A 72,089-nucleotide genomic window follows, 5' to 3' on the forward strand; every position below is an offset into this window, starting at 1 on the left:
GCGGAGTCGCCAAGCTGTCGCAACCGTCTTTCGGTTGGGCCCCGGAATTGGGCTTCGACTTAGAAAAATGTGGATTGGAGTCGCCACCGATCATTTATTTAAAAATAAATGGGTTGATCGGATACCCTATTTCTTACCTGATCTGCGTCTTACCAGAAATATGTCGGGCTCGGGAGTCGGTTACGGTCAAGGAAGGATTAACACCCTTGAACCGCCCTTTCGGTACTACGTAATTTCCAGTTGTCTTAATTAAGAAAAATAACAAGTTAAATTAAAAGGTAAAGTTTCGACCCCAATTACTTACCCTTGATTGATTTGAAAATATCCTTAAAAAATCGAGAAATGTGTTAGATAAACAAGGTAAAGAAAACAAATAAGATAAAAGGGAAAAATAAAAAAAATAAAATAAATAAGATAAAGAAAAAAAATAGTAAAGTAATAATTATATATAGTAATATTTGAAAAAAGAAAAAAATATATATATATACATCAAAGTATTAATAAAATAAATAAGCTATATATATACACCAAATATTTAAAAATAGAAAAGCTACCCTCTCACTTCACCGAAAGTGAGGGGCTTTAGTCAGAAATAAGACAAAAATGGGTCCTCTAGGTTAGTAATATATAATATAATGTTTAATAATAATAATGAAAAAGACACAAGGTTTTTTTAAAAATAATATAATAATAATAAATAAATAACGAAAATAATAAAATATATATATATATATATAAAATTATAAGATATATTACGTAAATAAAAAATAATAATCAAATAAAAATAATTAAGAATATATATATATTAATAATATGTATATAAATAAACTATTAAAAGTATAAAAAATATATGACTAGATAAAGATAATTACAATATATGTAGTAATAATAGATTTATAAGTAGAATATTAAAGAAATGTATATATATATAATAATAATAAAATATAGTAAAAGAATGAGAATAATCTAAAATATATATATATACATATAATAATAATAACATGAATAATAAAAATAAATGAATAAAATATCCATATAATAAATAAAGGGACTAATATAGATTTTTAAAAAAGCTCTTCCCCTTCTTTAACCGAAAATCAAACCGGTTTTTCAAAATAAGCCTCGGGGTAGATCTAGGTTCGAAACTTCGAAACCCTACCCATTTTGGTCATCGGCGCAACCCACGTTTTGGGTTATTCGAACCAAATCTCAAGAAAAATAACGTGCACATGCAAAAGAAAGAAAAAAGAAAATGCTACCTTTTATTTCCTTTTCGAATCCTTTACAATAGCTTTGCCTTTGTATCTTCCCGTGCTTTCCTCTATGTTTTGGGTGTAAATTCTCTGTTACAATGGTGAGTTACAATGGCTATTTATAGTGCTTGTGGATCCTATCTTTAGGAATTTAAATAATAGTAGAACTCTATCCTATTTTTAGGAGTTTGAATCCTAGCAAAATGTTATCCTATTTTTAGGAGTTTGAATCCTAAAATTCTATCCTATTTTTAGGAGTTTGAATCCTAGTAGAACGAAAAATGTGTGTTGACACAGTTTGTTTGGATGTCGTACCTAGAGCAAGAAGTTTTAGCGTGTGTACCGCCACATGTTTTGTTGGGTTATGAAACTTGGGTTGTTGTTACACCATTGATTCATTTTTGCATTTGTTGAGATATTGTTTGCGAATCGAGTGTTGAGGCAGTTCAAGTGCCACAAACCTATCCCGTCCATTCCATGGGATCATTACCCCTTGCACAGATTAGATGGAAGGGGTAAGCACAAAGTGAATTGGGTTACGAAGCTCGCAAACTACATTCATGACTGGAACAACAAAGCTTCATCCGTGCCACCAATGGAAATCCTTCTATGCATGACTTGAATGCCCAAAAGAGTCTATGAAATATCTTCTTCTCTGGAACAAGTTGACATTCTTCGTCATACGCAAGCATGGTTTGAGACTTCACTATGGTTCTCGGGATTAATCGCTTCATTGCTTGTAACAAATGTGGTAGCTCATTGAACGATGTATCCCAATCTCTATATGTCAACTTCATTGCCTTCATTTTCGTATTCCAAACCTTGCCATATTTTACTTGGTATCCAAATTGGCTTCGAATAGATGCAGTTAACACTGAACAAGGGATTCTTGGATCCTTCTCAACTAATACCTTCACGTAATCACAAATTACATCAGAGTCCAATAGTCGGTGGTCTTGCTCGATTGAGTTCCGCAAACATGTGTGGGACCATTGTACATTGTGATGACCCAAGCATTGTGCCTTTGAATTTTGGACACCCTGATCTTCTAATTGCACTCTGGGCCATATTTAACACAGTTCGCATATATGGTTTTTTGGTTGGACTCTGCAATATGGACATCAACATGGCCTTTGATGCAATACTCTTTAATCGAGAATGTAGCTTCATCTTTTCCTCTAAATTGTATCCCAACTGAAAATTTACTAGAAATTTCGAATGATTCGACCATATGGTATAGAGGTATATGTGGCATGTCTAGGAATTCTCGTGCCCTCATCGCATCATAATCGATCTTGTACATGTGAGGAGTTGGTTGATATAGTGTCAGAACTTCATCAGTTGGTCCCGGGTTAGGTGTACCAACATAGCCAAAATTATCATCGTCGGGTAAAACGGGTTCCTGAGTTTCGTCATCTTCGCTGGAATCATCATGGATTTCTCCCCATCGATTTTCAACATCAACAATCAATTTCGAGTTATATATGTTTCTCTCCTCGTACTCTGCTAGTGCGGATGTTCCACCGACTTCATTTTCACTTTCCAATAGTGCCATAAAATTGTTCATCGATCTGTATGTCAGGTCCTCAAACTCACTTCCGAAAGCCATTTTAGATGAATTTCCAGCCACATTTCTTGATGACCCAGGAATATCAGATATGTTACACACATCAATAAATAACTCAATAACTGAAATATTTGTTTACTCATGTAATCCAATCATGGTTCCAATATCATCATCTTCTTCAACTAGTACTGCATCATATCTAACTGGATTAGGACATACCATGAACCTGTACTTCAAACCATCTATTGCAGCTCGGATTTTTCTTTTTATCATCTGCTTCGTTTCTACAAATGTGATATCCCTTTTGAACATCATATTTATAGGTCTTTCAGACTGGAAAACAACTCCGACCTCATTTTCCCTAATATATCCATTATAGTGGACAATCGTGAAAAAGTTGTTGCTCATTTTCTCTACAACATAAAAATTTGTATTTATAATAGATAAGATATAATATATAACAACAATATAAAAATAAACATAACAACAATCGTAACATTAACAAATATTTATAAAAATAATTATAAAATGCCTTAAATAAATTTTCTTCAAAATTAGTTCACCTTCGTTCTTCCAAAAAAATTAACAAACTATTAGACTAATTTCATATAAATTTATTGAATAATATAGCACGAACCGATATGCTCTTCTTCTCATTTCTTTCGCTTTTCTCTTATTTCTACCTCTTTTCTCCTCTTTCTTCTCCCTCTTCTTCTTTTCATTTATGGTGTAATCCTCTCCCTACACCTCATATTTATATTTAAAAATCAATCTTAATCCTCCAACCACAACCCCAATCGTCGATCTCTACTCCCATCATCATTATTGTTCCATTATTGCTGAACATTATTGCTCTTACATATTCACGTGGTAAAATACTATGCATGCAGGGGCCACACGTATTATTGCTTACATATTGACGTGGGGGAAAACTTTTAGATAATGTGTTGGAATTTTTTATTGACTCCATTATTGCTGAGCATTATTATACTTTTTTAAAATAATTATAAAATACCTTAAATAAAATTTCTTCAAATTTAGTTCACCTTCGTTCTTCAAATTTTAAGATTCAAGATTTAGGATTTAGGGGTTAATATTTATGATTTAGAGTTTAGGGTTTAATATTTGGATTTAATTTTGACTATTATTATAAAAAATTAAAATAAAATAAAATTGGAGCACAATACGTTGTAAAACCTAAGGATAACTATTTGTAAAACCTAAGAAATTAGGTTCAATTCATGCAAATTAATGGGAAACGCATCCTCTTCCATGCGTTTTGCATGGATTTCTATTATTATAAAAAATTCTTCCATTATTGCTATACAGGACCACAACATTTTGCATGGATTTCTATTATTATAAAAAATTCTTTCATTATTGCTATACAGGGGCCACAACGATGGTATGGGCCAGGGAGGGTGAAGGAGCATGGATTTCATGCGTCTTTGAAGGCGCTTGTCTTCAATATTTACTATAACATTCACCCTATTTCACGAAATAATCTTTCAACTACATTATTAGAAAAATAATTTTTTCTATTACATTATTTGAGAAAATTTTCCGTTGAAAATTATTACACCAAACAAATGAAGTAGTATACGTGATAAAATAACTTAGGCGTGGCTTTATTCAATGATATCAACTGTTGAAGATAGCACATTGATCTACTGATATACAAGTTTAAGAACCCACTCAAGATCAAACCCCTAACTCATGTTATTCAAAGTAAATTACATTTATTCATTCATTATCCTCGAGTCATAGTAGGTTAAAAGGGACTGGATTCTGAATGGCTTAAACCCAAATATCTGAAGTGCAGTCACCACCTGGATATCTCATCTCATGTGCCAATGAAGGACCATCTGGTTCAGCGCCAAAGTCCACAAAAAAGTTCGGGTTTACCTTAAGTCCGCCTTTTTCTGTGTCAACATCGATCTGCAACATGTGGGAACCCTTCTCCATAAGTTCAGGATAGAATTGGCGATCCCATGTGCTGAACAATGAGTTCGTAACGTATAGCCGTTTTCCGTCCAAGCTCAACTGGATCATCTGTGGTCCGCCTCTCGGTCTATGTCCCTGTAAAACAAGATGAAAAAGGTTAATCAATGTTTCAAAATAATGGGGTTTTTGTACTGAATGAGTTAACTGCCTATCAGGTCATTCGGGTCGAGTCCCCGAGACCACACCGCAAATAAGAATCAGGACAGCATGCTTCAGGTTTCATTGACAAAACTATACACAGAAACTTACAACAGCATTGAGCGTATTCGGGTCCATACCCACATCCCACACTCGCAACCAAGTTCAAGTAACCCGTAATTTTTAAGTAATATGAATATGAGGACAGACCTGGATCTCCAGAACATCAGACTGCCATGTATGACCATCATCTGTCACAGCCACAACAGGGCTTCCCTTTTGAATCAGTCCTCCAACCCATACTTGACCAGCCAAGATCGGATTCTTAGGGTCCTCGATGTTATATTGTCGGACATCCCCATGAAGCCAGTTGACAAAATACAAAAACCGATCATCCAGAGAGATTAGAAAATCTGTTATAAGCCCAGGCATTTCGGGGAGAATCCAGTTTTGCACCTTCAATGGTTTTACTGAGATTGCCACCTGCAGAAGTTAAACAATCATATCAGTAGGCTCGTTTAAGGCAATGACTTGCAAAAAATTATTAAACCTGCAAAGCTGTACAACCTCATGGTTCCATGATCCGTCTTCGGTTTTGAAAAACCGAACCATGTTACTAGTCAAGGCACACCCGACATACCCTGTGTCTTTGGAGGGATCATGTAGGAACCTTATCTGCATAGAGAGGGCAACATTATCTTTGAGCAACATCATGTCTGAAAACAAAGTTGTAACATGTTTCAATGTTGTTAATATGCAATCACCTCTAAGGGTATGAGACCAGTGTCACCGAGATCCAATGTTTGTTTCAATTCACCATCAGGCCAACTGTATACATGCAAATGTCTACCGTAAAGGCCCTCCCCAACATGCTGAAGGTTGAAACCTTTGGTAAATGCTGCAGGAGCACCCCACGACGAGCTGATCATCGTTTTATGTCGAGGTTGGTACCAAAAGTCATAGCCGAATGAAGGACTGTGCCCTGGTTTCTCCCACCTGAAGAATACCGGAGTAGCTTAGAGGTTGAATCTTAATTGTTTCACAGTTCAATGACAATCATTTTTTCTCTTTTATTGTTTTATTTACCTTCCCTTCACATTAAACTCAGAATCAAGCAGAAGAAATCCATTGCCTTTAGCATTTCCATCTTTGTCTCCAAGACACGACACCATTATATCACCGGAGGCAAGGCAGTGGGACGTGTGTGGATATGCTAGGCCTGTCTTCTTAACAATATCCTCAGGCTGAACCACTTTATGCAATGAGGGAGCCTTGGGATTCATCTGTGTGTCAACCACATAGATACGACTGGATCTGCAAAAAGGCACATTGTGTAATGAAGTTTTGGCCATGGGAGCCATGGCAAGAGCTGCAAGCGTTCCATCCAGAGTGATGTAGTTCATCGCCGATATATGGCACAGGGAGCCTGTGTATAACTTTAGAATACGTCGGTGAGTTCGGATCTACATCGACTGTGGCCAGGAAATCAGGTTGCTCTCTTCCAGTTCCTGCACAGACACAACACCATTTGAAACCCTCTTTTTTCACGATTTCAAATCTAAGAAAACTATTGAAAATCAACCACATATTAACATAAATAATTACACAAACCAGTAAGTTCTGTTCCAAGTTTGATAGAAGCGTGAATTACCAATTACTTCTAAAATAAGCATTAAAAAAATCTGATAAAAGAAAAAGAAATTCATATATCATCCCACCCAAGGCAGTTACTAAAAAAATTAGCTGACATGTAAAATGGGATAAGGGGAGGTATGATAGTAGTCTGCCCAACGCAGGGTGAGAGCAGCTTCCGTCAGAATTATGAATTGCCACGGACTCGATCCCAGGCTCTACCAAGGCAGTTACTAGTGAGCTAAAAAAAAATTAAAACAAAGAGGGAAAGAGAAATAAAATACATGATGCTCTTTAACTTAAATTTTTTATTATGATCTGTAAAAAGCACCCCAGTTTATACACGCATGAAAAATGTTACTTTTTATTAGTATGGGTGAATAGTGAATATCTGTTTAAAAAATTCTCAAACATTTGATGATAAATACTCATATACCTCTGTAAATGTCATACTCTAATCTAGGACTTTAAAGAATCAAAACAAACAACAAATAAGAAAAACCTCATACCCTCACAAATTCATGCATAAATGAATCAAATCAAACAACCCACACCCAAAAAAACTTTATCTTCATGCATAAATGAATTAAATAAAAAAAAACCCCAGAAAAATTAGAGGCAGCCCGTTTAAAAACCATCATAACCCAGAAAAATAAAACGTTGGAAAAAAGAAGTACCAGTATAAACACAAGTGACATATATAAGAGCTTCTTTAGGACCAGCCATGGCTTCCAAGGGAGTTCCATATCCAGGTCCCGTCGTCTTGCAACACCCATTTCCTTCAGCCATTTCGTAAAATCTCTTTTTCTTTCTTCTTTCTTCTTTCTTCTTTCTTCTTTCTTGCAGAGCCAAGTTTCTCTTATAACATTGTGGAAATTTGTGTCAGTTTATGGCCACAAACGAGCTGTTTGAAAAAAGAAAAAAAGAGTACGGGCATGGATTTTTATCCTCATCCTACGTGTCCAAGTTCAATGTATCGAGATTCCCGATCTGCATGGTACTCTGTCGGGATTAGCCTCATCTGACGGTGAAGTGTGTGACACGTATTCGGAAGTTGAATGAATTGCGGCAGATGTGTTTGTCCCATGCAATGCCTGACCGTATTGATGTAGTGGGAGCTTATTGGTTCACGTGGCGGATTTTGATTACCTGTCATAGTCAGATGATGTGATCTGATTACATTTATTTTTAATATTTAATTTAAAATAAACTAAATATTTAATCACACATTTATTATTTTAATTTTATTTTGATCATTTAATATTATATTTTAATTATATTATGATGATCCATAATAAAAAAATTAATAAAATCATTAACGTGGTTTTTTTTAATTATGATGATTTATTACTTTCAGGGATTGATTAACATTATAAGGGTATGTTTGGTACACGAAATGTATGATTATTAGGAGGAATATAAAATTACCAGGGAATATGATTACTGGGAATGTTGTATTTTGTTTTTGGTTGATTTAACAGTAATGTAAGATTACCGTGTTTGGTTAAAGGAATAAAAGATAAAATAATTTAAGAATAAATTTATAATTTAATCTTCGTAGAATTTTTATTATTCAATGACAGAAGAATAATATTTTTGAAAAAAATAAAAATTTAAATGCATTTTAGTCTAAAACGTCGGTAATCCAACAATACCTAAGGAAAGAGAGGTAAACATTTCCGGTAATATACCAAAAAAATCTACTATTGATAATAAAACATTACCGAGAATGAGATTCTCGATCAACCAAACATAAAAATGTGGATTCTATTCTCATGAGAATCTCACATTCCTTGATACAAACACCCTTTAAGTGAAAGAGGCAACTGACCCTCTAACTTTGATGGTCTGCCTATATTTTAGCTCATTAGAAATTTTGGAATTATTGCAACAAGTTATTGTCTCTCTCTAATTTTTCAGTATAATTGTTTCTAGTACATTGTGAATTTAAAATTAATAGAATAAATCCTTGATCCCAAATTTATCTAATTTATTACTTTTTAAGATTTTTGAATTTTAAAATTAGTGAAATTAAACCCTTAATCTTTGAATATTTATGATTTAATTCCATTTTAGAACTCTATTTATTTTGAAGTTATTCAACCTGTGCTTCTCATAGTTCAATCCTGATTTCTTCTCTAATTACTTTATGCTGACATCATCATTAATTTTTTAACTGTGAATGAACAAAATAAATCAAAATATAATGTTTGTGATGATTTTAAAAAAATTGACGGATAACCAAAAAAAATCAAAGTGATAGATAGATGACTGAATATGTAATTTACCCTTTACTTTATTTAATTAGATTTTAGGGTAAACTATATGTTTAATACCTAAACTATCACTTTTGTTCCGTTTTAGTACCTAAACTTTCAAAAAAAATTCAAAATCATACCTAAAGTTTACTTCTTGTTTCATTTTAGTACTTCACCGTTAAAATTTAGATACTAAAATTAAACAAAAAGTTAACAATAGGGGAACTAAAACGAAACAAAAAGTAAATGTCGGGTACTAAAATGAAACAAAAAGTAAACATTAGGTATGATTTTGAAAAATTAAAAGTTTAGATACTAAACATGTAATTTACCCTAAATTGTATTATCGTATTCATTTATTAACGAAAATTTCTAGTTGTCGGTTCAGAAAAAAGAAACTTTACTATCATCATTTTAGAATGGCATTTATTTGAATATAGATCGTTAAATCTTTAGGTTTATTTTACTTTTATCGTTAACTAATTATATAATGTATTAATAAATAGAGACACCATTTTAATTATAATTAATATTAAACTTTAAATTCAATTTTAAAAGATTCCCTATTACATTATTTAAAAATATTTTATTATCTTTATTTACTATTTTATGTTATTGTGAATATCAGAAGATCTTCCCCTCCTCCCTAATAAAAAGACAGAATAATATCACGTTCATCGAGAATTCCTATGCTGAGCTTTTCTTTGTAAAAATGAATTTATTTCACCTTCTATCAGAAGAATTTAGGCATGTTTCGATATGAGAATTGACTAATCATAATTATATTCATAAATAACTTGAAAATTTGTATATGAAAAATATCTATTCATATTATTTATATAAAATTAATTATTTTATATTTGAATAAAGTTTACACATTATTATTTATGTTAATTATTTTAATTAATTTTTCTCTTTAAAAAAATTATTTTAATTAGTCAGTAACTCATGAATGGATCTATATGACATAAACATTAATTAAACTATTTTTTTAAGAAATTCTAATTCTAATCTTGCCTAGGGGAGAGGAGAAGAGAACTACAAGAGAAGAAAGGGTCGTATCTAATGATCTAGAACCCATAATATAAGAAAATACAAAGGAATAAAGATGAACAATTTAACCAACCGATCAAATGTGTTTGCTCAATTAAACTATTATATGTGTGTCACAATTATATATTATGATTTTTATTTAAAATTTTATAGATTAACTTTTTAGAGCGATAAATTAGTTATTTGAACCTATCATATTTATTGACAAAAATATATTACAATTAGTTCTGACATCATAGCATTTTCAAATTTTAAAATATAAAGTTATTTTAATATAAAACGATTCATAAATTTATTAATTATTTTAATTTATACTAAATATTATCAATATCTCTCTCTTACAAATTACAATATCAAGCCAACTTCAACCCCTAAAGTGAAAGACTATTATGCTTAAATCCACTCGAATATCTTAAGTATATCAATCGAAGTAACGGCATCAATAAAAATATATATATATATATAAATTATTTATCATTCAACATATTATTCTTGTCGCAGTTCACAGAAATAATACATTAACTACATCGTCTTTTTTCTATCAAATATCATCTCAATGAACCCATCCACCAAGGTACAAAGTAACGTTTAAAGAGTTTTTCCACCAATCATATGGCTCAACTAAACATCACAAATAGTACTAAACCCAAACCATCAATCTCTCATTTTATCTTTAGTGTTCCTTTGTATCAATTTTGTTCCCATGACATGCAATCCTCCACCTAAAAATACCAAAATGTATTAAACCAACAAAATCCAAGTAAATGCAATCTAGTGTCACATGGATACACATCCAACACAGATAAATATTTCCATATAATTGAAGGGTCATATTACTATAACCCATATCTAGATATATATACATACATGGGATAGGATCCGATTACATGGCGTAAAACATTTTAGTTTTACACATATTTAGGACCGTTGGAAAAAAAGGAGTTAATCTCAGCCATCTATTTTCACTCATCCAACAGTCCTAAATCTGTACGAAACTAAAAGAGTTTTACAATGTGTAAGTGGGTACTAACCTACGTGCGCGGGTGTGTATGATTTCTGGATAAGGATACTTCAAAAAAAAAAGGTTGAAGAATCAAGTAACATTAAAATACGATGAATATTGCAGTTTCGTAAAGAAGCAAAATTGTTTTGGTAACTTACAAAGAAGGGTCACTGCAGTCTTCAAGTGTAATCGTCATATTTTGTCAAAGGGAATTTACTTGAACAAATTGGCTATTTCCTCCTCGTATTGCAAAACAACTCGGTCTCTTCGGATTTTCATAGTTGGGGTCATTAAGCCACTATCAATCTGCGACAAAGTTCGAGTTCATACTTAATATATCCAGAATTGCAGATCAAGCACAAATTGCCAGCATGTAAGTCTTACTGTAAAAGGTTCATCCACGACAAGGATCGGTCCGACTTGAAATGTACACTCCGAGGTCCTGCATAAGAGAGAGTCATGTCAGACACCACCTTTCCACTCCGAACCTGATAAAATAGACAATTTTCTCTGAGGGGGTGAGTTGCATCGGTAATAATGGAATCCATATCTCTGTGGGGGCTCATCACAGATATTTTCCTCTAAATATACGAAAAAACTTATAAAAGATTGAAAATGCCATGTTGGACACACAGTCCTATCGAACAGGACAAAAGAGAGGAGAAAATAACATTAGAGGCTCTTAAATTCTTACTAAATTAATAATAAAGTCGAATTTGCAAGTGTTACCATTTGCTTAATTCTTCGTATAGAAGGCTTGTCATTTTATCCCTGCCAATATCTACTGCATCTGGATCTACAATGGAGGAATTTTTCGCTGATTGGAGTACCTCATCTTTGTTCGGGACAACGATAGCTCCAAGGCGTCGTTGATCCTGAATGGAAGATGTCAATCAACAACGAGAAGTTATAAATTGAGTCAAAATATTGAAATGCTACATGTACCTAAATAAAAAAGAAAATTACATACAAAACCACGAGCAAACTTTGTAGAAAGAAAGGTGTTCAACTTGCCTGGCCTATGACGACAATCTGTTGAATAAGACTACTTCTCATGGCAGCTTCTTCAATCTCTAAAGGTTCAACATTTTCACCTATTTTCTCAAAAAAAAAAAACAAATCTTTTTAGTTAATAAAGGGGAAGTATGGCGAAAAAGTGAGTGTTTAACGGAGTTCAAAGAAGGAAAAGACTTCAAAGTACAGTCACAACATTAGAGTTCAACTTGGTAAACTTCATCTGGCAATGTTCTTATCACGAGTTTTTATTGACTAGGAAGATAAAGAATGCATGCTATCTTTAGAACCTACAATCGCACCCTAAGAAGTTATCGAAAGATAACCTTGTCAAAATTATAACTCGATAACTACGTGTATATAGCAAAAAGATAAATGTGGTCTTGCACAAGAAAGTGGGAGAAGAGTGCCTATAGAAACCATTCTATACTCTTAACCTAACTTACCTAAAACGATATGCAGGAAGGACCTAAATGAAAGAATATGCATTGTCGTACAAGGAAGTAGGATTTTAAGTATACCGGATGAAAGAACAATGGTGTCCTTGGCACGTCCTTCAATAACTATCACACCACCACATCGACGACTTCGCCCTGCCGAATGATGGGGAGCAATCCATCCTATATCACCGGTGTCTAACCAACCATCATCGTCTAGAGCTTGCTTAGCAGCCAATGGATTCTAATAAAAACAATAACCAAAATACAATCATCTAAGATGCCACTATAACTCAAATGGATCTACTATGACACTGATAAAAATGATACTTTGATTTTGAATTCCTGGAATAATAGAAATATTATATTCTCATAAGTTCTTCTCAATCTGACAACCCAATAAAACAGAAAATGCTATTTCTTCTTTATGAAAATAATATCTGTGCTTGCTATATACAAAGTAAAAATCATGCGGGGCATTGTTTACTTGCTCAGCGTTTCATTTTCTACACAAGGAAAAACAAGAAATACAATCCTAAAATTTACTGAACATGAATATAGTCTTAGCTGCAAACCATTTAACTTTAGCAAAATTCAAGAACCTTTTCGAATTTTTAAACTTAAGGCATCAAATCAAATATTTGATTAGAGTCCGGGTACTAAATGTATAATTAACCACATATGTATCTCTCCATCATTCTGATCCCTAGTGGCCAATGATTAATTTTTTTTTTATTTCTTCCCTTTGCAAAATATAAATATAGCAGATAATGATACTAAACCAGGCTGCAAGCTGTAAAAGCTACATAAATATGAACATTTGCCAACATTTTTTACAAGCACTGTGATTTCATTGGTTACTTGACCAATTTCAACTTAATATTACCTTATAGTAACCTTTCATCACTTGGGGGCCCCTAACCTTTACAATGCCTTTGGAGCCAGGCAGGAGCACCTCACCAGTTTCGGAATCTACAACTTTGAACTCTGTGTGTTGAATCGGATGCCCGATTGAACCAAGAACCTTCAAAAGTCAAATCCGAAAGATTGTCATATGATAAAACTCTCTTTCCAGAGGTAGACACCATGACATAAAGAACATGAATAAGCCAACACGAAGACAGACGAAAAACAGATAAGATAATAAAATGTAACAGTCTATGGTTGAAATGATGTCCAACATAAAGCGCAAAAGGTACAAATATTTAGATCAGCCAAATCCAATAACATTTAAAATTTCAAAAGTCACATTTGAACGCAATATGATACCTTTAACATGTAACAAGAAAAGAATAACAGCATCGATTAGTAAATCTATACAACTAGGAGATTTAGCAATTATATGTTTAACAAGGTTTTGCAAACCTTCAGATAATTGAGGAAGAGATGATTAAGAGGTTGCATCAGGAAATTTCGGGGTTTCTTTCTATTTCAAGGATATCAATCAGATCAATTCTTTGTAGGGTGATATGATATACAAAGATTTGCATGAGGTGAACCTGTCATCTATCTTTTGAACAATAAAAAAGGATTCGAGCAAGTCTAGGGTTCAAAACTTAGATTTTGTAAGAACTTCGGATCTTTGTTACTCAGATTCGGGTGTGAGTAATGTGTTCAACATGGGATGTTTAATTTTTTCTAAATATTTCAATGTAATTGGAGGGTTATATCCTTTACTCATGTCCAAATAGATTTTGGACACGGATATATTAAGAGAAATGAATAGTTGGAGCAACATAGCTTCGGAATACCTAATTCAAAGCCACTGCTGGAAAGGAAATAAAAGCACAAACCAGTCAACTAAGACTTTAATCCCGAATCACCAAAGTCGATCCTTTTGATCATAAATTCATAATTGGACGATTTGCTTTTGAAATATCCAAACACATTTTTTCACAATGCTATGGATTTAGTCAGTTGCATGAGAATTTGTTTAAAGTTTATGAAAAAAGCTAGCGGCATCTTACATTACAGTAAGGTCGTCGAGCAGCAACAACAGGGGATGATTCTGTTAAACCGTATCCATTCTGCACTGTCACACCAATTGCCTGCATGTATGTGACTTCACAAAATAAGAGAATTGCTACTAATCTTTTGATTCAAATACCAAGAAGTAAGCATCTAACCTCGAAAAACTTGTCGATATGCATAGGCAAACTGCCACCCCCACTTATTCCAGCCTGGAGAATGATTTAAAAAAATAATCAATAAAACCCAGTAACAAATATACTATAAATGATGAACAAGAAAAACAAGACCATTGCAATGAAGAACTTTGCACCTAAGAAAAATCAACTACATTGGATTCCTATTTTTTCAGTTATTTTTCCTCCTTTTTCCCTATTTATTTTTTTTAACTACAACACATACAGATTCTATTGGTTGATATGTAACTGAAAAGGAACTTCGATAACAAGTTTGTATAGCAAATAGATGAAACCTTTGATATTCCAATAGCAGAGTGAATTTTCTCATAAACAAGCATCTTTGCTAACACGTGCAAGGGCCACAATATTACAGCAATAATTCTTGCCCATAGGCAATCTAACATGGATACAAGATATGAAGGTTGCTTTGGATTTCCTGTTAAGTATAGTCCCTGTTGATCAAACAAAAGCAAAAGCCAATTTGAGTTGAAACAAGTAACTAAAAGGCATTAGAATCCACTGGATGTTATAGTTTGGATAGGAAAAGACATCCAAACAAACTATATCCATTCATGGTTCGGATAGGTAAAGGCATTCGAAAGAACTATATCCGTGCACCGAACCTCATTATATGTTACAACCAGTACACAGAAAAATAGATGATAGTTTTTATTTCAGTTAGTCAATCTGGTTGATTCCATAGGCTGCTAGACTAGTATATGTGTAGGAAAATTTACCCTGATCGTACACTTAAGATAATTTTAAGAACTTTATTGAAAGGCAGTTTAGTTTAAACAATAATCTTATTAAAAGAAGGAGCGGTCAAGTTTTAGGGCCTATTTGACCTTAGTTGAATATGAGTATCAGATTACATTAGCATCTTATTCCCACTTATCTCAAGTGTTATGGCTTTACAAAATAAAAAAGAAGACATTCAAGAGTGAGAGTATGTTCTAGAAGGACATAAAGCATAAACAAGGAATCTGCAGAATTGAACTTTTGTTTAAAAAATTGCACCAAAAAAAAAAAAAAGAAAGAACTTGGAAAGAGTGAATAAGAATTGTCCAGTGTTATCACCTCATAAATTCTCTTCAACTCCATATAAGCCAAGCTGACCCTTAGGAATGAAAGTGCGATTAATTTACGAATAGTGGAGCTACCAGAAATCTGTTTTTGAATCCCACTGCAAGGAATCCAAAAAATTAGAGGGCTACATTTTGAATCAAAAACTTCCCTAACATAAGTTGAATCGGAGACACTGCATGGCTGTATAATTGAAATTTAAGCCTGATAGGTTAGACATGAAGATCAATCCAACAAACAGGATGAGAGAGAGGAGAACACTAATCACAATATTTACATATTGTTTGATTCAATGGAATAAGTCAGTATTTAATAAACTCTGAAATCCACATTCATAATGTAGCTGGACGTCCTAGAATTAATAACCCTCAAAGAAAATGACAATCAAGAATCAATTCCTGTGTGGTTCGTTGAATTAAAACATGTTTTATAAATTAGAAACTTATGTGTCCCAACAATCTTTAGAAGACAACGGAACATGCCAAATCAACCAAGCTAGGTAAAGAAGAATTATTACATTGTTAAAGTGAGTGCTATAAACTGATTCCCTATACGTTGTATGTCAACAAAAATTTTTAAAAACTAATGGGCAATTACTTCTTGTAGTAAATAGGTATTTGGTAGAGAGAATTGTTCTCCTGTTCTCTGGATTTTCTAATTAAAATGATGTACGGGAAAGAGCCTACAAATAGACTGATTACATAGAGTTCTATTAGAACTAAAACTTATCTTGTTAGTCTCTATCTACACTTTACTTAGATAAGACTTAGAATACAAGTTAACTACTAACTACCACTTATACACAGTAATTATTAATTACTAACTTTACACGACTACAATCTACACTCCCCCTCAAGCTGGTGAGTATACATTGTAGAGTCCCAGCTTGGACGTGAACTCATCAAAGGTAACTCTTTGGAAGGGCCTGTAAACTAGGGTTTTCCGACGAAGGAAGTAATTTTATTCAAAAGAAAAAATCAATTTCACACAAGAGGATACATAGGAGTTTTATACATGTGAATGAGAGACCTAGATAAGATAGGAATTATCTTTTCTACGAGATAGTGTTAGAGATAGGAAACAAAGTTCGACTAAAACACTACTCACAGGGCCTTGGTGAAAACATCCAGTGGGAACAAATTTGATTTTTACAGAACCATTGTTAACCTTTTCAGAGATGAAATGTCTAATTGTATCAACTTATACACTCTTTGTAAATCCGCCTATATAAGGTCAAACTAGTGTAATCGTTTCAATCCAGAAAATACAAAAAAAAAATCAGATTCTTCTCAAAACCTTCTCTAAATTCAACAAAACATTATATGAAAGATATCAAGTACAATAATATTACCCATGAAAGAGTTCACCTCATCCTTTTCGATTATGAGAAAATATAAATTTGATTTTGTAACTCTAAAGAAAGCATGAAGGTTTTTTCCACAAGATGATTATACCATGATATAGTTTATCATATCATTGTATATGCTACAAGATGGAAAACTAATTCAACACATGACATTATAGCACATATGATTCAACACTCACATTTCGCATTGTCTTTTTGTCTTTTAAGTGAGAGTTTAATAGAATCCAATTGCCCTCAATTTGCAGCAACAAATATACATAATTTGTAATCATTTTCTTAGAAAAGTATCCCAATAAACTTTTCTGGAGTTGGTTAATCGAGATTGAAGAAATCTGAAGGACATACCGATATAGTGTCTCGTAGACTAAAGGTACAGAAATCACGTATTGTGGCTGATAATTTTCAAATCATCCTACAAAGCAAAACCAAATATATAATCAATATAAAAATAAGTAATAAGCAAATAAACAAGCCATTGCCCAGAATCATTATATAAGCCAAGCAGAAAATGGTAGTGATTAGTACAGCTGTTCTGTTATTTCCATTTCGTTGGGGTAAATGTAAAACCTATAATCATATACACTACTAAAAACAATACCTTCAAATTTCTCACAGTTGTATATACTTGCTCAACTCCATGTGTAAATATGAAATACTCACAAGCTCGTTCATAAGCATGCCAAGAAGGAAGCATACTTAGAAATCTATCCCCAGCTTTGGTGGGTACAACATCCCACAAGTTTTCTATCTGGAAAATAGTTCAGACAGGAAATAATATTATATTATGACAGATTAAATCAGACAAGATGCTGTTTTCAATGAAAATAAACGAAATACTTGAAGTTCTCTACTGAAAGATAAGCCACAAAGGCACAAGATGAGACAACAATAGAAAAGCTTTTCCCAGAAAACAATTTTCTAGATAGATCGTATTCACTTATTCATACCAAATATGTAGCATATTTTCAGATGAAACAAGTAGCTTGATACTGAATTAAAACTGTGTTCATACGGAATTTTTGGCCATTAAAATACCAGAAAGGCCCTAACATTAGCATATTAATTCAGATGAGGCAAAAATGGCTTACTACTGAATTAAAACTGTGTTCGTATGGAACTTTCCTCGATTAAAATACCAGAAAGGTTTGTAATCAGTGGTAAACAGTTACCTGGTGTAATAAATTCTTGTGTGTAAGCATAACGCCTTTTGGATTACCAGTGGTTCCGCTTGTATACACAATGGTAGCAATATCTTCTGAGCCTATGATCTCATATTTGCAACCTTGTCCTGGGATCACATTTAGCCAACTTCTAAAATTCTTTCAAGGAAATGGGACAGAGAAGCTTATAAGACAGGCAATTCGGATCAGTGATAGTGTCCTTTTCCCCAATAAGTACGCTCCTAGTTTCCTAGCCATAGCTGTTATATTCATTCTAATTTTTAAAGGCTAGTAGTTCTAGTGTATGCAAACAGAGGATAAGTACCACAATCATTATTACATTCCCCTTTAAAACGTTGACTCAACAGTAAAGGGTAATTTCATTCTAGATCACTAAACTTAACTTCAACTTTCACTTAGATAACAAACCTTTAATTTAATCAAATTAAATCATTCAACTTTTGTTGGTAATAAATTCACTTATACTAACACCGTTAACTAATTTTAACCAAAAAAAAACTTAAATTGATACTTCTACTTAACATGTTTAATTGACAATTTAATTAAATTTTGTTAGAATTTATAAAAAAGTAGTTCTTTTTCCTAGAATTGAATGAAATGTTTGGCACAAACCAAGCAACCTCGGTGGTAAATGAATTGTTGTTATTCCTTGAGGTCACGGGTTCGAGCACCAGGAATGTTAGGGGTGTCAGCATTCAATGTCAATTGGTTGAGAGTTATCATTGAACATATTATGCCTTGTACTTACCCCAGATTAATTAAAAAAAAAAGAATGAAATGTTTGAGAAATTTCTAACAAAAGATTATTTAAATTATCAATTAAACATTATTTATTGAAGATATGTGAAAAACATGTCAAGTGAAAGTGTTGATTTAAGTTTTCTTTTTGTTAGAATTATTTAACAGTTTTAGTATAAGCGACTTTATTAATAATAAAAGTAGAATGATATAATTTGATTAAATTAAAGGTTTGTGATCTAAATGAAAGTTGAAGTTAAGCTCAATGATTTAGAATGTAAATTATATCCGTAGTAAAACTATATCTTTTGGACAAGCTGTTGAACATGTATGATTTAAGTAAAAAGTAATGAAGTCAATTTACACTTTAGGCAAACAACAGTGGAGCAACATGGAAGAGTATAAAAATACATAATCCAATAATGAATTAATAGTAAAATATAGTATCAGAAGCTTGAAGATGGTTAATCAACTTACTAGCATCATGAGAATTAATATGAGCAGCACGGCTTTCCATTCCTAACTCTATGATCTCTTTATAACTGAATATAGGCAGACCCTGAGCTTCATCACTAGCTAGGCATGATTTCTCCCCCCAAAGTAGAACAATAAATCTCAATGTTGCCTTGGAACAAAATTTTCCAGCAAGATGATTGAAAAAATCAGGATTATCGACAACAAGCCCAACGCTGCCCAACACGTATTAATGATCACAATGCAAGCAGAATGGTACAGAAAATAACCTGGCAAGCTATTTCTAACTTCAAAAAATAAGAACCAATCTGGTCAGAAGATGAGATTGTGTGGGTTTGCTCGTTTCAGTACGAGTGTTATTCATATGTGAGCAATGATTATTAACTGCTAACCAGAATAATCGATTCTTCCCGAGAACATGTTTTCTCATGATGGTATGCGGATTGGATTTGCTTGACTTTGCTCGTTTCAGTATGAGTGATATGTAAACGAAAGAGCAAATTAATACCCGAGTGCCAAATAAAGCGGCAGCAAGTATCATATGATGAAATTACAATGAAACCTACGGATGGATATATTCAGTTTAGGCAAAACATATGATTTCAGGATATCATTTTCTTAAATAACAAGAAAACTAGAGAAGTTAACTTGAAACATGAAAATGCAAGTTTTTCTTAAAGAAAATTTGAAGTATTTTATAAAAGCACTTATTACACCTAACCTTTCCGAATGGTTGTATATATGTAAAAGCTCTTCCACTGCTGATCTTGACCCCCTTACGACATTAATTGCTCCCATTGCCATTATACCTTGGTCAGTAATGCACCAAACTTGTTTTCAAATTTCAGAAATTGAACTACTAATAAGAAAATTGAGTGAAAGATAAAAGAGTACCAGCATACGATACTTGTATTATATCAATTTAACTAGTTAATAAAGAATAGCCTCATGATAAAAACACAAAATAATGCATGAGCTTTTAGTTATTTTATAGCATTTTACTGTTTCAGTGTTATTTATTAAGTGTTTAACATATTGTGGACAGGTAGAATTACTACTTATGTTTAGGGTTTAAACCTAGGGCTAGAATAAAACTTTATTTGCAAAAAATCCTAGTAAGTTGCAAGAAAGACTAGAATAAATAAGCTGTAAAATATTTACAGCCTTAACTTCCTTATTATTTATCTTTGAATTAAAAAGAAATTATAGGTTTTCTATAACCGGAAGCTTTCTAGAATTCCAACTTCTTTCTACTCATTTTCTACAGGAAAATCATTTATCTCCCACAAGGAAAAAAATAAGACCATAAACCTTGGTTTTCAAAAGTGCACCTAAGCGTCAGACGCAGGTGGGCACCGGAGAAATCGCCTCCGATGACACAGGCGCAGCGCCAAACAGTAAGCCCCCTCAGGCGTGCAAATATTCCAATATATTCACGACAGATAAACTGGATTTGATGGTGCTATAAGGTTCAAACATAAGTCGTGTAGTTCTAAAATAGATAATGTAAATTCATGGAGGCTGATAGGTGGTTTGGGTATTGAATTCATTGGAAGTAGAATATCTATCCATGAAATAGAAATTATTTAACCAGGTCTTACTAAAGAGAGAATGAATGTGAATATGGCTGCATGAGCTTTACAGATGTGCATATTATCGCTTCAATTCAAAATGCACATTCTAGGCTTTTTATTCTATAGCACATTAACCACTTTTTATCCAATCTGTGTACCAATCTGGTCACATTTGTTTATATATAATATAATGTCTGCATTCTATATCAGTTCTACTGCAGCAACAGATTTAAGTGCCTCTGGGCTCTGACTCAAAAGCAAATAAAGGAATCCCTTTAACAAGATAACAAACGCATCTTAAACTACAAATGAAATTATAAGATTATATATTCTAACACAAGTAGATAACTAAGGAATCCAAAATTTTCAGCCATTGGACTTAAGCAGTTAATGGAAATTACAAATGACACGCACCTTGATCTGCAACAAGCCACCGACATGAATTATCAGCAAAAAATGCAACCTTTTCTTCTGGCTTTACTCCAATAAGCCTTAAACCTTCAGAAAAGTCCATTATTTCCTGCTCCAACTGAAGAATAGAAGGTGTTGGAATTAAGGTGATCAAAAAGATATAATGACTAAAAATCTGGAAATGATAAATTGGAAACTAAAAAATAAATACCATTTATGGACAAAATAATAATACAATTTAAGATAATAAACTAAAAACAAATACTGAAATAACGGGCTTCTCTTTATCTATTTCAATGTATACTCTAATTAGTTAGGAATAACTTGCAATAAAAGAATACAAGTAAAAGTTACCTGTTTATAAGTCATGGTAGAAGGAGGATTATGATATGGATCCACCACTGCAACTCGATCGCCATACTTTTCTGCTGACGACCTCCAAATGTCGGGGACCGCTTTCCATTCATCAGAGACCAGTGCACCATTACTTGGTAGTGATGCTTTTTCTAGTAAAGGTGAGCACCTTCTGATTTGCACCTCCTGTGTCTACGACAAGTTAAAACATGGATAGATGGTAAGACCCCAAAATGAACATCCTCTAGCTCCATTGGAACACGTATGAAAGACTAAAATGTCCCCGATGATCATATATTTTACATGCTTTAACAAAACCTATTTTGATGCCCGTTTAAAGAAAAAATTGCAATAAGACCAGCTAGTGCGGGGTAACTATAGTATGGACCAGGATCTACATGAAATTTAAAATATCAAGTTTCAAGTAGTAAAGTTAAGCCAGATACAACAGACAAGGAGAAGACCTATTGAAAATGATGATGCATAAAAATAGCCAGTCCAAATATAAGTGAATTTCAATGTAATGGCACGATTGACAGGGAAATGCAAAAAAAAAAATGAAATGCAGGGTAAACCATCTATAGTGGAACGCAAGTAATCATGGTTTTCAGAACCGGATCGGTTAGCGAACAGGTCATGCTACCGGTTCACTGGTTCAACAGATCGAATTAGTTCGACCAGTCGAAAGAACCGGATGACATCATAATTATTTAAAAAATTAAATAAAAATACCAAAAATATTTAATAAAAAATAATTTTTTATATCACAAGTCATATTCAAAGCAAGTCATAACATATATAAGTTAAAAACCATAAAATCAAGTGAAACAAAATGATTCAAATTATCTACAACATAATATTTAAGGTAAAACATATTAAATAATAAATATAATTATATAACTATAATTAAAAAATAAATTTGGGGTTAAAAAAATCATAACAAAATTATATAACTATAATTATATAACTATTCTTTCACTTCAATCAAGCTCGAATTTTAGGCTTCAATCAAGCTTCTAATTTTTTTTTGAGTTCAAGCTTCAATATTATATTTCGAGTTTGAGTTGAACTTGATAATTTTTAGCTTGGGAGTTTGAGTTGAGTTGAGCTTACTTTTAAAGTTTTCAAGTTCGAGTCGAGCTCAGCAATACTCGAGTTCGACTTGGCTCATTTAACAAACGACGTTGTTTGGTTTATTTAAAAAAAAAACAAAAACAAAAATCTCGGTTTTTCCGGTTTTTTCCGATTTTCAGCCGGTCTGATTTGAACGGTTCAACAGTTCTGACCGGTTCACTAATAGTGGTTCAACCGGTTTAGATTGAACCGAACTAAACAACGGTTCTCGATTGAACCGGTTGAACCGATCGGTCCGGTCTGATTTTCAAAACAGAGCAAGTAATGCCCCGCTAACTAGGGAAACGGAAGCTTCAATATAATGCCTACAAGTAGGGGTGTGCAAATCCGGGTACTCGAATTTTCAGGTACGCGATTTCCGGGTACCCGGAACTTTCGGGTCGACGATTTCTCGGCCCGTGTCTCGACCCGGATGTTACGGGTACCCGGTAATCGGGTACCCGGATTTTGCGGGTACCCGGTAATCGGGTACCCGATACCCGGCTTTTAATTTTTTATTTTCAAATTATTAATTTAAAAAATCATATACACAAATTTAAATGTTCAAAACTTCGAATTACATACTCTAATATCCGAACATAAAATTTAAAAGTTCAAAATACAAAATATAATAATCCATAATATAAATAATTCATTATATTTTATATAATTATATATATAAAATAAAAAAAATAAAAACTGAGTACCCGGAAAAATTAGATTTTGTGACTCGGGCTCGACCCGGAAAATATCGGGCCGGGTACCCGATCCGGCCGGGTAAATTTTTTTAGAGAATTACCCGATTTTTTTAAATTCGGGTCGGCGGGTCGACGAATCAGGTCAACCGAATCGGGTAATTTTGCACACCCCTACCTACAAGGAAGTATTTGATTCACCAATAATAGGAAACCAATAAAAGGAAGTATTAATCACTGCCAAAAGCCAGTAAGGACCATACTGATTGGCTGACTCACACAACAAGTAGGTGGGAAGACTCGGGTGATGTCTCTCTCTTTTTTAGGCCACGGATGTACCTAGGCTAAGGTGGTTGGAGACGTATTTTAGATTTTTTTTATTTATTTTTTATTAAAAATCTATTTTCGCTTTCGTACCTTATTGAGACCCCAACTAATATCCTTATGGCATGCATTAAATTCTTCAAGAAAAAAAGCTTTGGGTCCTAATTTGGATTGTCCAACTCGTTGGAACTCAACTTGGATGATGATGCATACTGCCTTAAGGCAAAGGGAAACATTGCAAACATTTCACGATCGACTTTTCGAGAGGGTCATGTCCCAAACATTTATCCGGATTCGAGTTGGGAAACTATATCCAAAATAACCGATTTGCTTGAGGTTTTTAAAAATGTAACAACTTTTTTATCCGGTGTTTATTACCCTACTAGCCCGTTGGTTCTTAATCAAATATTTTTGTTGGCTACCCGACTAAATGACTTTGAATTTAACCGAAGTTTTTCAAGAAATTGGCTTTGCAATGAAGGAAAAACTTTTAAAATATTTTAAGGAGATTCCCCCTATTTTTACTTGTGTCGCCGCTTTAAACCCAACGTTAAATGTTGGTGGGGTTGAAACACTAATTGAACAAATTGCGTTTGCTTTTAATCTAACCGATGATGAACCCAACTTTGTCCAAAACCAAATAAATTATTTTAACAAATGTTTTCGAGACATGTTTGCAATTTATTTAACTAAATACGGATCAAGTAGTGTAATACACGATCAAATGAGAATAAATGCGGAATCATCTAGTAGACGTCCAAGTAACATAAATTTGAATCTTTTTAACACTCTTGTAAATTCCCAATCCAAACGATCACGTACTACCACCCCAAGTAGCGAGTTGGGAAATTACATGTCATGCGATTTTCTATCAAAAATGACATTTGAAGAGTTTGAAAGTTTGGATATTTTGGCTTGGTAGAAAGAAAAGGAAGCACAATTTCCGATTCTAGCCGCCATGGCCCGTGATTTACTAACCGTCCAAGCTTCTACGGTAGCTTCGGAATCCGCTTTTTCTGTTAGTGGCAGGGTTATATCACAACGGAGATCAAGACTAAGTCCCGAGTCGGTGGAAGTATGCATTTGTTTAAAGGATTATTTGGATGGAGCGGCTCGTAAGCAACATATCACCACCCTAGAAGATGCAATTGATGCTGATTTGGAAGCAAACTACACATTGAAGAAGTCGAACTTGGAATATCCCCTCCAAACGAAGAAGGCGAAGATGATGAAGAAGAGATGGCAATGTAGTTATTTTATAACTTTATTTCAATTATCGTAAACTTTGTTTCAATTATCGAACTTGAAGTTTTTAAGTATTTGAATTTATCGAACTTTGAAGTTTTTAAGTATTTGAATTTATCAAACTTGGAAGTATTTAAGTATTTCAATTATGTTGAGTTAATTAAGTATTTCAATTAAGTATTTGAATTTATCGAACTTGAGGTTTGATGCTTTCTCTTTGATTCTCTCTTGATTCTAGTTGCTTGATGTTTCTTGTCTTTGATCAATGGCTTCTAAGCTTGCTTAAATACACCTTGAATCACTTCTGAACGTTAGTGATAATTAATGAAGATAATATAGCCGTTTAAGTGTGAAAACATTTAATAAAAATGCTTGGAGCGTGGGGGAATCGGTACCCTCTCATAGGGAATCGGTTTCCTCTCATAGGGAATCGGTTCCCTAAGTGTAAAATTTAAATATTTCGACCGTTGAATAGGGGAGAATCGGTTCCCTCCGAGCATTCTGGAAATCTCGGAGCCAAACCATTCAGTGAGGAATCGGTACCCCCTTGGGGGGAATCTGTTCCCTATGAGCAATCTGGAATATTAAAATCGGTTTTTTTATAACCGGTTTTTTAAAAAAACCGGTTTTTTTAAAACCGAAACCGGTTACACCGGTTAGGATATCCGGCCCTCCAAACTGGTTAGAAACCGAACTGGTTATTTTATAAACCGGTTTTTTTTCTATGGGAAAAAACCGGATCGGATAAAAATCGATCCGGATCGGATTGAAATCCGAATTATGTGCAACCCTAGCCCCCGCTAACTAGGGAAACGGAAGATTCAATATAATGCGTACAAGTAGGGGTGTGCAAATCCGGGTACTCGAATTTTCAGGTACGCGATTTCCGGGTACCCGGAACTTTTGGATCGACGATTTCTCGGCCCGTGTCTCGACCCGGATGTTACGGGTACCCGGTAATCGGGTACCCGGTAATCGGGTACCCGGATTTTGCGGGTTACCGGGTACCCGATACCCGGCTTTTAATTTTTTATTTTCAAATTATTAATTTAAAAAAACATATACACAAATTTAAATGTTCAAAACTTCGAATTACATACTCTAATATCCGAACATAAAATTTAAAAGTTCAAAATACAAAATATAATAATCCATAATATAAATAATTCATTATATTTTATATAATTATATATATATAATAAAAAAAATAAAAACTGAGTACCCGGAAAAATTAGATTTTGTGATTCGGGCTCGACCCGGAAAATGTCGGGCCGGGTACCCGATCCGGCCGGGTAACTTTTTTTAGAGAATTATCCGATTTTTTTAAATTCGGGTCGACGGATCGACGGGTCAGGTCAACCGAATCGGGTAATTTTGCACACCCCTACCTACAAGGAAGTATTTGATTCACCAATAATAGGGAAACCAATAAAAGGAAGTATTAATCACTGCCAAAAGCCAGTAAGGACCATACTGATTGGCTGACTCACACAACAAGTAGGTGGGAAGACTCGGGTGATGTCTCTCTCTTTTTTAGGCCACGGATGTACCTAGGCTAAGGTGGTTGGAGACGTATTTTAGATTTTTTTTATTTATTTTTTATTAAAAATCTATTTTCACTTTCGTACCTTATTGAGACCCCAACTAATATCCTTATGGCATGCATTAAATTCTTCAATGTACAACTTTAGGCTGCTTACTGAAATTACTCCAAAATTTTCTACTGGACAAATGGATAAAGTACACAAATGGTCACTAAAATAAGCAAGAATGATCTTGTTGACCACTGAAGTATTGGAATTTACAAAATGATCATTGAACTTATAAAATTTATCTTATCTGTTATTATTTTGTAGAAATTTAATAAGTTTAATAACCATTTTGTAACAATAGAACCTTTAGTACCAAAAAGATTTAAGTTTTTTTTTCTTGGTTTAGTTACCATTTCTGTACTGCACAAATTTTAAAGACTTCTGGCTAGATCTGAACTCAGAAGTATTAAGTCCATTCAAACAGAACTGATACAAACCCAAGAAAAAAGGCCAACTTGTAGGAGCTGAAGACATCCAAAACCTTATCTTTACACAATTCTATTTCATTTGCTATGATCCCATCAATAATTCAGTAAAAACAATCAAAGAGTTACAAAAAGGGCATTTGAGAATTACCTTGGATTCACAGAAAACTCGCGATTTAGATCCTACCCGGAATCTGAATCTAGGGAGCTTGGGGGCGAAAGTTATGGGACAGAGCAATTTAGAAGAAGAGAAAAGAAAGTGAAGAGAGTAGTTATAGTTATCAAGTGAAGACGTCGAGGCCAACAACGTTGTCATTCTCTTTTGACAAGAAGAAGAACAGCAATACAAGGGAGATAAAAAGGAAGATGTTTTTATGGGATTTATCGAAGTTCCCATCATTTGATTTGGACATTTAACAAACAAACACCAAGAGTGCGTGAGAGAGAAGAAAGGCAAAGAAGTAATGGGGCGGTTGTCAGGATTGAATGAATGGGATCTTGAAAAGGCCGAAGATTAAATCTTAGCAAAAACAAGAAAGAAAATTTTGTTTTTCTATCGGAAATTCAGGAATGGGATAATCTGTTGTAAATACAAACAAATTGAAAGAAAATTACAGATGGATAGACAGCCGAGTTTTGGTAACAATCCCACGTCTTGTTTCAATTTTTGTCTTCTAATTCACGCCTATGAGGATATTTTATGATTATATATAAGATGTAATTGAATAAAATTATACAAGTGTAGCTTTGGTTGAATTCGGTGCAATAGGAGGTTTCAATTATATTTTAAATTATTATTATTTTAAACATTAGGGTGGACTACACTGATGATTACTTGTGATTGATTTTGTTATCGATTTTAAAAACATAATTTAAAAATATAAGATATAATTATTTTCCTTTTTATTTAATTAAAATATGGTCATTCTGAGTAAACTATCGTTAGTAACAGTTGAATATTTTGATATAATTATACATTTGGTTCATGTTATTTATATATTCTCTCAATTTAATCTTACTTTTGATTGAAGAACTAACTTTATTTTTATTTAATATATTTATTTCCATCAAAGAGTGACATATATCACCCTCTAGTTGAAAGAAAACAACATTGGTCACTTAGGAAACTAAACATGTATCCAACCATTAAGCCAAGACCATTAATTCGTATAAAATAGAAAACATGGTGTATATATTTTATATATTAGTGTATAAATATTTAAATTCATAATATTTTATATATATTAACTTAATAATATTTTTATATTAACTTATTAAATATATTTTGTTATTAACTTAATTTAATTTTTTTATTTTTATTTAAAAATAAATATTTTATGTTAAAATTTATTTAAAAATATAACTAAATTGAGAGAATATGTAAATAACAGTGACCAAATGTGTTATTATGTCAACTATAACGTCACATATTATATTAATTGTTAACGCAACTAATTTTGATAACCACATCTTAATATCTTAATTAAATAAAAGGTCAAGTATATAAATAGTCTTTAAACTTTAGGATATTTGCATTTTGGTCACCCAACTTTTGAAACTTATAATACAATCATCGAACTTTTAATTCGTTTTCATTTTGGTCCCTGCCGTTTCTTCCATTAGTTTTTATTAACCTAACACTTAACCCTCCTCCTCCACTTCTTCTTCTTCTTCTGTTATCAAGTCTTTACTGTTTGGAACCATCTTTTAAATAACAGATGGGATCGTTCAAATATTCTTGTTGGGTTTCGAGTTTAAAGCTTCTTCCTCTTACAACAAAGATGCCATCAATGGCGGAATCCCAAGTACCCAACAGCAACGTCTCTTTTAATAACAACAGAACAAAAACAAAGAGGAGCTTAATTTATTGTTCAGGAACCAAGTTTAATGCTTTACATAGAGCTCTCGAGACAGACCTTGCAAGGAGTACTTCGAATGTGTTCAAACTCTATCATAGGTGAGTTTTGAGGTTTGAGCATGGTTCTGTCTAAAATTGGAGGAGTCTTTAATGGCAAACCTCTGGTAACTTCACCTCATCCGTTAACAAATTCCATGGCAGTAATCCCATCTAACAAAGAGTGGTTTATGCTCATCCCAATACAAAATCCACATGAAAATCAAGATTCCTACCAAACAGACAATATTTACTGTGAAGACTCGTTGTCTCCAAAAGTTATAGTGAAAAATCTCAAAGCTTTTGCTCTAATCATCCTATACATAAGCTTGCTAGAAAGCGAATGTAAAAGCTCGACGAGAAGACCCGTTGTCTCCAAAAGCTAATGCCATGGGACAAGAAAATAGACATCGGCACCATGCTCCAAGAGGCTTATAAATACGTCCGATTCTTGCAAAATCAAGTCTCCAATCTCCAGTCGATGTCCATCACCATCACTTCCAGACTTCCAGTTTTTCGTCGGCTCAACATGTTAATGCTAATGGCTTTATTGGACTAGAAAGTTTGAACCCGAAACAGATTTTGCAGGTTCTGATCAACTCCCACATGGCGTAGACCATGCTTTGTTCACATGGTTTTTTAACGTTTTTGCTTCTGAGCAGTTGGTTTCGCTTCACAAGGTCAAGGAAATGAAAACAGTGCTCCAACAGTTTCTGTGGTGATATCAACTAGTAAAGAAAACAAAAAGCCATGATATTAGTTATTACTTATTACCCTTTTTACCATGTATTTCATGTCATTTGCAGAACACATAGGAACGACGGCTGCTGTGCAAGAAGAAGAAGAAGAAGGGAGTTAGCCGGGTTAAGTGTCACGTCAATAAAAACTAACAAGATTAACTGTGGGGACCAAAATAAAAACGAATTAAAAGTTTGATCACTGTATTGTAAGTTTCAAAAGTTGGGTCACCAAAATACAAGCGCCCTAAAAGTTCAAGGACTATTTATATATTTTACCTTTAAATAAAAATGAAAGTGACTATATCTTATATTTTTTGAAATCAATAATCGTAAGCGGACAAAACACAAACATAAATGATCATCGATATAGTTAACTCTAAATATCAATATTTTTTTTGTTATCGTTATGATATTAAGCTTTTATAATATATAATCATAGTTTCATGCACATATATTTTTATAGCATTAATTTTATATATCACTGGACGAGAAAAATAAATATTTAAACTATATCTTTTGTTAATTCTATTTTTTAAGTATTTTTCTTTTAAAATAGGTTTCTAAAGTTTCTAAAGTCACTCTTTTAAGTGTATATGTCATAACAAGCATTAAAAAATTATGTAACAACTATCGTGTTTGAATCAAAGTATATCAAAATACTAGAGTTACAACTATTTACAAAACTCATAAGGTCCTATGACTATATATCCCAAATAAGAACTAAAGCATTGTACTTTGATTACGATTCGGTAATGCAATCCCTTTATGATAAAGCTCTTTGGATGTTATCCATTTTAATCGGCTGCGAATGGAAACATCTGAACGCTAAACTTGACAGGTTCATTGACACAATTACACTATGATAATTCATGTAATACATTATATAAGCATGTGATACAAGTATAGACATAGATGTACAAGCAACAACAAGAATGAATCATCTCAGCACACGTCTCGTGATAACAACCTATCATACATCATCACTAATATAAATGTTACACAACACAACATAGAAATACAAGGATCATAGTGTTTGGACCATATATGCAAACATCAAACCAATGATCAAATCCAATGCATGAACTACATAATATGGAGCTTTAGAACGTACGGATGTCTGAACCACGTAACATCAAAATAAAGAGTGGTGGATGTCTCGACCATACAACGCATCATATAATCCCCGCAAGACTCTCTCATACGGTGTTAACTCGGACTACTCAACATCAAGTAGCACGAAGTTTGAATATTCGATCTCTTACCTTACGCTACACATGAGCGGATATCAAACAAGGCTAAAGCCACCACATCAATAATAATCGAGTAGTACTCATAAGTCCCTATCATGTTCACACACATAAAGTCCACTGACAGTATCCTTGGTCATGGCAAGCCTCTATTGACGTATCCTTCGTCGCGACACTCATTTGTTGAGGTATTCTTTGTCATAACATCATCCATTTTGAACTCTTTCGCATGGACTTCTTCGCCATGGAGTCAATGACGGACACAAAACTTTATGTTAAGGGGTGAGTTTAAACTTTTAAAATTTCAGAGGCGAACTTGAAGTTATAAAATTCAAGAAGAGTGAAAACATATTTTTAATAAAAAATATCTAAAATATATAATAATTTTAAACTTTAAATGAAGACGGCTATCCTCACCCGTCTATTCCCCTCGGTCCATAAATGTATGGAGTTTGAATACTTCATCCTTTAATTCAATGTGGTATTGGACTTAGTGTAGTTCATGTTAGTGAAATGATACTTGTCCTAACGTCTGTGAATCCTGCCTTTCTGAAATAGGTGTATGTCCTCCCCTGTACGATTTTGAAATGAATCTCAATGCTGCACAATGTTTTTAAGATATGTGTGTGATGAGCTTAATATTACACCCTTGTTCCTCTTAGTTTTATGATTTTTGGTTATTTGTTTGTGCAATAATAATATATGCATGCCTTTTCATTGTACATGATTCTCGTGACTTTCGAGTAATTTTTTTTTACAAATATATTTATGTTTTTGCTTGATATTTTTCATAATTGTTATATCACATTAAGTTCTTTAGCTCACCTCTTTCCTTATCTTTCCCTTTGCAGACTCCTCTAGATGATAAGATTGATTTGATATTTAGACTGAGCTTTCCTTAAACAAATGTGATTAAGGAGTTTATTTTATATTGATTCTTGCACTATTTAACTATTTTATATCACGTTAATTGTTAAAAACAGTTTCCAAACATATTTATTCTAAACAAATGTGATTAAGGAATTTATTTTATATTGATTAAGTAATTATTTAGTCAAATATTTAGACTTAAATTTAATTTATTAAATAAATAAATTATTAAATTTAATGTATTTTTTAAAAATGTTACTTTAAAAGAGTTTTTAAATATATATAGTCTTAAGCTTTTGTCGTATAACTTAAGATTTCACCATATTATTGAAAAATATTAGAAACTATATTATTGATAAGATTTTAGTTTGACAATTTTTATTTTGGTTGCCTTTCTAGTTTTCAAGTTTTGTTGCTGATTAATTCAGATCAATAGGTATTGTACACCTAACTTTGATGGATGAGTCTTTTAGTAAGAATTTTCTGCATACACAACAAATTTGATGTCTATTTAAACAATATAAAAGTGCTTATTACTTGAACTAATATGTTGATTAGTTTAACATTTGCTAATCATTTTGATTCAATTCAAATTTTATTTTACTTAATTCGATTATAAAATTAAATTAAATTAAAATAATACCCATTAATTCGAATAATTAAAAAATTATTTGGTTCAATCAAATATTTTCTCCTAATTCGCACTTTCAATATTTATCATTTTAGTTTATTCTAGAAGGCCAACCTCCTTAGTATTAAAAGAAATGTAAATAGACTTCCATTGGTTGGATTATGGTTGGGAACTTCTATTTGGGTCCACGTAATTATTTTAGGTACAGGTGAGGTGAGTACCTACGTGGTCTGTCTATTCAAGGGATTTGGTTTGTTTGGTTAATAGGTTTTCTTTAAAGCATTTAGGGGTGTTTGGATCAATGAATAATTTTTTTAAAATTATATATATATATATGTTTGGTTTAGAAACATTCTCATAAAAGGATAAAAAAGTATTGTCAACAGTGTGTTTTCCTTTATATTTATGGGAATCTCATTCCTTTGTATATCTTAAGTATTTAACAATTATCGTTAAGTTAAACATAAATAATTTTAAAATAAAATAAATATGTCAAAATTACCTTTTATTTTATGATAAATTATAGTTTTACATTTTACTTTCTCCTCTTTCAAAACTATCCTTAAAATAATAGAACATTTTTTCAACAATCAAGCAACCTATTTCAACAATCAAGCAACCTATCTTATGGTTGTCATTTTAAGTTGCAACTTATTTTACGGTTGCACCACTTTTTCAAATTGCATCACATTTTAAGTTGTAATTTTTTTTTATGTTGCAACATGTTTTTAAGGTTATGGGTTTCCCACATAGTGGGACTCATACCCATCAATAAGTTTATGAATATTATATATATTTTTTTATTAATTTTGTCCAATTGTTTGATATGATATTTTTATGTTGATACCTAAAAATAAACATATAATTATATTGGTTTAATTATATTGTATTGATGTAAGTATGTTTTTGTATTTTTAAATAAATAAAAATAAATAAAATAAAATAAAATATATATTAAGTTATTTATATAGAAATTTTATTTAAAATATATAAATAATTTTATTAAAAATTAAATGTAATAAAAATATATATTAAATTATTATAAATAATAAAAAGTATATTTTCTATGAACTTTCATTTGTTAAAAAAGAAAACTATTTCAAGGGCAATTTGATAAAACATATATATATTCTTTCGTCTAAACATTATAATCTTATATTCCTGTCAAACAAACCAAACAAGATAATACAATATTCTCAGCAATGTGTTAAGTAATTATTCCGACAATCTTATTCTCAATGGTAATCTTACATTCCATGAACCAAACGTTCACTTATTAGTAAATGAACTCATACACACTTTTATAGATATTATAGACTTTAAAAAAATAATAATAATTCTTTAATTATTAAAAATATTTAGCTTGTGTGAGTTTAATTATTACTAGGTTATTATATTTAATGACACTATTATTTATATTTTACTTTATTTTATCAATAATATAATTAATTAATATTTTTATATTATATATCTAAAAATAAATTCATTGTTTTAGGCCGCCAGCTCAAGGGTGCTGCCATTACTTGTGATTGAGATCCTTCTTATGACATTAATAAAAGGATAATTTATTTATAAAATACAACAACAACAACAACAACAAAACCCTATTCCCATATGCAATGAGGTAAGGGGGAGGTAGAGTAGTAGGCTGCCCCCAACGCATGGTTAAGAGCAGCTTCCGTGGAAGACCTCCGGCAGTCAGAAAATTAAAAATAAAGATAAAATGCGATGCATGTATAAATAAATAAGTAAATACATATTTGAACAGTCTTCATATACAATCTTCATATGCGCGTCATATAATGGGAAGTAATCCTTGCTAATAAATCTCTGCATAATAATCTCAGCATATAGACAGAAACGTAAGACTCGACTAAAATTAAAGAGAGGAAACATGAAGAGAATGATACACAGAAGTGAACGATAGCAACATTAATCCGCTACCCTAGTTCTAAGCCTTCATTAATTCCAATGACAGGAACATATAAAAAGTAGAAATCATGAGAATTACTATAAAGACATTTAAAAGAAGACAAAAATGCTACACCCTATGGATGTGACCCGCACTAATCGACTACCCTGGTCTTAAGTCTCCATAATTTCCTATCAGAGGTCATGTCCTCGGTAAGGGCTAAATCCTTCAAATCAGATCTTAAGCAGTCTTCCCACTTCCGCCTTGGTCGTCCTCTCCTTCTGGCACCGTCGACTGTAATCGACTCTACCCTCCTGACCGCATCCGACGATTGTCGCCTAAGGACATGCCCAAACCACCGTAGTCTTCCCTCAAACAAATTTTTCGGATACAGGCACCACCCCCAAGGACATCCTAATAGCAGAGTTTGGTGTCATGTCCCATAGAGTCTTACCACATGCCTATCGAAGCATTCTCATTTCTGCGGCCTCCATCCTCCTTACGTGATCCTTCTTGATTTCCCAACATTCTGATCCATACAACAGTGCTGGTCTTATTGCCATTATATAAAATTTTCCCTTAAGGTTTTTTAGGCACCTTCCTGTCACACAAAACTCCAGTAGTTGCCCTCCACTTTAGCCATCCCGCCTGTATACGGTGTGTAACGTCATCATCTATACCCCCATCCTTATGTATCATAGACCCTAGGTACTTAAAACAATCCTTTGAGGGGAGAACATGTCCTTCTATGCATACTTCTACATCTTCATCGTTTTGGTTCCCACTGAAGTTTGAACATAAATACTCTGTCTTTTCAATATTGATCCTTAGACCTTTTTCTTCCAAAGCAGTCTTCCAGGTAGCCAGTCTACTATTCAGCTCAGTTTTTGTTTCAGCAACTAGGACAATGTCGTCAGCGAAAAGCATACACCATGGAACACCGTCTGGTGTCGCACAATAGATGTCGTCCATAATCAAGGCGAAGATGTAAGGGCTAAGAGCCGACCCTTGGTGGAGTCCGATTTCCACCAGGAATGCGTCGGTGTCGCCAACTATAGTCCTGAAGTATGTAGTAGATCTACAGTACATATCACGAATCGCCCGGATATAAGCAGTTGGGATCCGTCTCGTTTCCAAGGTCTTCCAGATCGTGTCGCGGGGAACGCTATCATACGCCTTCTCAAGATCAATGAACGACATGTGAAGATCTCTATTTTTCCCCGATATTTCTCCATAAGCCTTCGAAGTAGATGAATCGCCTCTGTAGTAGACCTGTCTGGCATAAAGCCAAATTGGTTTCCCCTATAAAGATTTTTTCACTATTTTTATAAATTTGTTTTGGAAATTTGAAAAAATAGGAAAACACAATATCTAAATTTTTATTTATTTTTATTAAACTAAGGTGATTTTAAAGTAGTATTTGTTCTAAATACTCTCAACCATTTGACAATGAACGCTCAATCACCCTGCTGCAATCGTTTGTGCTTGAACTCGTGATCTCTAGGAACATCAACAATTCCTTTAACCACTGAGATAAGTTGGTTCATGCCAAAATCTAGATTTTTAACTTAACGAATATGGGTTCAAATCATTCTAACAATATTTTTTTTGATTTAATGGTATAAAAAATCCTCAAACTTTTAAAAAATATCAATATGGTCCCTGAATTTTTTTATACTTAATGTGATACTCAAACTGATTTATTTTAATAATTTAATTTTTTAAATATTTTTATATCTAATGTTTGAATATCTTAATAATTGTTTATATTTATATTTAAAATTTAAATAATATATTAATTTTTTTTAAAAACTTAAATAAGTCTCTAATTTTTTAAACAAAAAACTTAGGGTAAATTATGTGTTTAGTACCTAAATTAGCAATTTTGGTCTTTTAGTGCCTAAACTTTTATTGTAACACCCCAAATCTTGGGTCAGTAGTTCGGGATATCCCGAGACCCAAAGTTAAGCCCAAAAGACTTTATAAATTAGTTGGACTAAGTTTAGTGTTAGTGGGCTTAAGTTGAGACCCATGGGAATTGTGGTTAAATGATAAGAGTTTTATGATTTAGAAGTTGGGGGACTAATAATGTAGCTTGCCCATAGTTAAAACTAAAAGTTGAAAACTCATTCCTTATTATATCTTATACGTGAACCACCCCCATTACCTCCTCACCAAATATTTATCTTATTTCTTCTTCCATCCAAGTTAAGATATTAAGAGTTCTAAGTGTGGGGTTGCTAAGCTAGGGTGAGAATGTTTCTCTCTATCCTTCAAGCTTTGTTTCAAGTTCCATTTTGTGAGTTTTAGAAATTGTTTTCAAAATGGACTTTTCTTGAAGGTAGGGTGGCTCCTCGTTGAGTTTAGAGGTGTTTTAGCAGCCAAGGCAGCAAGGTAACACACTTATATCTTTCTCATACCAAGTGTAGATCATGGAAAGTTAAGATATGTTAGAAAGTTAAGTTAGAGCATGTTTAGCAATTTCCATGGTAGATTGCTCGTTTGACGTTATAAGCAAGTTAATAAGCCTCTATTATGACACTTGTTGATCAAATAAAACTTTAAGAATGTTTGGGGGACCTCACTAAGGTATTTAAGATTGAGAAATAGAGTTTTTTGAAATTGTTTTATGACTTCTACAGTTAGAGTATCAATACTATAGAGATAGTATCGATACTTGTTCTTCGTTTTGGGCAAATTCATGAGTTTTTGGGCAAGAGTATCGATATTCTTTCAAGAGTATCGAAACTTTGGATCATAGTTTCGAAAATCCCATAAAGTTTCAAAACTGGCATAACATAATGTTTAAAAGTATCAGTACTTATATAAAGTATCGAAACTTTTACAGGAATATCAATACTCTTGGGCTAGTATCGATACTTTCAGTCTATATTGGGCAAAAATGTCAGTTTTTTAGGGATTTAGACTCGAGGTACCCCAACACTTAATTATATCATCAAAGAAGACTACAAGTGAGAACGATAAGAAAGTTTAATTCAAATATAGAAACAAGAATAGAGTAAGATCAAATAATACTAGCCTTATTTGAATGTTCAGGAAACGACCAGGACACCCGAGTTCTTTTTAGAAGAGATAGAAGAGATGAAAGTATAGAATCAGTCCGAATATATCCTTAGGTAGTGCGTGAGGTACTTAAAGGTGATTAGTTTGGGCGCAAGGTCTGACACTCAATGAATGGACTAATCAAGATTATGGTGTTTGATGCAGAGATTTCGATGGCACATTCTCGGTAGACTAGAGGGGTGTGTAAGCTCTGAGATATAGAACCCTCAGTCGCACCATGATCTCTACCATAAAGTAAAAAGTGAGTATACAAGTATACTCACTAAAGCAATACATAACAGATCAGTAGACCAGATAGAAAAGCAGTAGACTTGAATGTTTAAGTCTTTCAGTGAATTACAGTTATTATGTTTTAGCAGTTAGTGTGGTGTTGAGCTAGTTAACTTAGCCTTCGGATGTTTCCGTGTGCAGGTTAGTAGATCAAGCAGTTGAGAAGTAATAGATAGACAAAGGTTCAGACCAGTCCAATGCAGATCAGATGTATGTCTCAGCGTTTTTATTGGGCATGTATATTCTCCAGTTGAGTCGTAGATTCAGTTAAGTTGGTCTGTAATATTTTTAAAGTGTAAATATTTATTTTTGGAGCTCTTAAGTGAAAAATATTTTTTATTATATTTCAGTTTATTTTATGGTTGGTTAAAATGGTCGTTTTAAAGCATGAGAAAGTAAGTTTAAAGTTAGTTAGCCACTTCAGTGGTTCTGTATAGCACCTTAAATCTGTCGACTGTGTGTCGTACCGGTGTAGGGTGTTACATTTTAAAAAAATATACCTAACAAGTTTTTATTTCATTTTAGTACCTCCACCGTTAAAAACTTAACGGACGGACTTGTTGACTGTCGCATCTACAGTCGGCAACCATCGTATCCGTAGTCAATGAAGCCCAATCTTTCTAGCCCGCACCTTTTCAACCCTCTAAACATGATCCTGGACTCCACATCACCGGGAAATGACTCAATCTCCCCAAATCAACGATGGACTCTTCGATTTCTTCATCCTTCGATCTCTTCATCCTTCGATCTCTATGGTTCATTCTCCGATGGGCCTGAAACTGGACTATGTTGGTTAACTCGTCATTCTCTCGTGATTAACCATTCGAATTGGTCTTTCATCCATTGGAGGTATGACACGCCAACCCGTCCGTTAAGTTCTTAACGACATGATACTAAAATGAAACAAAAACTAAACATAAGGTGTGATTTTGAAAAAAAATGAAAGTTTAGGTACTAAAACATATCAAAATTGATGGTTTAGGTATTAAATGTGTAGTTTACCCAAAAATTAGGTAGATCCTCTAACTTAGTTTTAAAAATTAATTAAATTCATCAACCACATCATCGACCATCGTGTATTACCTAAACAACATCGTGAATTGCCACATCAACATTGTAGATTACCATGTAAGATTTGTGAACTGTCATGTAAGCATCATGACAACTTGGTTCTGTTGGTCAAAGGATTAGATTTTTTTTTCTCTTTTTAAGGTTCACATTAAATGTATAAAAAATTCAAGGGCTACACTGATTTTTTTTCTCAAAAAATTGAGGGTCTTAAATACCACTAAATATATATTTAATTTTTAATGATACTTTTGCGTGCTCTTGTGATCTACAACAATACTTTTTATATATATTTTTAATTTAATAATATTCAATATGTATTAACATTATATTCTTATTATAAATTAAAATATTTTTTTTATAAAATTGCTTATTAATTTTATTATTTTATATTTGTATAAATCACATGCTAAATTTATATAATAAAATATTTTAATAATTAAATTTAGTTTAATTATTTAATAACTATTCGTTCATCTCTATTTTCAAAAATTAGATATCTAATATATTTTCACTATTTTTATTATTAAATTCAAGTTTTCTTTTATAATAACCAAACATGTTTTCTAACTTTCAAAAAAAAAAATGGAAATGACAATTATTTTTTTAAAATAAAAATAGAAAATATTTCCTAGAACCAAAACATACCCCTACTTTTTGATGAATATGCTTTATTGAACAAGTATAGTTCCAATAATTTATTTTAAAAAATTGCTTTTCTATGAGTATACTTGAATGATTTTCATATAACAATGAATTAAAAAATAATTTTATAAAAAATATATTATTTATATTTAATTTTAAATTTATTTAAATAATTTAAAAAATTATTTTCAAGAAATTAAAAATACCAAAAAATAATCTCTTAAATGTTTATAGAGTCTATTTTTGAAACATAAAATAAGGCAAATTTTTTTAAAATTTAGAGTAAGATTTCGAAATCCTCTTTGAAGGTTTTAAAACCTTTAGGATAATATGTTTACAGTTTCGAAACCTCCCATGCATGGTTTCGAAACCCTTTGTCTGATTTCGAAACTTCCTTCCTCCTAAGTTGTAAAAATCATATTTTGATACTCCAGCAGGGGCTTCAAAATCTCTTTACAAATGAACATTTATTGTGAAAAATTAAGGCTACTAATAGTTATAAAGTCACTCCAACAATTTCAAATGACTAGAAATCAACGAGATGATATAGAAAAAGTCTTGAAACAACCAAGGGTCAATAAGAAAACTATTCCAATCAATCAAAGAGCTAAAAGTGTCAATGTATACTCAATTTCATCTTTCATTGAACACTAGAAAGGACCATCCAACTAAGTTGGTAGAGCACAAGGTTCTTAACCTTGAGGTCGTGGGATCGAGTCCCATGGAGGGCATTTCATAATTCGGAGGTCTCCTACGGAAGCTGTTCTCAACCTAGTGTTGGGGGCAGTCTACTATCTTACCTCCCCCTTACCCCATTACATATGAGAACAAGGGACAACCATCCATCTTTCATTGAACACTAGTTACTACCCACTTAATGCTTAAACTATCAGTTTTGTTTCATTTTAGTGTCTAAATTTTCATTTGTTTCAAAATCATACATAACGTTTACTTTTTTGTTTCATTTTAGTACCTCATCGTTTAAAACTTAACGGGTGAGTTGTAGGTAGGCACCATTTCTATGGGTAAATTTTTTAATTTAATTACTTGACTTTCAAATTACTCATAATTTAATTACTCTAACTTTCGAATTTATTTTTTTATCTTAATTATATATTAATAAAATAATAATAAAAATATCATGTCACAAAATTTATTAATGAAATAAATTAGTGTGATTTAAATAAGAGCAATTTGAAAGTTGAACAGTTAAATTGAAATTTTTTAAACTTTATTGACCAAAATAGGAGTGAGAATATAGTTGAGTGATGAATGTAATTTACCCATAAAAATACAATGAGTTAAGTTTTTAATGGCAAGATACTAAAATGAAACAAAAAGTAAGTGTTAAGTATAATTTTGAAACAAATGAAAATTTAGGTACTAAAATAAAATAAAACTTATAGTTTAGATACAAAATTGTAATTTACTCTTATTTTTATTTTAATTCTTTTCCTTGCGTTATTGGGAGTGTGAGAGCTTCAATTGTGCTAATAAGTTATGTTGTTTGGACATTTCAAAGATTTTGGGTATAAATCATAAGTGAATTGTAAATTATATTTTGTCTAAAAGGCTGAAAAAAAATTAGTAAATTTACGTAAATTTTTAATATGAAAATTAAAGTAGCGAATATAAATTTTAATGAGAAAGTTGAAACACATTAAATATTTTGTATCAATTCTTTTTTATTTTTTTCAAAATGTTTCCATCAAACATTTTATTATCAATTCACTCTCGTGGACGTATTCAAAGATCAATTTACTCATCGCTTTTATTTTCATAAGCATAATTATAAATTGAACTAATGAAAACAAATATCTATAATATTAAATAAATTAAACTTAAAAATAAAATTATTTTTTGCCTAAAGCAAACCAAAGACAAATAAAAATCATAGCAATTTCTTCTGTTGGTATCTAAGTAAGTTATGTGTTTAGTTAATATATTTTAATGGCAAAAATGTACCCGATGTCCTTGAACTTTAAAAAAAAAATTAGCCCTCATACTTGTTTTTGAATTAATGTGGCCCTCCAACTCGAAAAAAGAATTCAATGTGGTCCTTTGACCAACGTTTTTCATCATTGACCGATGGTTCTATTAATTCCTACTAGGTAAATTACACCATTCATCGCTCAACTATTTTCTTTTCTTCTATTTTGGTCACTAAACTCTAAAAGTTTTTAATTTAGGAAACTCTAGAGACTTCAAGAACTAAAACTGTAATTAATTCCTGCTGGGTAAATGAAATTGGCGGTTTTACCGCGGTGAGGAGAGGAGATGAAGGTGGTGGGTTTTGTGTTAAAGGTAAAATGAGTTAACTACAATTTTAGTCCTTGAAGTATCTAGAGTTTCTGAAATTAAAAACTTTTGGAGTTTAGTGACCAAAATAGAAGAGAAGAAAATAGTTGAGTGATGAATGATGTAATTTACCCAGAAGGAATTAACAGAGTCGTTGGCCAATTACGGAAAACATTGGTCAAACGGTCACATTGAGTTCTTTTTCGAGTTAGAGGGCCACATTGATCGAGAAAAAGTATGAGGGCCAAATTGTTTTTAAGTTCGGGGACTTTAAGTACCTTTTTGACAATTTTAATTTAGTCACTTTATAGCTTTTGCATTATTCAAATTTTAAAATCGATCGATTTTGATCCAAATGATAATTGAACAATCTCTGTGGGTTAAAATAGAGTATGTAAATTAAATTTATAACTTAAATATAGTATATAATTTAGGCTTAATTAGAAAATAAGTATTCAAATTATACTGTTTTTCTCAAATATGTGTTTAAATTTTTTTGATCGATTCAGGTGTCAAACGTTACAAACGTTATCACTTTAGGTATTTCGACTTTAACGACTGTTAAAAAATTCCATTAAGTGAAACATGTCATGTTTTAGTAATTTTAAAATTATATTAAACCTCAAATTTTTTTAAAATTATAAAAAAAACTCAAATTCTTAAAAATCAACCATAAAAATTAAAATCTGAAAAATAACCACAAATTCTTAAAATCTCTTATTATACTACAACCATCGATTATCTCCACTCACTCATCCGCCTGAGAACGACGATCCATACGTCATCGACCACCCACTAATTAACCATAACCCTTGCTATCATCTCAAAATTCACAAATCTATATATTTTAATCTCTAATACCTAAAATCTCAAATATCCAACACCTAAATCCTAATCCTAATCACCGATCACCCTTAATCTAGAATATAAAGTTACCGACCCATCGACCACCATTACTTTTATTTATTGTTCCAATCAATCGGGGGTTTCAGGGTTATTTCAGTTGGGATTTGAGGGAGTGAGGGAGACGAAGGGTTTGTGGGAGGGGCACGTGGGAATTTAAACAAATATTTTTTTAATTTTTTTAAATTTAAAATTATCAGAATAAATTATATGTCATTTAACATATTTTTTTAACGATTGTCACGATTGAGACACTAGAAGTGATAATGTGTGTAACATTAGACATTTAAATGAATCGAAAAAATTTAAACATCTATTTAAAAAAGGTAAAATTTAGCCACTTATTTTTTAATTAAGTTTGTTCTTAATCTTGAGGTCGTGAGATCGAGTCCCACAGAGGGTATTTCATAATATGGAGGTCTCCCAATGAAGCTGTTCTCAACCTGGAGTTGGGGACAACCTACTATCTTACCTCCCCTTACCCCATTACATATGGGAATAAGGGTCAGCTAATTTTTGTAACTTACAATAAAATTTGACCAAAAATTTTTGGTTTGAGTTTGGGTGTTTTGAAGAGGTTATATTTCACTCATTTTATTTATTAGGTGATAATTTTAGTTTTTCTTTTCTTTTTTCCTAAAATTATCACTAGTTAAAACAAACATAATTCTCACATGATATGACCGTTTGAGGTTCAAATTTAAAACCCTAGGCATAAATCCGTTAGATCTCATTTAAGCCTATTAACACCATTCTTTTTCAAAATAGGGAAGAAAAAACAGATAACAAAACAGAAGGATTAAACCCCAGGTGACTCCATCATCGTCTTCAATGAAATCGAACACCATTACAATGGAAGATGACTTCCGTACCGAAACCAGAGACAGCTGCTATTACCCCGGATGCAGAAAAGACGCCAATTGCAACTGCGAGATGTGTATAGCCAGCATCAACGCCACTCTCGATCTCATGTCCGTCAGCGTCCAGAAAAGCTCCTTCACTAAACTCTCGGCTTCCAAGCCTAAATTCAACCACTTGCCCATCTCTTTCGACCCTTCGGTGATATCGACACCCGGGTTGGGTTCTTGTTGCTTGGCGGAATCCCCGGCTCTTAAATCGACGGCCAGATTAAACTCGAGAGGGATGAAGATGAAGAAGAAGAAAGGTGGTCTGAAGAGTGTATTTTGGAAGTTGTTATTGGGGATGAATCTTGTTCTTGTAATGGAGATTGGGTTTTCTTGGGTTCTTGGTGGGTTTTTGAGGCCAGTTTTGACAAGCGATATTGTGAGAAGCATCGGTGAAAGGGCTTCAATTATGAAAGATTTGAGTGCAAAAATGAGGTTCATGCAAAACGAGTTGAAGGGATTTCATAATCTCAAGGTTTCAAATTGCAGCAATAATGATTCCATATGGGAAATTGATCAGGTTAAAAACTTTTCTTTTATTTTCAAATTCTGAACTTTTTTTTTATCCGATCATGCGATGTATGACTGTGTTTGATACGAATATTTTAATAAAATCGATAAATGTTGGACTAACTATTGCAGGGTAGTATGCTTCTGAATTCACATTGTTTAATGCATAAATCATCAATGGAAGAAGTGAGAATTTGGGGATGGCCAATGCAAACTGCAGGATTGCTTGCCACAGGATTTTCTTCCAAATCTTTCACCGTATTATCCGGCAGAGTAAAAGAGGTAAATATCTATATTTTTAATCTTTTACCATATTAAAAAATGAAGCAGCTTGATCAATTTTTAATCTTGTTTTGGATGTTTACAGTGGTCCAATGGAAATCATGGGTTTGTAGTAACAAGAAAGGCAAATGCTTCATGGGAGCAAAGCAAATGGGACGCCTCGGTTATACAGTTGGATCCAAATACATGGATTTTTGAGTATCAAAGAAGCTCAATCCTGGAACATCCAAGACTAATTTCTGCCGCGTTGGAGTTGTTCAAGTATGGGTTGATAAAAATGGTGAAGAAGATGAGTGAACAACTTGTGCTCTTGTTTGTTTTTGATAACCACTACATTGAATTGACTGGAAAATATGAACAACAGCTTCTGATCCCAACTTAAAGAGGATGACGATTTCTGGATTCCACTTCTCATTTCTTGTGGGGATTTCTCTCTTCCGTTAAGACTTGAAAATTGAATCATTGTCTACTGTAGACTAGTTGAATGTTTCCACTAACTGTTTATGTGATTCATCTTTCATTATGACACTGAAAATTTACAATTACAATGTCTGATAATGAACAAAAGATCAATGCTAATTGAATGTTAACTAATTTCTCCAAAACACACTGGACATTTCAAGTATTCTTTTCTCAATATGCTTATACGGTTATACCTATAAACATTCAATTGTCACTTTTTATTTTGACAAATCTTTTAATTTTGTCAATTTAATCACCTAATTATTTAATTGTTGTCAATTAAACCGTTCACCGTTAAGATTTGACGGAAATATTAACACAACAGTTAATAAAATTAATTTAATTACATATGTCATTATTACTTACCTATTCTATTAATTTAATCCTAATTTTAATTTGAAAAATTTAACTCCACATTAAGGGGAAACAAATTATAGAAGAAATACATATGGGGGAGATCAAACCTAAGGGGATGAACAGTCGCACCTTAATCACTGGGGTAAATCCCATATTAGACCTTAGATTATAGAATTTTTATATATCTTGATTTAGATTATGAGGAAAAAAAAAAGAAAAATGATAATAATAAAATTCAAACCTAGACTGACAAAGGATATGGAAGCACCTAAATCATTCGTGCAAAGAGATCAGTCTTTTTCATTCAATATCTATTGGAGCGATCCAATTCTTCAAAGGATTGATCCTTTCGTACGAAAATTACAAAATTAAATTTAATCGTGCATAATTAAGCCACAAAAATAGCTCCTTATTTTTTGTCCAAAGTCGAGAACCATTCACAAATATACTTGTAACATCTAAAACATGACAATTCACAATCAATACATACTTCTTAACACCCAACCAACTATCAATGATGCTTGTAAATTAAAAATCACATAGTTGGTCCTAATGGATAATTTAGCCATTCTTCAATTGCTTTGAGCAAACAGTATCACTTACCTTTCTACCATGCGAAACATACCATTCATATTTTACATAATTTCTCATCGTAATCGAATTAAAGAAAAGGTATATGTTTATGTTACATTCAGTGTTATAAGTTTGATTAAAGTTTTACCTATTTTTCATACTGCATTTAAAAAAAATCTTAAACAGTGTAATTTATACTAATCTCCATGCTTTTGTTGTATCTATTTCAGTCCAACTAAACTCCATTTAGAACAAGTCTTCCTCTGCCTTCTGTAAGCAGATTGAAAACCAGAACCAGCATAGTAAAGCATATGCAACTAAGAAGATAACACAAATATTACATTTTACTTTCTCTAGGGAAGAGAACATCGAAAACGAACCCAAAACAACAGACCAAGAACTCTAAGCAGTCAAGCTCGGATCTGTGGCTGTAGAACCCAGCCAGCGTCATCAAGTGGATCATCTGAGAATGTCATATGAATGAACAAACATACAAAAGCAAATAGGGTTCATTCCAAAATGTCGATACGAATAGGGTTGCAAGCATACAAAAGCAAACAATTTCATTAACAGCTTGTTTGGTTGCCTATTGTAGTTGGATGGGAATAGGTTCAAACATCAAAACCAAGAAGACTAAATGAATAAAAAATAACTAAAGATTTCACTGCCTAAAGTTGTCATATGAATGAATGAACGAACATTAAATCTATAAACTTCAACATTTCATTATCTATATTGCTTAACATGTAAGTTCATCCCAGAACCTCGATATAAACAGGGTGCAGGCATATAAATTTTATTCTAGCAAGGCAAACGATTTCACTGCCAACTCGTTTAGTTGCCTATTGTTGTTGTTGTGTGGGATTGGTTGAAACATCAAAACCACGAGGAATGGATGAATAGACACTAGCCAAAGATTTCATTACCGACAAGCAGCCATATGATGATATGAATGAATGCTCATTAAACCTCTGCACTTCATCATTTCATTATGTAATTGCATTTTTAATTTTATCCCAGAAAATCAATATAAATGGGTGCAAGCAAATAAAAATATTACTAGCAAAAGATTCCATTACCAACTCATTCAGTTGCCTATTGTTGTTGTTGGGTGGGGTAGGTTGAAACATCAAAACCAGGAGGAATGAAAACAACATCATCCCAATTCGACACATAACTGTCCTGCAAATTTTAGTTGACAAGAGTAACAGAATAAAAAAGCAAATGGTTATTATCCCTAAAGTTTCCCATACTATGAGAAAATTGTTAATACAAAGCAGCAACTTACTTTCATCCCCTTGATTATATCCTCAAAAACAGCAACCTGTGATTTTTTTTAATATACATTTATTAATTTAAAGAAAGTATATCATTTAATTATAAAGCATAAGTTACAATATATGTGTCAGTGTGTGTGAATAAAATAAATTTTATTCAAACTTTTATTCTTTTCAAGAAAACAGCAGCCTACCTGAATATCCCCAGGTCTTAAAGCAGGATTCAGTTGATTCTGATCACGGGAAGCTCTCAGAAGTGATTGCTCTAAATCCTCCTATAAGAACTTCAAAACATAAGATCTGAAGCAAAAAATGAGGACTATCCATGAATACCACGCATATATCAAGAATATGTATTTACCAACCTTCCGGAAGAAAACTGGTCGATAACTCTTGTTTTGACTTCTTAATACCAAGCTCCTAGACTGAAAGTCAAATATTTCAACAATTTCAAATCTTGCAATAATCAAGTACAAGTGGTGCTTGGAGACAGCCTTAACTCCCAAGTGATGTTTAAAGCAAATGCAAGTTGCAACTAAGCAGAAACACCTCCGGGTCACAAAGAATAGAATCAAATTCAAAAACCATTAAGCCAGACAAAAATCAGACAACATTGTCAAGCCTACCTCAGATTAATTTTAAACATGTCATAAGGCACACAAAAAATGATGCAATTAACTATTTAGAAACCAAAGCTTCAAAAGATAACATGTTCATGCAGAAAGAGCAGGATGCAAAAGAAAATTGCAGGTCAACAAACATTGCCGAAAAAAAATGCTTAATGAATTTTATAATCTCATTCTAGTCTAATGGCACAACTAGCTATAACTATATACTATATAGTATCTGAATGCATAGTTAAAACTAGTAGAAAATGCATTGCACCTACTTTTGATTACCACATATTACGTAAGTTATTTGATTATTCATTATTTCCACCTAATTAATGCAGAAATACACAGACATATAAGCTGCATATGAATAATGTATAAAACACTGTTAGAAAGGACCTGAAAAACTGGAACACCAGGGAAGCTATCATCAGAGAAACCAGCTCTTTCCCGTTCCTATACAAAGGGGATAAAACCAATAATTTTTTGTAATATGCATTTACAAACAATAAATGCAAGTTGGTAAGCATTAACAGACAAAAAGAGGAGAGAGAGGAAAAATATATTGAACAAACTAACAAAGAACAAACAATTAATTAGCCATTCTTACTGAAAGAAGAAAAAGCCATTTCATGAATGTTGACCATTCTTGGTACCAGTCAAAATCTAGCGAAGTGTAATTTTTTTGACTTCAACATAATTCTGAACCAAAATCATAAGCTCACTCCATATTCCATAGATATACTACCAATTTGTAAAACGTTAACAGGTTCTGAAATAGATATATATAAAATAAAAACCCTACTGGTGCTATAAGAAACTGACACGCTTGGCTACTCATAAGCGATTCGTTTGGCTTGTCATAGAAACCCAAAGAGGGTAATTAATTTTCATATGTAAAGTTAATTGAGGCTTGAAATAACAGCAATTGCCATTTGGCTCTGCTAATTTAACAGTGATATCACACCCAACAATTGCAAAATTCACATAGGAGAAATATCTTGAAAGCTTTACACTCAAATAGTGAAGAAGATAAGACTCCAGGTATGACATTCCTCTACACAGGAAAGAAGAACATATAAACTGGTTTCTCACAAGAAGAATAAATAAAATAATCACTTTTTCATATACCAGGTGGCTGAAGTCCTTGTGTCAGACATTTTCCTTTGTCAGGGTTATTAAAACATAAAAGGAAGAACGATAAAAATATAAGATTCCTCCATCGATCTTGAAACTTATAAAGAACCCAAATAGAGAGCAAAAAATTCAATCCATTCACATAGAAAAAAAGAAAAAGAAAATCACAGACAAATCAGCTCATTAAGTAGCGCATCACTCACTCTAAGCGCATTCTTGATCTGAGTGGAATCTGGCAACAGCCTAAGAGCAACACCAGCAACCTGCATCTGGACAACCTGCAAAACTCCATATCCAAGCATGATCCATAGAACATTTATCTGAGTCATATAAATCAAATAAAAAGATAATTACACTAAAAAAAGTGAACTAATTATCATTTAAAGGCAAAGCGTATGTTAAAATCTGATAACAGGCTCGATTTCATATTTTGCTATTGCTGCTTACTTCTTCCTTCCTCAAAATGTTGCTCAAATGAAATAAAAAGTAAAAAGTTTAATCCTATTTCATTAAAATCAACAAACAGCTGAAATACAGCACACTTTCAAAGCTGTTACCTTTTCATTCATATCTAAGAAAACGGAAACATAAAAAAGAAAAAGAAAAAGAAAACAAGAGATACATTAAACATTAGCTTCTCAATGGACTCCATAGTACATACAACTTTGTACATTCTCAACACAAATTCAATCTACCAAAAGAATTAAAAAAAATAATCAAATAGGAAGAAAAAAGAGAGTGAAAATGACCTTGTCGAGAGCAATAGCAACCACTTTAGAACCCCCTTTTCTCATGCCAGGATCCATACTCTTCATCTGCTCCAAAAGAGCCTCGGCGTCCTCCTTCTTGAAGCACAACAACCCAAGTGATTTTTTCGTGGAAACACCCGAAACCAACACGAATTCCTCATCCGGATTACTCAAGGCATAGACCGGAACACCAGCCAATCTCTCTTCTATCTTCTCAGCGGGCCCGGTTTTTCTACTCAACTCAATCTGGGTCTTGCTAGAATCAGCAATTCGAGCAAAAACTGGGGCTTTTGGAGAAAAGGAAGGCGGGTTGAAGTGCTGAAAAGTGGAGCTAAAAGCGTCCTTCAACTGATGGTGGGTTTGTCGGAGGAGAGAAGAGCAGTGGCTTTGGAGGTTGGAGAAGGCTTGATGTAGGTCTTGGAAAGGAGGGGTTTGGTCGAACGGTGAGAATTTTTTTGGGGTTTTGGCGTTACAATTGAGGCTCATTTTTTTATCTCGGGAAAATTTAGGAAAATACACCGAGTTTTCTTTTGGAATTTGGAGTCTGTTTGGGGAATTAGTAAATTGGAGTACCAAGGAACAGAGGGAGGGAAATAGAAAAAAATTCATTTCCAGGCCACAGGCGAGGGTTTAGAAATAGGTTTTTTTTTTATAAATAAGATAACGAGTCTTTTATTTGGTCTATTAAAATATCTCGGTTTATATTTTGAGATATACAATATTTTTTAGAGTGTTATTGAAACTCATTACCTCAAAATAACGAATTTTAAAAAAAATATTTTTTATTAAAACTCGTTAGTTCGAGACGACAAGTTATAATAAAATATAAATTTTTTATTAAAATTCATCATATTAATATGATTAATTCAATGTAAAAAATATCATAGATCTCAAAATAATTTTTTATTTATCTTATTAGGTTAAATAAAAAACTCATATAGTTTATTGGGGCAATTTTGACTTTAGAAATAAGGGTCGTACGCATGGACAAAATTCATTAGAATTTGAATTAATAGAAGTGGGTAAATTATAAATTTAGTAATTAAACTTTCATATAATTCTTATTTTATTCACCATACTTTTGAAATTTTCAATTTACTCGCTCAACTTTATATATTGAGATTTTTTGGTCATTCTACCGTTAAACTTCTCACGTATTTATGACGTGGCTTAGAGAAATAATTTTTTAATCGTTAAAAGCCACATATGGTATGACAAGTAAGGAAAAAATAAAAGATAAATTACAAATTTGATAACTGAACTTTCATATAATTCATATTTTACTCACCAACTTTATAGTTTGAGTTTTTTTGGTCACTCTGTTGTTAAACTTCTCATCGCCAATGATCTTCCACCGCTGCCCTCATCGTTGAACCCATCTACGGCCAATGGTGGCTCGCACACCCACCTCTAGCAGCACCAATGTCGCCTCCCGATCGAAGCATTACTCTTCACCGTTGATGAAAGTTCTTCGCTCGTCGTAAAATCATAGGAAATCATTCGATGACCCATCGTTGATCTCTGTCGTTGTTGGACGGTAACCATCACTGCCAGTATCGGTGTGAGTGTCAGGCCACCGCGACCAAAACCCTGGTGCCCATCCATCAAGGCTCCCCTCGTTCGTCGCATAGAAAGCGTCGAAGGTTCGTCAGGAAACCAAAGCTTCCCATTGAATTTCGTCAATTTTCTACAACCCGGGTCATACGTTCGTCTCATCGTTGTCACTGCTGAAGTCTTCTCCTATTTCCGATCAAAACTCAATCAATTTACCCTCTCATCTTCGCTGCCTCCGCATCAGTCATTGAGTAAGTAGTTCGAACCTGTTTTCTGGTCACCCTGCGTCCATTCGTCACACCCCAGCTTACCCCGTCCAAAAACTCAATCTATAAAGTTGAGTGAGCAAATTAAAAATTTTGAAAGGACGGTGAGTAAAATAGGAATCATATGAAAGTTTAGTTATCAAATTTGTAATTACCCTTATTATAATTATTACGTGGAAATCCAATGTGGCATGTTTAATATTAAAACATTCCATGTCAACAAGCTATTAGTGATATAATGGTGGAGTGACCAAAAAAGTTCAATTTATAAAGTTGAGTGAGAAAATTGAAATTTTTAAAAGTATGGTGAGTAAAATAGGAATCATATGAAAGTTCAGTTACCAAATTTGTAATTTACCCATAAAATATTTAAGTTCAACAATTTACTTCATTGTTTTTATCGTTAGATATTAGGGATGCGATTTTGGTGTTGATAAAGTTGAGTTCGAATTTTGAAGGGGGAAATGTTTGTTTCTTTAAAGAATGAGATAAGGCAGAAGAAGATTTGAACGGTGGTGAGGAAGGTGGCAGAAGATCAAGAAATTGGGAACAGTGCTAAGTTTAGGCTTCGGTAGATTTGGGGGCCTGTTAAGGTTTGGAGTGGATTAAGGATGTTGAATCCGTCGATTCAACAAGTGATATCAAATTAGTCTAAATCAAATCAATCAGTATTTTTTCTTTAACTATTAATTGAACATTTTTTAGTTATTAATCTAATAAAATATTTAGCTAATTCAATTCTTTGAATTAACCTAAATTTGTTATAAGTTTTTTAGTTAAATTAATTTGATTTTAATTTAGGTATATTTTTAGGTTAAAATTTGATTGGATCTTAAAAGTTTAATGAGTATAACATGATTTAAAAATAATTAGATCTTCATTTTTAACGGGTTTGGGGTACATATATATATGTAATATATATAAAGTAGTGTTTGTTTAAAGACTTTAATTTTTTTTTTGAAAATGAACGTGCATACCTCTGTCATACGCAATGCTCGAACTTAGAACCTCAAGATATAACAATAAACCCTTAAACATTAAGGTCGATTGGTTTGTGCCACTTCTCTTTTTTGACATGGTTGGTTAATTGATTTTTTAAATAAATGTTTAATTGGTTATTTATAAAAAATATCATTTTTATTAGGTTAATGCAAAAATAAGTGCTCAAATTATACCTAAAGTTAACTTTTAATGCCTAAATAATTTTTTTGCTAAAAGTAGGTGTCTAATATTTTTTCCCGTTATAATTTTAGGTGCCTATCATTTAAATTATTGTTAAGTAACACATGTCACATAACGAATTTTTCCAATGGTAGACACCTAAATGTATAACGGAGAAAATATTAGACACTTATTTTTAACGAAAAGTTTTTTAAACACCAAAAATTAACTTTGAATATAACGTGGATACTTACTTTAATATTAAGGATTTTTATTATAGGTACAAACTCATCATATTCTAATCGAATTACATATTCACTCTAATTAAAATTATATATCAATATATTTTTTATATTGTACCAAATCTTTAAATGAGATTCTAAATTATGTTATTATTATATTTGAATTTATAAAATATAATTATTCAAATAATATTATTTTAAGTTGATTACAATGTCTGATAGTTTGAGTTTAATTTAGAATCAAAACAATAATTATTTTCAGTTAAAAAATATTCCTTATTAAATAATTTTGAAAGATTAACCCCTTGTCAAAATAATCACTAAAAAAAATTTATTATGTGATTTTAGTGATAAAAAAGAGTATTATTTTCGTTATAAGTTTTAAGTTCTAATAATTACACCTACAAAATGTATACTTCATTACCAATTTACTAAACAAATTATGAATATATACTAGATTATAATTACCTCAAATTAATTAAAAAATCTCTAAAAGCAGGACGAAGCTATAATTAAACTATGGGGCAGATTGTTTAACTTTGAAACAAATAAGGTCTTTAAAACTGAGTAGATCGTGAAATCTAAAGAAGTCTAAGTTTTGGTTCATTTTCATAATCCTTTTACTTATGGATCATGGAAGAAATCATTCCTCAGGTTTTTCTTTTTCCTTTTGGGTCTGATTTGGTGTTTTTGTTTCATTCATTGCTTTATAATCATTTTCTTTGCGTGGTTGAAATTGTTTGGCTTTCCAGTGCCCATCTTTTTCTTGATTTTACTCATTTTCCAGGAAAAAAATGACTTTATTTTTGCTTGTTTATAAAGTAACCATTTTTTTTCTTGGTTTTCTGCAGGGAAAAAGAGCCATGGGGTTCATTTTTGTAGCAAATGTGGGTGGCCATTTCCAAACCCGCACCCCAGTGCAAGACACAGGCGTGCTCACAGGAAGATTTGTGGAACCATTGAAGGCTTTAAGCCAGCTGATGAAATGACCAACACAAATGCTTCAGATGATGAGCCAGTTTCTGATGAAGATCACAAGATAGTGGATTTACTAGTGTGAAGGAAAGTAAAGGTGGAATTACTAGTGTGAAGGAAAGTAAAGGTGGAATTGGAGCAATGTCAAATAGATCTGAAGATGAAGTTTCTTCAGTTGATAAGGTGGAGTTTCAAGATAGTGGATTTGATGTTAGAAGGCAGGACAGTTTGGATAATGTCGGTAAACCAGACAAGGATCTTGCTACCAACATTTCTTCGAAACAATTGGAAGGGACTGGTAAGTTTCTTTACGAGACTTGAGAATAATTTGATGGCGTTTATTTCGAGTTAGATGACTTCATTAATGGCTTGTCTGAGAAATTTGATCATATATAGAAGTTGGTTGTGTATATTATGTATGCAGATATCCTACAGCCACCACGTAATTCAACTGACAAGAGCCGAAATGAAGACGCATCTCCAAAAATCATGCCGATCGTGTCAACTGGGACACTAGAGCACCAAGATGATGTCTTGAGCTATGGTAAGGATTCCGAGGATGGAAATGCTTTTGCGATTGACGTGGTTCCAATCAAAACGGAAACACTAACGGGCGTCTCTGAAGAGAGTAGGGAAGTTGGTAATGGTCCTAGTGCTGCAGAGTTTTCCGTTGAGCAACGGACTGATTCCAATGGGAATGAAGAAGGTGAGGTAAACGGAAACTTATCCGATAACTTGATTCTTCCTAGTGAACATGCTGCTGGTGAAGTATCGAAAACAGTTTGTTTTGGAAAAGAGACTGGATGTAACTTCAGATATTGTTCAATTGAAGGAAGAGTTTAGTGATAGGCTGGATTCTAAGACATCCATGAATGAAACTGTTAAGCAGGAAGAGACCAATGGGAATGTAAGCCCGAGAATGGATTTAGAAAGAAACGTAACTGATATTTTTAATCGAATGGTGAGGATGCTAGTGTAACATCCAGAAAGATGGAGGATATAACTTCAGCAATTGGGTTGGCTGACAAGTTTGTTGAATCATCTGTAGAAGTACGAGACTGTGTTTCACAAGGCAAACCTGATTCTTCCCTGGCAAATCAGCTGGATGAAGAAGTCGAGATAGATGCTTCGTACATGCTAGTTGCCAAAGACAACTATGAGCTTGACAGAAACAATGAGGCTATTGTTAAAGAAGTGCTTTTCGAGGAGAAAGCTGGTGTGCTTCAGAGCCAAAAATGGTCTGATGCATTGTCTCCTCTTGATGCTGATACAACCGAGAGTGAGAAGGACCATAAAACCTGTCGTCAAGAACAGCAGCCTGTTTATGTTGCTGATGATTTTGATATGACAGGTTTCTCGGGAAGCAAGATAAATGATGTGCCTGATATGCAATCAATGGTTCCTGATGCTGATATTGAGGCTGGGAAGTTGAAGAATGTAGTTTGCAAGGATGATTCGTGTGTTTCCGAAGGGGCAGGAGGTGATAATCTCACGAAAAACACATTATGTCATGCTAATCCGCCACCCAACTTGCATGAGGTTGAAAATTATGATGATATTGGAAACAAGAAAACTGAAAAACATGATACCAATGTAGTTGAAAGTGGTGATGGACTGGAGGATTCGATCAAGGCAAACTCGAACTCTGAATCCATTAGCGCCTATAATCGATCAACAGATGTCATAGAGGAAGCGAATGAGATTGAAGGCCCACACTTGGATAGAGTTTCAAACAGGGAAGATGAAATAAAGGAACCTGAACTAGGTAGGGATAACAAGGTACAAGGAGAGGGTGCTGGCAAAGATCTTATGTCTTCTGCAGTAAACAACAGAGAAAATGAGTTCAAGAGAACTTCAATAGATCAATCGAAGTTAGAGTTGATGCATTCAACTCAATTCTTCGAGCATTTCGGTCAAAGTTCTGTTGCTGTTGTTGATGGCCATGCCCGAGAGTCTGGACCGGCTGCATCCAGGACTAGTACTGTAACTTTGCAAGGAGAGTCTGATAATGGCTCTGTTAAACCTCAACTCGATACGACCATAGGTGATGTTTCGGTTGGATCCAGTAGCCATACTGATAGTTTGGAAGCTCATTGGGGATCCATTTCAGGTACATTAACTTCTATATGCTCATTGAAGATGTGTGAACTTTTCTGTTATAAACTTAGCATTATGAAGAGTTTCTAATCTGACTTACCTAACCATTAAGGAGGAACTTGTATGAAGTTTGGAACCAATTTTTTTCTGAAGTAGGCTACTTCAGGTGGATAGATAATTGTTTTCTGCTTCGAATGATAACGAGTCATCACATTTTCTAGATCGATAAATACCTAAACATTGCATATGATAACACTGGATGCATTGTGTTCAAAGAATTAATTCCATTTCTTGGTTTTGTGCATGGAACAGTTATTTCAACCCAATCTGATGCATTTTCTGAAGCAGAGAAAGCCAAGAAGTCGAGAACTACATCCGAGCAATGTTTTGACAAGTCCTACGAATTCGACCTACCATCTTTCATAACACTGGTTGAGTCTGGAGGTCATGACCAAAAATCCATCATGTCTGAAATCCGATCAGTACAGACTACTCGAAGCCCTCGAGCAATGCCTTTGCAAGCCAGTTGTTTTCCTTCTGATACTCGTGTGGCAAACGAGTCTCCAGGAAGAAAGAACCAAGAGATCATAAAAAAAGTAACCAACTGGAATGCAAATCAGCACACACCTCAACACTGAAATGAAACTGAAATCCCCGAGCTCGAATCAAAGCCTCGCACCAGTTGTAATTCGAAGTCACAATACTGAAGCTACGGTGGACAAACTTAGCTCAGTTCCTGTCCCTGAAACACCTAGAGCTGCACCAACTGACATGGAAGTAGGGAAAGAATGGAGTTCACTGTCAAGGTTTCCGGCTGCGATTAAGCGACAGAAACGGAAAGTAAAATGATAGGGAAGCGGTGGCTGATTAATAAATGTTGTTCTTGTTGAAGAATTAAACCTAGAAAGTTCTAGATTTGATGAAAAACAATGGGAATGAATAGGGGAAGGTGGCGGCAGCAAGTAAGGTTCTTTAGGATTTTTTTAGGTGCTGGAAACAAGATAAAAAAAATAATATTATAATAATATACAAAAGATAAAGAATATTAAAAATAAATTATGATAATCAATAAATCAAAAGATCTCCCTTGTGAAGGTGGATGTCAAATATGATGATTCTGTGGATGACAAAGGTGATGATGGTGAGGATAAATTTGTGGAAAATATATAGATAATGTCCTATCGAGGCCTTCTAGTCGTAATGAAAAGACAAACACAATAATACGACTCTAACCAACCCTTCTAGTCGTGATGAAAATGCAAATTGGAGTGTGGAGATTAATCTCTCACAAAAACTTGAAAGAACTCCAAGAGAATAAGCTTCAAAGGCACAAGACAATCAACACTTGCAAAAACGAATTCTCTTTGTATTAAAAGAAATATGGGTTGAGTTCTAAAGATCATAAATAACTAATGAATAAAATAATAACAAACTAAACATATCTTAACTCTGATTCCTAATAAAATCATAATAATTAATGTTTTAACTCAACTTTAATTTTTAATAAAATAATAAATATAATCCTAAAAAATAACGCATCATCCTATATTAAATTATATTACAAATAATCAATATAAATATTAAAAATTCGTAATATTTACAAAATTACGTATTAATCTCGTATAAGAATTTATGCATGAGTTGTCTTCACTAAAATGAATGTATCTTGAGTTCCTGATATCGAATTGATGCGATTCAAGAACTGTTGGAAAGCTAAGAGACATACGGTTGTATGTCCAAAAGATATGTTGACCAAATAAGATCATGATCTCATTCAAAAAGTCGTCGCAAGTCTGCTGTTGTTCTGATCTTCTTTTCTAAGGCTTGGACAAGTGGATCATTTGGAAGAGTTATTACTTCTTCCTTTGATGTGAGCATTGTGATGCATGTATCATAAAAGGTAGGTAACTATGGGTTCAGTTCGTATGCTGCTCATCTATAAATTAGGATCATAAAATGCTCCCATGACTCCGAGCTTGGAGAAAATGTTTAATTTTAGATGGCATTCTTCTTTACTCTTATCCTAGTCTTGAATTTTACTTGTCATATGCACAAGTGAAAACAATTTAAGCTCAGGGATTTGTATATATTTTAGTGAACAAATCTCATGTTCTTTGGGTGTAACGTGTTTGCAAACTTGTGTTTGGTTCTCAAGAAAGTTTAATGTCTTCACTTGAAACTTTTCAACCTCATAAATGACTTAACAATTCTATAAGAAGTTAATTATTATTTTTAACTAATCAATAATAGTGTTACATAATTCATTTTCATTTAATCAATTAAATGATTTTAGATTCTGATTGTTGATGACAGAGACAAGATGACAAAATGAAATGTAAAAAGGGTGGTGGACTCAAACGATCAACAGGTTCTAACTAATCCAGTCTATGAGATTATCATGGTGCTTATTGGTCTATCCATCCATTTTGAGCCATTTGTTGTAGCAATAATATCAATCGTGAACCTTTCACCCTCAACACATTAACTTCTGTTCTAATGGATGTAAAATCTAGAATCATGCAGGTTTCAGTTGGCATCTCATTTTGTTCAATCTAAGGGACATGAGTGAAACCACTCAAATAATGAGCTAACTTCGCCTTATATCAAGTCCGTGAGAGTTTAAAATACAACTTATTCATATAAGGCTAAAAATGGCATAAATCAAGTGCAATCGAAAATCTCATCAAACCCATAACTTTTTAGGTTGTATGTGATAACATCTTAGATTGAAACTAAAAATATTATCTTTTTCGTAATATTTTTTTTAACTGAAATTATTACAAATTATATAACTTTTCACTTATAAAACCTAAACCCGTCACAGTGTAACTTTTTTGACAAAAAGTATTATAAATTGTATACATTTTTTTAGATTGAATATGATAATATTTTAAGTTGAAAATTATCTTAAATTAACCTTAGAATGTCACACAACAACAGAACTACCCTTTGAATCATGGCCTACCAATCAATGATTAGGTAAGTATACATTTAGTGGGTATCGTTGCAGACCACAACCACACTTTCAGTTGAATGGGAAGCTATGAAAAAAATTAGTTTTTATTGTAATTTATAAAAAAAATTAGACCATTATCGTAATTTTAAGATTTTTAATTTAAATTTTTTAAAATATTCTAAAAATTATATAGATAAAGTTATTATTTATATAAAATATTTAATAAATTAGTGACGAACTTAGTTTTCATCTAATAAAAAGTATAAAATGATATTATGTAATGTCGTCATTTATATTATTAATAGGTGATGATATACTATGTAAGTAATATTGTTGATTACATTTTACGTCATTTATATAATAAAGTTATTATATTATTGGCGACGATAATAAATAATGATAAAAATTTATATTATTTGATGACGTAATTAATTGTTATTGAATACAAATTATAAGGTGACGACGTTCTATATATATCACTACATATTTAATAATATGTGATGGATAAAGATACATCATCACATTAGTCATTTAATGATACACCTAGGATGACAATTAACGTACCGTCGATTTTTATGTCACATAATACAAACAATAATATAAATGTAAGTTTTTCAATACCATTAATTTTTGTTGTAACGCTTTAAGATACATATATGAACTACATAGACTCAATTGTGGTCTAAAATATCACTCGAGTCTCGAACGTCATCATATACATAGAGATTAACATAACATATTTCAGTAACAATAAAAACATTTAAATTACTAATCTTATTAATACAATAGGTGGCATCCTTTGTTGCTCTAAATGAGCCAATAATACACATAGTGACGGATCTATAAATATTTTTCAGGGTAGGCATATATATATTAACAACATAAAATTTTAAATGAGACGGGTATAAATAAAATTTCAGGGTAAGCACCATCCATAAAATAAAGAACTAATCGAAGAAAAACTCACATTTTAGGATGGACACAAAAAATTTCAGGATGGACACCGTAAGTAAAATAAATAACTAATCGAAGAAAATTTAGATTTCAGAGTGGACATGTGCCCACTCTGACCAAGTCGTGGCTCCGCCATTGTGCGGAATACACATGAACATTACTTATATGGTAATGACCAAATAATCATATAAGCATTAAAAAAAAGTGACTATACTCAACTTAATTGAAGCTATTTGATTTAACATAATAATATTATAAATAATACTAATATCGTATTCAAAATGCTACTATAATTTCTCTAACCATTGTTATGAAATGTTATAATAATAATAATAATAATAATAATAATAATAAGAGAAAATAACCTTAGTGACCGAAAATGCCTTATAATATACGATTTTAACCAACTATTTTTGGATTTGCGAAAATGACCAACAAATTCGCAATGCGAACTCTAATTTCGCAACCCAGTTTCCAAATTCGCAACACTGAATTTCAAATTCGCAACTCGATTTTCGAATTTGCAACACGAATTTAATTTCGCAACAGGTTTTAGTTTCACAACACAAATGTATTGGGTATATAACTACGCAACAGCAGCAACTCATAACCTAAATCCCTAAATCGCAACTCATTCCATCTCCATCTATCACTCTCTCCAGCGACATCCATTTCTATATCCAACGACATCCTTCCCCATCTCTAATTTGTTTTGCATAATTTTATTTCTATATAATTTTTCAATGATGTCTCTCTCAAATTATCAACTATCGACTTAATAAAGGTATGTTTTTCTCTAAGTTAGTGATGATATGTAGTTTATAGCTCGTTTGTTTAGTAAATTAATTTACAATTTGTAGAATGAGACCATCTAATGTTGATCATGTTTGGATAGATTTGTGTTTTGGAGGGTCATGGGAGAATGTTCATATGGTGCCAAGCAAAAGGAAATCAAAATCGCAATAAATCTCAATCACAACTGGCTTCACCTTTTGGGATTTATTAACTTAGGTGATTTTTAAATGCAAACGTTGTATTATGTGTATTTTATGTGTGAATGCATTAGACATTCATTAGTAACTTGAGTTTGAACATTGCTATGATCTGTTCAGTTGTTATCACTTATCAGATTTTTTGTTGCGATTGTTGCGAAAGTCAAATAAGAAACGCGAAATCGCAACGCCAATTTGACTTTCGCGTTGCGAAAGTGTACCTTCAACAGGTCTTTTTTACCTTCAACATAATGCAGATTGAAATTTAAAACAACAAATCAACTTTTACAAATCAATTAAACAAGAAAAAAATAATTCTTATTTCCTCATCAATTAAACAAATCAACTTTTACAAATCAATGTAAAATTCAATTAAACAAGCAAAAAAAGTGCACCCCAGACAGTTGTTTATGCACAAATACATCAATTTTGCACAGCTCACTTCATGATTAACCTGCAGAAACCAAACATTTGCTCAAACAACACTTTCTACACATCTAAAACCAACAAACAACAAATTATTGAATTCTAGGTACTTAACCAAACATTTTTAAACCAACAAAGAGTATATATGTTAACAACACTTGCTCAAACTTACCAATTGTTTATGCACACTTTCAGCACGCGGATGCAGGTAGGCAACGTCTAGCATATATCGCTCGAGTCATAAAATGTCGAAACCACAACCCTACTGCACCTCTATCTCTATCTGTGGGAGGTAGAAACTGTTTACTTCCTGTCGTCAAACGTTCCAAGCACATGAATACAAGAGGACCATAATCTCCTCTGGCTCCCTCCGTTTGTTGTGGCGCGATATCGTCTCTGATCATTGTAACTTTGAACTTTTTTGGCTTTTTGTTTCCAGAATTAGTCCAATAATCAATCGCGTCCAAGTATTTCGCCAAATGAGCACTCCATCCCTTACAAATAATATCTCTCAAATCAGACAATGGTATGTAATTCAACATGTTGTCATATACTATTGTCTTCAGGGATGGGAGCTGAATCTCGATGAGAAGCCAATGACGACGTTCCAAAACAGGGATAAACACCTGCAATCATAAATAATTGTGCACATCAAATAAAATTTATGAACACCTTTAAAATATTCAAAAAATAAATACTAACCTTATCGGCCTCCCACCACGCAGGATAAAGTTTAGTTTTTCCATTACCCAATATATATGAAGAATCTCTCGGATCCTTTAAGTGAGCTATAATAGTCCATCGAGTATTTTTTATTTTCTTCAATTTCCTTATTATTAGAAGACGTAACACCCATGCATCAATATGTTGTTTTATAAAAAAATACATATATTAGTGAATTTATTAATAAATTAAAAAAAAATAATCAAAATGCAATATAAGAAGAATATAAGACTTACCCCCTTTGAAATAGTTATTATCTTCAACCCCTAATAAAATACCCCACCAAGACCGATCAAGAAACAAATGCATAACATCGTCGAGTTTGCCAATGTCAGAATAACACCCCTGGCTCCGCTCATGTAGATAAAAATCAACTGTGATCTTAGCCCAAAGGGTATTATCCGTAATTGTGTCCGGTAGTGATCCCCTCTCTTGCTGAGGAATGGTACTGGCCGGTAACTCATACGAAAGCCAACTCGCTTCCATATATCGGGCACGGGAAGGGGTTTATCAATATGTCGACATATGACACCATGTGAATTGGGCTCTTGAATGGTGGGATGGACCTCTTGAACGATGACAGGGGCCTCTTGAATGGTGGGAGGGGCCTCTTGAACGATGACAGGTGAATCAGTCTTCTTCTTACGGAGTCTTGGCACTAGTGGGGTGAAAGGATACGTAATGGCACGTGCATGACGTTTGATACGTGAACCCCATCGTGCAAGAAAAACCCGACGTATAGCATCTACCTTATCGGGCCGCTGAAAATAAATTAATACATAAATCAGTAAATAAATAAATAATACCAAAAAAAGGTTATTTACATTTTTAGTATAATATTAAACAAATTTACCTCATTGCGTGGAGTATAAACCTCATTCTACAATGATGAAACAATCTCACGTAGAGCGGCTACCTCATCACGTAAAGTAGATACCTCACCACGTAGTGCATCATTGTCATCGCGTAAAACATCCACCTCACCACGTAAAATCGTACCTCATCACGCCATGCACCATTGTCTTCACGTAAAGTACCGACCTCATGACGCAAAGCACCGACCTCATCACGTAACTCCCCTAACTCATCCCGTGGAGGTGGAGAATAGGGAGATAAATGTCATGGCCTCTTTGCTGGTCGCCTATCATGAGGTGATGGTGGAGAAGAGGCTCGATGATGTGATGGAATAAGTGATGGTGGAGGTGGAGAAGAGGCTCGATCAGGTGATGGCTCCGGGTGTCGAGCTGTAGAATCGGCCCGATCAGGTGATGGCTCTCGAAGTGGAGGGTGCTCATCATCCGTCCCATTAAAAAACCGCTTACTAGCTTGCCACCAATCAATGGCAAGCTCAGCCTCTGTAATGGATAGTTGGCCTCCTAACAATATAAAAGCTCAAACAAAGTTAAACGTGTACTAGTAATAACTTGTTTATATATGGTAGTATTTGTGTGTTAACTTACATCATTCATTGTCGTATAACTCTTCCCAATCCAATACCCCCATCCTCCTCCAGGTAATAGCCCTAGGAATATCATTTGAATTTTTTATCGCATATGTCAGCATGCTGGGAAAAGCCTCAAATATCCAAATCTACAAACAATATAATACACAAACATCAGTAATTTTTAAATAATTAATTATAAATTTGGAAACATTATATAGAAATTCTTACCTTAAAGGCCTAAATAAAGCCTGCCAAAGTGTATTTAGAACCATCGCCCCGCAAACTTTTTTGGTCCTCAAAGACAGACGACAACTTCTTCCAGGTAGCTTTCCATAGATATGAATCCCATGGAAACAGGTTCCATGCATTTAGGTCATCTACCAATAATATTAGGTCCTCAGAAATTGGTTGTCTGCCCTCTTTGCCTAAAAAGCCGGCATGCAAAAGTAATAAATGACATACTCAAACAACATCATGGTCATCCATCCAAGTAAAACCATCTTTAATAAATGGCATACTCGGACACAATGAAGTAAACTCGACTTCGACTTTTCCAGTTTAGGAAAAACCCAAGATAACCATGATGGGTGGGAGATATGACTAGTGTATCGGGTTACTTCATCGTGTCCGAAGCGTAGACCAATGATTAAGCAAAACTCCTCCCGCCCAAAACAAGTATACACCGGAGGAAAATGAAACCATATCTCTTCATCACCACGTTGTATCCTCTCGGGTAGATCGTTAGTCATGGTCTGAAGAAACAAATCTGTCAACATAGCATCTCCACCCGGATGTTGTACTTTCAGCCATGGCCCGAAGCAAGTATCCTCAAACAATTTTCTTTGTAGAGGTGTAAGCGTCGACGCAATTTTAGTGGCTAGGCTTAATTTATTCCTTAAGGTCAATTGAGCCGAAAAAAATTTAAACAAAAACAATAAACATACCAAGTTAGATATACCAAAAACTACAAATTATACACTATAAACAGACACGATATTAAACAGTGAAAACAAAGCCAAATATGTTTCAAACTAGCACGGTATTCACCCAAGTCATTATTCCATCATAGTTCACAAAATGCATCAGATAACATTCTAGAGGTAAGCACTTATATAAACATTTAAAAGGACAACATATAGGTTTAGTGCAGGTTCAATGACAACATAAAGAGTAGTAGTTTATTCTTGAAACTTAAATTCGCAACACTGTGAAGTTAGTATTTGTCTTTATTTTTTGGTTGAAGTAATGCAATTCATTCAAGTTTCAATTTGCAGAATAAGAGTAGTTTCTGAAACTTGAATTCGCAACGCGAAAATGAAAATCGCAACGCGAAACTAAAATCGCGTTGCGATTTTGGTGTTGCGATTTTCATTTTTGCGTTGCGAATTTAAGTTTCAAAAACTATTCTTCTGCAAATTGAAACTTGAATGTATTGCATTTCTTCAACAAAAAGACAAAACAAAGACAAATACTAATTTTACAGTGTTAAAGACTAAACAGTTTAACAGTATTGACAGCAACCGAATGAATTTACTAAGCAATCCCAATGAAATGGTTAATCTATATATATTGAAATTACCAGTAAATTTATCATCAATATAAGAAAAATCTAATAATATTACAAAAATTTCAAAATAAAAATAAGAGATTAAAAAACTAACACTCGGTGGTTGATTTTCTATTTATGACCGTGAATGGTTGTGAGGGTTGCTCTGAGAGATGGAGATAGACGGATTTCGCCAGAGATGGGGACGGATGTCGTCGTAGAGAGTGAGAGATGGAGATGTGACTGAGTTGTGATTTAGGGTTTTAGGTTATGATTTACGATAATATTGTTTACATTTGTGTTGCGAAATTAATATTATGTTTCGAATTCAAAAATAAAATTTGCGTTGCGAAAATAAACGCGCTTTACGAATTTGACTTATGTGTTGCGAATTTGACTTTTGTGTTGCGATTTAAAAATTCGCATTGCGAATTTGGAATCTGGGTTGCGAAATTGGAGTTCGCGTTGCAAATTTGTTGATCATTTTCATAAATCTAAAAAAAATTGGTTAAAATCGTATAGTATAAGGTATTTTCGGTCACTGAGATTATTTTCTCTAATAATAATAATAATAAAGTGTAGTGAAAGATTCCCACGTTTTATTTAGGAAAGATGGACTGTTCCCACGTTTTATTTTTCTCTATTTTAATTTCCAACCAATGAACAAGGTCAATTAAAAAAATCGTTGGCCACCTATTGATACCATTACTGGCATAATTACAGCACCTAACACATTAATTTTTGTTACCGACAGTCGGATAAAATCGAGTTGGATCACGAGTTAAACATTTTTCATTATTATTATTATATTCAAGTTTAGGTTGGATATAGTTATAGTCGAAAGCTTATTTCATTAGTTAGTATTATATATATTTAATTATATTTATTAATTTATAATTTAAAATTATAATTAAATTTATTAAGTGATTTTAATAGTTGAAGGTATTGTTATTCTTTTATAAGTCTTGAGTTCAAGTGTTTCTGCAAACGTGTATATGCTATCAAACAAATGCATTTGTCCACTTTTGTAATATTTCTATTTTTTTAAGGTTGAATCTAACATTACATCTTTAAATCTAAATAACATTTATTTAGTTATCATATTGATCTATCTATATTTTATACAATCAAATTTAATATTGACAAATGTTTATGATTATCGAAAATAAGTTACGATTAAATTGTAGAAATATCAAATTACCAGTAAGATATTGTTGATATATGTATTTCCTTATGTTATTGTCAATGATGTTATTTTTATTTTATTTTTGTATTTTATTTTTATATGATTAATTTGTGTACTTCAATGAGTTTAGAAGAGATGTTCGGTTTATATGATCGTTTTGTTTTCATTTTTTTACTTTTTTATATTATTTAACATTTCTTCTTTATTTAATAAAACTAATTTTTATTATTAACTATAATTGAAATTAAAAATATTTTTCTATTATACAACAAACAAAACCCTGTCTCTTTCACCCATATTTAGAAGTTTTGTCCTTGATGAAAATATATGAGAGTGGGGCGTAGGGCTGTTAGTGACCTTAGACCCTAATAAAGAAAACCAGCCTATATACCCTTTATTTTATTTATAAATAAACTACAAGGGTGACATGATCATCCAATTATTTAAATGGTTTAATCTAACAATTGACTGTTAATTTTTAACAGATGTGATAATATGACAATTAATAAAATTCACATAATTATATATTTAGTGTTTAATATTTACACATTCTATCAATTTAGTCACTATTTTAATTCATTCAAAAAAAATTAATCCTTCAATCTGGAAGTGTCATGTGTCACTATATGATTGTAGGGTGAATTTAATTAATTTTAATATTTTAATTAAATATAATTTTCAATCAATCAATCAAGTAGTGGCAAGTGTCACCACTTACGTAAGTAAAAAGATTTTGGAATAAAAACTAAACTTAAGGGGGTGTTTGGTTCAAGGATTGTGGGATTCTCATGTGATGGAAATCTCACATTCCCATGTTTGGTTGGCTGAGAATCTCATTCTCAGTAATGTTTTATTACCAATAGTAAATTTTTTGGGGCATATTACCAGGAATGTCATTACCTCCCTTCCCTTAGGTATTGTAACATTACCGGCATTTTGGACTAAAATGCCCTTAAATTATTATTTTTTTTCAAAAATATAATTCTTCTGTCATTGAATAATAAAAATTCTACGAAGGTTAAATTACAAATTTATCCTTAAATTATTTTAGATTTACAAAAAAAGTCTATAATTAAAATTTTATATGAAGTTCAGAGGTTAAAAAAACTTTTTACCCTTTCATTAAACCTTTTTATATTTTTAATTTTGTAAAAAAATTATATAAATATTATGAATTTAATTTTTTAAAGAAAATATATAAATATTTTACAATTTGTAATATTATACAAATATATAATAAGGATAATTTGGTCAAATATACATTCCAATAATCTTTTATTCCTTTAACCAAACACAGTAATCTTACATTCCTGCTAAACCAACCAAACACAAAATACAACATTCCCAGTAATCCTATTCCCTGATAATCTTTTATTCCCACTGATAATCTTACATTCCGTGAATCAAACGCAGCCCTAAGAGGTTATGAACCAGTGACCCCTTGGCTCAATGGATATGGCTTTGACACTGGGTTAGGCCATTCAATTGGTTTTTAGTTACACAATGTTATATATATGTTGTGTTTAATATTATTTCATATATATAATATAAAATAATTTTAAAAAAATCAGTGTAACTTACTTGTCTGCCCAATAAAAAAAATCACAAGAACGTTAAAAATCAGTGTAAACTACTTATTTAGCCGCTCATTTATTTTTATGGCTTTATTTTGTCATTTAATCATTTTTTTTAAAATCATGTCTAATGTTACATTTTGATTTTATTTTGATAACTCGTCGTTAAAAAATTAACGGTGATGCTAACATGTCACCATAAGGTGTTGTCATATCATCATATTGAACAAAATTAAAAGATCTGTCACATCAATAGTTCTATTTATTTTTTAACTGTGGATGAAAAAAACATAATAAAAATGTAATGTTAGATATATATATTTTTTAAAAATAGTTAAATAACTAAAACATAACCATAATAATAGGTGAATGACTAAATATGTAGTTTACCCTGAAAATTATCATAGGCAAATATCACTCCTCTTTTCCTATAAAGTGATATTCCCATTCAAAAGAGATATAATTATAATTAAATATAGAAAATGAAAAAAAATAATAGCTGTAATTCAGGATTTAGCTATGTATTTGTTTTAATAACAAAAGATAGGGCGTCCCTGCCTATAAATAAAGTGAAATCTTGAAGTGACATTTGCATAAAATCATTTTCTTCCTTTGTTTTTCAAGAAATGAAGGCTTCTCGTTGCTTTTCAATGTCCCTATTTCTTTTAATTGTTCTAATCTCATTTCCATGGCCAAATTCAGCAAATTCACATGTGAATGATTTTCTGGATTGCCTTCATTCATTTCATCCCAAAGACACAGTTTCAATCTCCAAGGTGATTTACACCCACAATAATGCTTCTTATTCGTCTGTGTTGAACTCTACCATTCAAAACCTCAGGTTCTCAACTCCAACAACCCCAAAACCTCTGGTCATTGTAGCACCATTGACAACTTCTCATATTCAAGCAACAATCCATTGTTCTAGAATCCATGGCTTCCAGATTCGAATCCGAAGCGGCGGCCATGATTTCGAAGGCCTTTCGTATGTCTCCCGAGTACCATTTATTATTCTCGATATGTTTAATTTGCGAACAGTTGACATCGATGTGGAAAAAAAGGTTGCATGGGTTCAGTCCGGTGCGATTCAAGGTGAATTTTACTATGAACTTGCTAAAATGAGTAGAACCCTCGCCTTTCCTGCTGGTATTTGTCACACAGTGGGGATTGGTGGGTACTTAAGTGGAGGAGGATACGGTTTATTGCTTCGGAAATATGGAATTGCAGACGATAACGTAATCGATGCTGTGATTATTGATGTTAAGGGAAGGATTCTCAACAGAAAATCGATGGGAGAAGATTTGTTTTGGGCCATTCGAGGCGGTGGAGGTGGGAGCTTTGGAGTCGTACTTTCATGGAAACTAAAGCTCGTTTCGGTTCCGGAAACAGTGACGGTTTACAACATCAGAAAAACCCTGGAACAAAACTTGACCGAATTTGTTCATCAATGGCAATACGTAGCCCCCAAGCTTCCCGGTGATGTATTCTCAGTTGTTTCAATGAGAAAGGTGAACCAAAACGGAAAACAAACTATTCTAGCTTCCTTCAGTTCTTCTTTTCTCGGAAAACCTAATGAACTGATTCCATTGATGAAAGCTCGATTCCCAGAACTGGGGTTGAAGAAGGAAGACTGCATTGAAATGAGTTGGGTCGAATCACTTCTTTTTTTCGGCCAGATCCGAAACGAATCCATTGAAGTTCTGCTGGACAGGAGTTATAAATCACCTCTCAGTGGTCCCTCATTCAAATCGAAACTAGATTATGTCAAAAACCCTATTCCAGAATCTGGTTTGAAAAAGATTTGGCCGAAGCTTTTGGAAGAAGATGCAGAAACAGCAGTGATGGCTTTCGTTGCTTATGGAGGGAAAATGGATGAAGTTCCAGAATCTTCAACGGCATTTCCACACAGAAAAGGGAACTTATTCCATATTGCTTACACAGTGGGATGGAATGGAGAAGAGAACGTGAAATCACAAAGGTACATGAACTGGATCAGAAATTTTTACAGTTTCATGGGGGAATTTGCTTCGAAATCTCCACGTGAAGCATACGTTGGTTACAGAGATAATGACATTGGAACTAACGACAAAGATACAAGTTATGGGAAAGCACGTGTTTGGGGTCGGAAATATTTTAAGAATAATTTTGACAAATTAGTCCATGTGAAGATGATGATTGATCCACACAATTTTTTCAAGCACGAACAAAGCATCCCTTCAAGTTTTACCGGAATCCAAGAAAAAGGTGTTATTATTACCGGCGGAAGATTTTAAGAACAAGATTTGGGTGTTTTATGAGACTTGTGTTCTTTCAATGTGTTCTGTGGTTGTAATGATGATTTGTTTCGTTCAGTTTTCACTTTGAGATGCCATTTCAATTTGTTTTTGTAGTTTTCTGCTTCCCCCCCCATACATATGAATAAACATAAGATTGATTCATATTAATGTAAATATATATATATAATTCCATAAGTATTAATATTTTCTAATTATTTAATTTAACATTTATATTTTGTGAACCCATCAAGTAATCTCACTTTCCGTGGGTAAATAGAGTGTTTGAGATAATGATTTCTATTAGCTGTGTCTATCAAATGTGTGAGAGATCATTTAGTCAAAAAAATTTATCAACAGATATTACTATTATAATCCCGCTTGTGTAATGATTATGTTAAAAGCAAATGTCAAATTATTTGATTTTTTTTTCAGAAGTAAGATGTACAGTTAATAAAGAGCATTCCACCAGAAGTAAGATCATCAAGTATGATGCATGTTTTCTTTTTTTATGTTATTATAATTAAAACTTTTACAATTTATTGATCAAAACGAAATAATCTCTAAAATTTAATAACTAATAATATAGTTTGTCCTTAGAATAGGTCTATTATTGCACGCTTCTACCAACCCTATAAAAAAAACTGACAACCACAACAGTACCCTCAGCAGCACGCTTTCACCTATATATATATATATATATTAGGGTAAACTATGCATTTAGTACTTGAATTATTAGTTTTGATCTATTTTAGTATTTAAACTTTTAATATTTTTAAAATCATATCTAAAGTTTAGTTTTTATTTTATTTTAGTATCCGCTGTTAAAAACTTAATGTGTTTAGTACATAAACTATTAGTTTAGGTCCGTTTTAGTACATAAACTTTCAGTTTTTTTGAAACTTAACATTAAATTTTTAACGGGTACTAAAATGAAACAAAAATAAACTTTAGGTATGATTTTGAAAAATTTAAAATTTAGATATTAAAACTGATCAAAACTTATAGTTCAAGTACAAAGAACATAGTCTACCCAAAAAACCTACCCAATTTCCTTATTCAAATCCTAAACCCATAAATTCAAAAAAAAAACCTAAACCCATTTAGGTGTGTCGGTGTATAAAAAAATGGACTTAAATATTTATATTAGAATTAGAATTTGTTTTATTATCTGTCTAGAATGAATAGTTATTTTATTGTCTGTCTAGAAGGAATAATTGTTTTTTTCACAATCAGGTGGTTCTTAGGATCACAATTTGTATAATATGTAGAATACATCCCTAAAAATACGTTTGAAAAATTAATAACATTAACCTTTTTTTAACTATCGATTTTTTTATCAATTCAAATCAAATAATATAAAAAATGAATATGTTAAATTAACATCAACTATTTTGTTTCTAATACTAGCATCGGAAAATTCTATAACGCTCGACGTGCACCGATGAGAACCATTAATTTAATTTATAAAAATTTAAATTATAAAGAACTCAATGTATAATTATAAATTAGTTAAAAAATTAAAGGTAAATTATTTAAAATAAAGGATAAACTATACTAGTAACCACATAACTATTGCTCCTTTTCATTTTGACGGTCATTTTTGAAATTTTGTCAATCAGGTCACTCAACTATTTAAATGCATTCACTTGCCGTTAATATTTAACGTAGGTCGTAGAAACTGAAGCGATAGTTAAAATATTTAGCATAATTACACATTTGGTCACTGTTACTTATATATTCTATTAATTTGGCCTAATTTTAATTTATTAAAATTAAATATTATATAAATTTATTAGATATATTTATAATTTTATTTTTTATAAAAGTATTTTGAGAATAAAATATTGATTAAAGTGTAAAAAAATTAAAGAATTGATTTTAGGATATAATTTAAAAAAGAGAATTCCAATAAAAATTCAACAGTCGGTAGATGAGACTGCACTATTCTTAATATCTCGAATTAGGGGTTGTTTGTTTACTGCTGAATGCGGAACCGTTCAGCATTCAGCGTGTTTGATTCTCACCTCTGAATGAAGATTGTGCTGAATGATTCAACATTAAAGTACATTTTGAATGATTCATAACCATTATCAAACAACATGTCACATTCAGAGCTAATTCATACAGAGCTAATTCATACAAAGCCTTTAAATCATTCAGGCTATTGAATCATTTAACGCTTAATCATTCTGATTTAATCAAACAACCCCT

The 72,089-nt window shown here is 32.6% G+C and overlaps 5 protein-coding genes and 2 pseudogenes across 6 annotated transcripts; 4 read left to right on the top strand and 3 right to left on the bottom strand.

Annotated features, from left to right (window-relative positions):
- Window positions 1-4,524: 4,524 nt before the first annotated feature.
- Window positions 4,525-7,473, bottom strand: LOC120201910 (annotated as a pseudogene).
- A 3,505-nt stretch (window positions 7,474-10,978) lies between these two features.
- Window positions 10,979-27,566, bottom strand: LOC120201909 (annotated as a pseudogene).
- A 15,846-nt stretch (window positions 27,567-43,412) lies between these two features.
- On the top strand, window positions 43,413-44,755 carry LOC120201912. Its single transcript, XM_039202429.1, has 3 exons — window positions 43,413-44,068; window positions 44,191-44,340; window positions 44,426-44,755. The coding sequence occupies exons 1-3, from the start codon at window positions 43,475-43,477 to the stop codon at window positions 44,720-44,722; spliced, it is 1,041 nt and encodes a 346-aa protein (XP_039058360.1). The 5' UTR covers window positions 43,413-43,474; the 3' UTR covers window positions 44,723-44,755.
- A 1,165-nt stretch (window positions 44,756-45,920) lies between these two features.
- On the bottom strand, window positions 45,921-50,119 carry LOC120201914 (protein TIC 22-like, chloroplastic). Of its 2 annotated transcripts, none has more exons than XM_039202430.1 (8): window positions 49,507-50,119; window positions 48,961-49,035; window positions 48,020-48,076; window positions 47,375-47,434; window positions 47,204-47,284; window positions 47,021-47,056; window positions 46,812-46,914; window positions 45,921-46,195 (listed from the first exon to the last, which is right to left on the bottom strand). In XM_039202430.1, exons 1-7 carry the CDS (start codon window positions 50,113-50,115, stop codon window positions 46,828-46,830), a joined length of 1,005 nt encoding a protein of 334 aa, XP_039058361.1. In that variant the 5' UTR covers window positions 50,116-50,119; the 3' UTR covers window positions 45,921-46,195; window positions 46,812-46,827. The 2 variants fall into 2 exon arrangements, with proteins under 2 accessions (XP_039058361.1, XP_039058362.1); XM_039202431.1 differs by lacking the exon at window positions 45,921-46,195 and adding an exon at window positions 46,412-46,439 and having other exon boundaries at window positions 46,811-46,914.
- Window positions 50,120-53,803: 3,684 nt separating this feature from the next.
- On the top strand, window positions 53,804-54,683 carry LOC120201962. The gene is made up of 3 exons (XM_039202469.1): window positions 53,804-54,002; window positions 54,129-54,484; window positions 54,537-54,683. Exons 1-3 carry the CDS (start codon window positions 53,846-53,848, stop codon window positions 54,681-54,683), a joined length of 660 nt encoding a protein of 219 aa, XP_039058400.1. The 5' UTR covers window positions 53,804-53,845.
- Window positions 54,684-54,694: 11 nt separating this feature from the next.
- Window positions 54,695-56,439, top strand: LOC120201963. The gene is made up of 2 exons (XM_039202470.1): window positions 54,695-55,814; window positions 56,114-56,439. Exons 1-2 carry the CDS (start codon window positions 54,695-54,697, stop codon window positions 56,437-56,439), a joined length of 1,446 nt encoding a protein of 481 aa, XP_039058401.1.
- An 11,781-nt stretch (window positions 56,440-68,220) lies between these two features.
- On the top strand, window positions 68,221-69,995 carry LOC120201911 (berberine bridge enzyme-like 18). The gene has a single exon (XM_039202428.1). The coding sequence runs from the start codon at window positions 68,229-68,231 to the stop codon at window positions 69,873-69,875; it is 1,647 nt and encodes a 548-aa protein (XP_039058359.1). The 5' UTR covers window positions 68,221-68,228; the 3' UTR covers window positions 69,876-69,995.
- The last annotated feature ends 2,094 nt before the right edge of the window (window positions 69,996-72,089 follow it).

The sequence above is a fragment of the Hibiscus syriacus genome, unplaced genomic scaffold (genome assembly GCF_006381635.1).
Source record: "Hibiscus syriacus cultivar Baekdansim isolate YM2019G1 unplaced genomic scaffold, ASM638163v2 tig00008013_pilon, whole genome shotgun sequence".
Taxonomy (NCBI): domain Eukaryota; kingdom Viridiplantae; phylum Streptophyta; class Magnoliopsida; order Malvales; family Malvaceae; genus Hibiscus; species Hibiscus syriacus.

Excerpts from the sequence above, each read along its gene's own strand:
- LOC120201912 (XM_039202429.1), top strand. The coding sequence starts at position 43,475 with ATGAAATCGAACACCATTACAATGGAAGATGACTTCCGTACCGAAACC. Across the intron at positions 44,069-44,190 it reads CCATATGGGAAATTGATCAG|GGTAGTATGCTTCTGAATTC; the intron begins GTTAAAAACTTT and ends TAACTATTGCAG. Across the intron at positions 44,341-44,425 it reads TATCCGGCAGAGTAAAAGAG|TGGTCCAATGGAAATCATGG; the intron begins GTAAATATCTAT and ends GGATGTTTACAG.
- LOC120201914 (XM_039202430.1), bottom strand. The coding sequence starts at position 50,115 with ATGAATTTTTTTCTATTTCCCTCCCTCTGTTCCTTGGTACTCCAATTT. Across the intron at positions 47,057-47,203 it reads TAAGACCTGGGGATATTCAG|GTTGCTGTTTTTGAGGATAT; the intron begins GTAGGCTGCTGT and ends AAAAAATCACAG. Across the intron at positions 46,915-47,020 it reads ATATAATCAAGGGGATGAAA|GACAGTTATGTGTCGAATTG; the intron begins GTAAGTTGCTGC and ends TAAAATTTGCAG.
- LOC120201962 (XM_039202469.1), top strand. The coding sequence starts at position 53,846 with ATGTCAAATAGATCTGAAGATGAAGTTTCTTCAGTTGATAAGGTGGAG. Across the intron at positions 54,003-54,128 it reads GAAACAATTGGAAGGGACTG|ATATCCTACAGCCACCACGT; the intron begins GTAAGTTTCTTT and ends TTATGTATGCAG. Across the intron at positions 54,485-54,536 it reads CTGGTGAAGTATCGAAAACA|GAAGAGTTTAGTGATAGGCT; the intron begins GTTTGTTTTGGA and ends GTTCAATTGAAG.
- LOC120201963 (XM_039202470.1), top strand. The coding sequence starts at position 54,695 with ATGGAGGATATAACTTCAGCAATTGGGTTGGCTGACAAGTTTGTTGAA. Across the intron at positions 55,815-56,113 it reads TCATTGGGGATCCATTTCAG|TTATTTCAACCCAATCTGAT; the intron begins GTACATTAACTT and ends TGCATGGAACAG.
- LOC120201911 (XM_039202428.1), top strand. The coding sequence starts at position 68,229 with ATGAAGGCTTCTCGTTGCTTTTCAATGTCCCTATTTCTTTTAATTGTT.